The sequence below is a fragment of the Glycine soja genome, chromosome 1 (genome assembly GCF_004193775.1).
Source record: "Glycine soja cultivar W05 chromosome 1, ASM419377v2, whole genome shotgun sequence".
Lineage (NCBI taxonomy): Eukaryota > Viridiplantae > Streptophyta > Magnoliopsida > Fabales > Fabaceae > Glycine > Glycine soja.
Window position 1 is genome coordinate 45,240,751 of NC_041002.1, and position 72,089 is coordinate 45,312,839.

Sequence of the window (72,089 nt, forward strand, 5' to 3'; positions counted from 1 at the left end):
GGGTAGAGGCTGCTAATCAAGGAAAGCTAGCAGTTGAAGAGGCGTTAAGGAAGTGGCGGTCGGAGGGTCACAAACGGCGTTCTTCCATACATAACTCTATCAAGTTTAAAAATGCTTACCCCTCTCACCATTGGAAGGAATCTCGGTTAATCGATGTCAATGGGTTGAATCTGGTAAATGATGAGGTCAAGCCGGTTCTAAAGCCAACACTGTCCATAGGACAAATATTGAGCAGGAAGTTGATGATGCCGGAAGAGTATGAAGCCAGTGGAATGATTAGAGAAAGAAGCTCGGCGAAACGGAAGGTGTCTCTTGGTCAGATGCTAGGCAAACAAAACGGGGATTCATCCTTTGACAGGCAAGCTGAGAAGGAAAATGGTCAGAAACCGTTTTCTGCAAAGAGAAAGAAATTTGGATTTGGTCGATTCTCCCTACTTTTGACAAAACAACAAAAGAAGAAGAAGCCAACACTGAACTTGAGGTGATGGCTTGCTTGATCATTTTGTGCTGACAAACATTGAGACTATATTTGCATCTTCTGTCTGTTTCCATTTCATTCACTTATTGTGCAAGCTTGACTAGATTCTTGTTTGTTGCTTGCTTGTATATTAACTAAAGTTTGTCCATCATTTGTGACTTATCATGCTACTTGTAGAGGTGATTTATGTGAATTTTAACTCTTGTAAGCTGATGTTATAATTCTCCTATGCATGTGGTGAGGTTGTTCTTTCAATGTTTATACATATATTGGCATGTTGATAGTAGTACATGGTAAAAAATTAATCTCCTTGGTATATGGTAAGTGTTGAAGGCTGGGATTACTTTCAATGGTAACTTTATTTTATGCACGTGAATCAGAGACTCAATCCAAGATCACCTTTACTAGACCAAAGCTCTTTCTACTCGAATTTTGGTATTGTGAATTGCTTCAAATGAGGTGAAAATCTTGACCAAAGTTCAGTCTATAACAACTTGAACGTGGGGATAAAATTGCAGAAAACCATTTTACTTTAGCCCTATGCCATGTGCCTTGAAACTTTTCATGGAGAATTAGGATCGAGGTTACTTTTCTACTTTTTCTATTTTAATTGAAGAAATATCGAATGCTCTTCCATCCACGAAAAATAAAAAGAAATGTTTAAAATATTAAAATTAACTATGAAAAATTGTTAAAATGAAAGCATCAATTAAAAGAGTAATGTCCAACTAAACTAAAAAAATACTCATAATCAATGTTATGAAGTTTGAGTAATGAATATCCAATTGTATTAAAAATTCAAAGAAAGAAATCTTATTATTTATAGTAGTCTAATCCTATTTGACTAGGATTGTCTCCCGGAGAAGATATTGTGATCTTTAAAAAAGATATTCAAAGATTTTTCAAATTTTAATTATAAAATATAAACAAATATGTTGATATGCTTTTCATAGTCATGAGAGCACTTAATCCAAAGGGTTATTGTAAGGTTTTGTTGGGTTCAAATGCGGGATGATATTTTTTTTTTTTGTGAATAATCGCAAATAATATTAGAAATCACTCTGGAAAGAAACAACTAAGTTATCTACAACATGAAGAGAAAGAAGATTTGGATGAGGGAATGATTTATTTAGTAGGATAACTCGTGATCGATTTTATCCGTGTGCGAAATTCTCTTGAGACTAGTAACAGTCACATGCAGTAAGCAAAATTAGTCTCTAATCTAGTTAGTTAAGGACACCTATGGTCTTTGATCCCAAGTCATGAGAGCACTTATGTTTAGACAGTGGGATACCCAAGACTCTGACTTAGTGGGGACAAATTATACAAATTAAAATCATGGGGTCAAAATAACCTTTGATCAAAATAACCTTAATTGATACCCATGCTTATTTTAGTAGCTTATTTTCCATAAGCTACTTCAAGTATTTTGATAAGTTACTTCAAGTATCTTATGAGAAATAAGCTAGTCTATAAGTTACTAGCTTTTTTCCCCCTCAATTTTATCCTTATTCTTTTATTTGAAAATCCATTTTACCTTTTTATTCAATTTAAAAATCCTCTTATATTTTTTGTCTAGTGTCTTGAAAAATCCTTGTATCTAATTTTTCATAGTCTTGCAAATGAGGGATGTACACATTCAAGTTCTTGTTCTACGAATCAAAAAAATGAATGTTTAAGAAAAATATAAAGAAAAAATATTTTAGTATTTTATGTTTTAAAACTGATTGGAAGCTTGTTACAAAAAGACACACTTAATGGGCTTCTATGATTTAGGCCAAGTATAAGTGTGGGCATGATCAAATGCCCAAGGTTGAGAAAAAAAAACATGTGGCATCAAATTTCTAAAAGAGAGTGATGACTCAAAATTGAGATGATTTGAAAAGTGGTCTCAGGTGATGTGTGAGAAATGGTTTATCCACTAATTTTTGAGTGGATGATTAGATATCTCATTTGGCGATTCTGAGATACCATGTGTTAGGAAGATTCATGAAATTCTATTCAGATAGGAAAGCTCAGATGATAGAAGGAGAAGAGGGATATCACACAAAATTGTTAAGTTTATTGTGAATAACAATTTATAATGAAAGTGTTCAAAGCACTCTTTGAACCTAAAATACGTATCTCCTTATAAAAGAGACAACAACTAATTGTCTAACCGAAAAATGGTTACAACAAAAAACAATTACAGTTACAACACAACATATGTTAATGAACCACTAGGTTGGAAGCCCCCTTCTATGTGATTGGAACCAAATTACAGAATATTGGACGACTAATATAAAAGACAAGAGTATTGAACCAGAAGACCAAAGTTGTCGTCCACCCTATCTCTATCGTCCATTGTCAAACAATCAACAATCTCCACCCTGGTTCAGTAACATTTCTGAATTACAAGTAACTCAATTCATCTCCAGCAATCTACAATAAGTAGATCTAGACAATGCATGAACTTGCTTCTTGGAATAGGCTTCATGAACATATCAATTGGATTCTCCCTCGTATCAACTTTCTGGACTTCGACCCTTTTCTCAGAACAGATGAAGTGGTATTTGATGCTAATGTGCTTAGTCCTCTCATGATGGACTTGATCCTTGGCTAAGTAGATTGCACTCAGACTGTCGTAGAAAATGATAGCATTTTCTCGTGAAAACCCAATATTGCTAATCAGACCTTGATTCCTTCCTTTGCTGTTTTTGCCAGAACCATGTACTCTACCTCTGTAATTGATAAAGTCATTATGGACTGAAGTGTTGCCTTCCAACTAACAAGAAAGTTTCCAATTGTGAATGCATACCTAGTCATAGATCGTTTTGCATCCAAATTTGCACCATAGTCAGAATTTGAGTAACAAGCAAAAGCACAAGACATGTCTCCATGATAGACGAGTTCAATATCAATTCTACCCTTAAGATACTTGAATATACATTTCACAACTTGTCAATGTTCCTTCCCAGGATTACCCATATACCTACTCATAACACTGATTGCTTGTGCTAGGTTTGCTCTGGTGCATACCATAGCATATATAAGACTACCTACATCACTTGTATAAGAAACACGAGACATGTATTCCTTCTTTGATTCTAATTGAGTAGTATTGAGTTCAAATAGACAAATGGACATTGTCAAGGGAGTACATACTAGTTTTACGGGTGCCATCCCAAAGCTATTCAACACTTTCTGAATGTATTCCTTATGACGCATAAAGAACTTCTTTTGGACTCAATACCTTTTGATCTCCATGCCTAAAATCTTTTCAACAAATCTCATGTCCTTCATCTTAACTTCATTACTAAGTAGTGACTTTAGCTTCTGAATTGCCAACAAATTTTGAGATGCTATGAGCTTGTCGTCCATATAGAGTAGTAGATAGATGTGAGAACTATCCTTCACCTTGCTATGATAAACACGAGTCAGAGGGACTTTTGATATACCCATGAGAGACAATGAACTCATCGAATCTCTGGTAACACTGCCTTGGTGATTACTTTAGCCTATAAAGAGACATCTTTAATCTACAAACAAAATTCTCCTTTCCTTCCACCTTAAAACCTTTAGGTTGTTGCATCAAAATGTCTTCCTCCAGTCTTCCATGGAGAAAGACAGTTTTGACATGAGTTTCTCTAATTCCATGTCTAGAGTTGCCACTAAGGCTACTAAAATATGTATGGACATTTGTCAAACTATTGGAGAGAATATCTCGTTGTAGTCCATTCCTTCCTTCTGACTATAGCCTTTAGCTACCAGACGTGCTTTATAGCAGATGACTTTTTTAGTGGACGATTCAAATTTCTTCTTGAAGATCCACTGCACCTCAATACTCGTCTACCTTCAGGTAGCTCAACTAAATCCCATGTTTGGTTCTTCAGAAGGGATTCCATCTCTTCATTCATAGCCATCATCTACCTTTCAGCTTCAGAACAGGAAATTGCTTCTTGATAAGTGGTTGGTTTGAATGAATTGATTTCTTTTGCTACATGTAGCACATAAGACACTATATCAAAGCCATATCTTTCAAGATCTTTGATTTTTCATTGTGACTTTTTGAGTGTTATGGTTTTGGGTTACTTCAGATGGTTTTGACTCATCCAGTCAATTCACTCGATTGGTGATGAATTTTGATGTTGAGGGTGCATTTTAAGATCTTGATCAGTCTCATCAAGTGCTTTAAATTGCTTCTAATTATGGAGCTTTCAAACTCCACCTGCTTAGTGACATCCTCAACCTTGCCCAAATCTTCATCAGGTTTAGAATGCAACATAGAGAGTTCGTCAAATATGACATCTCTACTAAGAATGACCTTTCTTTTAGATGGTGATGAGACTCAAAATCCTTTGACTCCACCTCCATAGCCCATAAAGAATCCCTTCTTGGCTTTGGGCTCTAACTTACCTTCACTTACGTGATAGTAAGTCAGACATCCAAACACCTTCAACATTGAGTATTCAATTGGTTTGTTAGACCATACCTCAATAGAGGTATTGAAGTCTATGGTAATGGATTGTGAGCGATTCACGAGATAACATGTTGTGCTGACTGCCTTAGCCCATAAACTCCTATTCAATCCTAAATTGGATAGCATAAAATACACTTTCTTGCTATGTCTTCATCTTTATAGAATTCATTGAATTCAGTAGAACAAAAAATTCAAGCCATTGTCAATCCTAAGACATTTTACTATTGTTCTTGTCTGATTTTTCATAAGAATCATCCAATGCTTGAAAAATTTGAAAGCTTCAGATTACTGCTTCATCATGAATACCGATGTGTAAAAATATGCTTGCACAAGGGAAAGTGTACCATACATAGTGATAATAGTGGACTAAAAGTCCAGATATCGAACCCTAAGGACCAATTGTGTTCCCTATTAGTCAAAATTATTAAACTAAATAGTTGCATTAATAAAAAAAGGAATTGAAGTATTTTGTGGTTTTGGTTTTAAAGGAAAACAATTAAAATTCGCAAAAAAAAAAGGTTTGAGTGATATTAAAAGTGACTAAGAATTATGATTCACTGGTACCAATTTTCCCATAATCCTAGTTCTAATGAAGTTCCTTGTACAATTAATTATTGATTCCCAAAATTAACTTAAGTCTATGACCAAGGTCATAAGATGATCTTTGCCTTAAATCAATACTCCAATGGTCATGGATATATCAATTTAAGATAAAGGATATTAACAATTATAAGGATGACCAATTAAAAATTAATTAATCTATCGAAGATTACCTAAACAGTTTGATCATGCAATTTGGTGTAAAACATTCTCTACCTAGGTCTACTAAACACATACAAATAATTACCACAATACATTCGATTAAACATAGGATTGATCAATACCCATTTAAACAATAAGAAAAGGAGTAGAGAATTAATTAACAAAAAGAACATTGAGAAATTCCATTATGAACAGAGAAATGGGTACAATTGGATAATTACATCATAACCCTTAAACTAGGGGAATTATCCATTCATGGTTACAGCCAAACTAGAAATCCTATATGAAATACACATAAACATACCAATAAGGTAGGAACGATGATCACAATCCATCCTCATAGTGTTGACCACGCTTTATAGCTCTAAAAAATTCTCAAGGTTCTCTCAAAATTCATAAAAAGATAAAAATGATCAAAGGATAACTTTTTTACAACGTTCAGAGCCCTATTTATAGCTTCCTAAAAGAGATCAGTCTGAAAAGGTGCACTATAGCCATGGTTGTAAAATAGTGACGTTGAAGCTCTGGGGCATTATGGATTGACTATGGTCTCATTGTTTACCACGACCGTGGTGGAACTTACCACGGCTGTTGTTGGATGGTTGACGCTATTCTGGAGGGCAGTTATGCTCTTATCATGGTCGTGTTGCTTACCAAGGCCGTGGTAAATGTACCACGACGGTTATCAAGTGCAAAGTCTTCAAATCTTCATAAAATCATGAAACTTCCAACTCTTTCACTCAATTGAATGACTATACTTGTGTAATACAAAACTAGTTCAAACGTGAGTTTTGCCAAGAAAATGCATGTAAAGGACACAAAAACTCACACAAAATATTTCTCAAAAAGTGGTTTATCAAATACCAACGTCATCCTAGAATAATCATCGACGATGAAAAGGAAATACTTTGCCTTTCCTAGTGATGGAACTCTCGAAGGCCCCCAACAGTCAGAATGGACGTAGTCCAATATAACCTTTGTAGTGTGGATAGTCTTTGGAAACTTCGTCCGATGTTGCTTCCCATAGATGCAATATTCATAAAACTGAAGAGGTTCCACTTTGTGATTTCCAAGTAAGCCTCGCTTGCTTAGAATATCCATGCCTTTTTCACTCATGTGGTCGAGACGCAAATGTCATAGAGAATTATTAGACAAGCCATTAGATGCATGGCTTCCAGACGGTGAAACAGTAGAGGCAGAGCTTGTCACAGTGGACCCCTAAAAAATGTACAAATTTCCTTACGTAGTTCCCTACATTACCATAGACTTCCTTTGCCTTATGATCTTCATAAGTTCACCTTCAACCCAATAAGGAAAACCTTTTAAATCCATGGGACCCATAGATGCAATATTTTTCTTAAGCTTTAGAATGTGACAAACTTCAATAAAGGTTCTAACAACACCATCATGCATTCTGATTTATACAAAACCTATACCAATAGACTTACAAGGATCATCATTACCCACGAGAACGTTACCACCAGACTTCTTCTTATATGTCACAAACCAATGTCTGTGTGGACACACATGAAAAGAACAACTTGAGTCTAGTACCTATAGTTCAAAATGTTGTTGTAGTTGTTCACCAACAACCAGAACCAAATTGTTTTTTGACGAGGAGTCATTCTGAACAAGAGCAGCAACAAAATATTTCTTTGCTTTCTTTGGATAGTCTTGCATCCAATGACCTAATTTTTTTGCAATAATTACATGTGTCTTTTGGATCAATTTTTCTCTTCTTGCCACCTTTGTCTTTCTTTTTTTCCCCTTTAGTCAAATCAGTCACCAATAATCTAGACGCAAAGACTTCATCACCATTCCTAGTCGCCTTTAGTCGAAGCTCTCTATAATAGAGATTGGACTTGACTTCTTCAAGTGTAATGGAGTCCTTGCCTACACTAAGAGAACTCACAAAATTCTCATAGGAGAGAAGGATAGATGCTAATAGAATCATTTTTAAATCTTTGTTTCCATCTTGAAATCAATGTCGCGTATCTCCATCAGAATAGAGTTTAGGTCACTAAGATGTTCCTTTAGTGGTGTACCTTCCTTCATTAAAAAGCCAAACACATGTCGTTTCAGAAGAACCTTATTGTAGATTGATTTTGTCATGAAGAGTTTCTCCAATTTGAGCCAAAGCCCAACAACAATCAGTTCTTCAAAAACTTCATAAAGAACCTCCTTAGATAAATATAAGAGAATTAGCGAATGCACATTTTCCTCTTATAAGTCAAGAAATGACTTATCAGTCTTTGATGATTGACCAAAGAAAGAAGCCCAAATGCTTTGTTCTTTCAACAAGGCTCACTTCTTGTGCGCCAAAGGTTGAGTTATTCTTCCATGTGAATTTCTCAATCTTGATTGTGTTGACCATCTTCTTGGATAGTATCTTGAAGACACAACATGAACAAATAATAAATAGAATGGTTGATCACTAATGACTTGATCTACCACGAAATAGTTGCGGAACTGATCTTGAACCGAAGCTTTGATACCAATTTTTTGGGAAGATTTGAGAAATTCTATTTAGATAGGGAAACTCAAATGATAGAAGAAGAAGAGAGATATCGTGCAAAATTGTTAAGTTTATTGCGAATAACAAAATTTACAATGAAGGAGTTCAAAACACTCTCAAACTCTCTCTGAACCTAGAATACATAGCTCTTTATAAAGGAGATAAGAACTAATTGTCTAACTGAAAATGGTTACAATAGAAAAATAGAAAACAATAATAGTTACAACATGTTGGACAATGTAGAAGCAAGCTTCATGATGATGACTCAAGTAGGAGTCAAGTAGTTTTGGTGATGATAAAAAGCCCAAAAGAACCTAAAAGAATGATTTCAAGATTGAGTCAACAAGTTCAAGATCAAGATTGATTTCAAGATTCAAGAAAAGACATAAAGAAGAATCAAGATTCAAGAGAAGATGAATTCAAGATTCAAGAGAAGAAATCAAGAAGCAACAAGTCAAGACTTCACAAGGGAAGTATTGAAAAGGATTTTTCAAAAACCAAACATAGCACAATTATGTTTTACAAAATGAGTTTTCTCAAATTTTTCTAAGTTACCAGAGTATTTACTCTTTGGTAATTGATTACCAGTTTCCTGTAATCGATTACCAGTGATAGAATTTGATTTCAAAAATCTTTTAACTGAATTTGCAATGTTCCAAATATTTTTTAAATAATGTAATCGATTACAATATATTGGTAATCGATTACCAATGTATCTGAACGTTGAAATTCAAATTCATTTGTGAAGAGTCATATCTTTTCATTAAAAGCATTGTGTAATTGATTACATGGTTATGGTAATCGATTACTAGTGACAAGTTTTGAATAAAAGGTCAAGAAATGTAACTCTTCCAATGGTTTTTCTCAAGATTTTCTCAAGGTTATAACTCTTCCAATGGTTTTCTTGACCAGACATGAAGAGTCTATAAAAGCAAGACCTTGACTTGCATTCAAATAACTTTTGAATATCTTTTGATAACTTTTGAACTTCTTTGAACAACTTTTGAGAAATCTTGAAACCTTTCCTACTCATCTTTCTTCTTCTTCTTCCTTTGCCAAAAAGCTTTCTATGTTTTCTGTTTTCCAAACCTTGTTCTTCTACAGAAAACAAAAGTGTGCTATATCTTTTCATTCTCTTCTCTCTTTGCCAAAAAGAATTCAACAAGGACTAATCCCCTGAATTCTTTTTGTGTCTCTCTTTTCCCTTTTCCAAAAGAACGAAGGACTAACCGCCTAAATTCTTTTGTGTCTCCCTTCTCCCTTTTCAAGAGAATTCAAAAGGACACAGTCTGAGAATTCTTTTGATTCTTCCCTTTTCCTTAAACATAATATTTCAAAGGGCTAACCGCCTGAGATATCTTTTGTTTCCTCTTACAAAGATTCAAAGTACTAACCGCCTGAGAATTCATTGTCTTAACACATTGGAGGGTACATCCTTTGTGGTACAAGTAGAGGGTACATCTACTTGGGTTGTTGTAACTGAGAACAAGAGAGGGTACATCTCTTGTGGATCAGTTCAAGTGAAGGGTACATCCACTTGGTTATTGAAAGAGAACAAGGGAGGGTACATCCCTTGTGGATCTTTGCTTGTAAAGGATTTTACAAGGTTGAAAGAAATCTCAAGAACTGGTGGTTGCTTGGGGACTGGATGTAGGCACAGGTTATTGCCAAAGCAGTATAAAATTCTTGTGTTTGTCTTCTTCTTCCCTACACTTTTTTATTTCCGCTGTGCACTTTACTTTTACGCTTTACTCTTGTTTAAGTTACATAACTTAATAGTATAGCCTAATTGAATCTAGTAACATTAAGAAGGATAAGTTTTAATTAGTCAAAGTACATTAATAATTAATTCAACCCCCCCCATTCTTAATTATTTCGAGGCCACTTGATCCAACAGACAAGTGGCCTCAAAAATTTTAAGAAGGGGGGTTGAATTAAGATTTCGTTGACTATTTCTAATTAAAAATTTCCCTTTCTTAGATATTCCCTAGATTCAATTATTTCTTTAATTGTAAGTTACTCGAATAACAAATAAGGAGATGTAAACTTAAAGAAATATGAACACAACAGAAAGTAAAAGAGATCAAGGAAAGAGAGAATGAAAAACTGGATTTATACTGGTTCGGCCACAACCCGTGCCTACATCCAGTCCCCAAGCAACCCGCTTGAGATTTCCACTATCCTTGTAAATTCCTTTACAAGCAATGAACCCCAAAGGACGTTGGTCCCATGTGTTCAGTGATTACAACCAAGAAGTTATTCCCACTTCTTGCAATGAACCCTAAAGGAAGTTGGTCCCTTGTGTCTAGTGATAACAACCAAGAAGTTATACCCACTTCTTGCAATGAACCCAAAAGACATTAGTCTTTTGTGTCCAGTGATCAACCAAGAAGCAAATCCTGCTTCTTGCAATAAACCCAAGGAACATTGGTCCCTTGTGTTCAGTGTTTGCAACCAAGTAGACCTTCTCTTGAAAACAGTCACCAAGAGTAGGTCTCTTGAAAAGCTTTTTGTAAGAATGGAGGAGAGGAAGAAAATAGAATAGCACAAGTTTTTGCCTAATGAACTTTTCTTGACAAAGCAAGTGTTGAACAAAAACTCTTAGAAAGATGTTGAGAATTAGTGTTAATCAATGTTCTGAAATTCGTGTCATGGCCACATATTTATAGTCATTTGATGGTTCTTGAAGAATCATGTTAAAAGTTTTGACTCTTGGCAAAAACTAATCACTTTAAAAGTTGTGACTCTTTGACAATTTATTTTTCAAAACCAGTCACCTTAAAAGTTGTGACTCTTGACAATTTCTTCAAAACTAGTCACTGGTAATCGATTACCATTATGGTGTAATCGATTACACAATTTATTTTATCAAAGGTTGTGACTCTTCATGTTGAAGTTTGAAATCCAATGTTCAGAACCACTGGTAATCGATTACAAATATTGTGTAATCGATTACACTATTTGGAAAATATTTTGTCACAAGTTGTGACTCTTGAGATTTGAAATTCAACGTTCAAAAACATTAGTAATCGATTACATGCCCATGGTAATCGATTACTACTTTGTAAAACAATTATAAAATTGTTTTGGGCTTCTGGTAATCGATTACTGCCTTATGGTAATCGATTACTAGAGAATAAAAACTCTGGTAAAAGATTTTTCTTTGAAAAATTATTTTGGACAAATTGTGCTATTTAATCTTTTCTTTGAAAAATTCTTTTTATACTTATCTTATGCTTTTCTTGAGGTTCTAGCATATCTTGAGTCTTCTCTTGAATCTTCACTTGAATCTTCTTGATTTCTTTAATCTTGTTTGAATGTATCTTTGATTCTTGAAACTTGCTTGAATCTTGATTCTTGACTTGAGTCTTTTGGCATCATCAAAATAAGCTTGGAAGCTTTACTTCCACAATCTCCCCCTTTTTTATGATGACAAACCTGAAATCAAGAGAATACATGCAAGATTTGTTCTATCGTTCACTCATCTCTGTCTCCCCCTTTCTTTTTGAATTCATGCTTAAATTTAAATTATGTTCTTGATTTCTAAAATACTCATTTTTCTCTCCCCCTTTGGCAACATCAAAAAGGCCAAAGTTCGTGGATGTAATAATAAACATATATCATATGCTAACAAACATAGCAACAAGACAAAAACACAATGAACACCTATTTATCTAAGTCACTAGCATCTAAAAGACCAAGTTCACTTCTAATGGCAAAGAATGTTTCCTTTGGGAGAGGTTTGGTGAAGATGCCAACAAGTTGATTTTTAGTATCTACAAATTCTAAAACACAATCACCTTTAAGAACATGATCCCTTAAAAAGTGATGCATAATCTCTATATGCTTTGTTCTAGAATGTAGTACTGGGTTTTGGATAGATTAATGGCACTGGTATTGTCACACTTAATGGGTATGTGATCAAGAATAATTCCATAATCAGACAATTGTTGATTCATCCATAAGATTTATGCACAACAACTGCCAGCAGAGATATATTCTGCCTCGGCAGTGGATAAAGCAACACTATTTTCTTCTTGTTGTGCCATGAGACAAGAGCAGATCCTATAAATTGGCAAGTTCCGCTAGTGCTTTTCCTGTCAGTTTTGGATCCGGCAAAATCCAAATCAGAATAACCTATTAAGTTGTATGTAGAGTTTTTAGGATACCATAATCCTAGGTTAATAGTTCCTAAGAGATATCTGATAATCCTTTTTACTGCACTCAAGTGTGATTATTTGGGATTGGATTGAAATCTAACACACATGCATACGCTAAACATGATGTCTGGTCTACTGGCAGATAAATAGAGAAGAGATCCAATCATACCTCGATATTGTTTCATGTCTATAGACTGACCAGATTCATCTTTATCTAAGTAACTGTCGCAACGTGCCCTTCACAGGCGAGCGAGGGCGAGGCTCATGTGTGCGCTTTCCAAAGGAGGAAAGGTGCGCGGAGTCGCCACCAACGTTTATTTGTGGAAAACGTCAGAAAAACCGAAGGAAACCGGTCAAAATGAAAATTCTAAGTTCGGGAGTTGTATTTACGCTTGAGGAAGGTATTAGCACCTCTTACGTTTGTCTCAAAGGACAACAACCTATTTTTTAAAATTGTGGAATTGTGGAATTGTGTTATCTTAACTTTTATTTCTTTTTATTTTTTGAGGTCGACAAAAGCGGGGCTCTTGCTCCTACGTACCCTCATTTGGAGAGAAAATCAGACCTACGTAGTTCTTCCTTATACATGAATCAAGTGATTCTTTTTACATGAAGAGTGATCATTTAAAGGCGTTGGACCTTTAAAAATGATTCACTTTTACTTAGTAAGAAACTGAAATGATAAACTTTCAAGAAAAACCTATTTTTGTGGACGAGCTTGACTAGGCGAGTTGATTTTAGCCTTAGTTTCACTTTAGTTATTAGTCAATTCAATTAAGAATGAGAAATCCCAAAGAGAAAACGTCCGATTGATCTTACGCTTTTATTTTACTAAAAGGTATTTTTTGATTATTATATTATTATTTTACCTCTTTTTTGATTTCCAACGTGGTTACGGCACGACCGAACGGTCGGAATTCATTTTAACCAAAGTTAACGGATAATACAATTCAAACGTTCGGTGGAAATTTATTTTATTTTTAGTTTAAGCGAGAAATGACTTCGATGAAATGGCTTAAGCACATCAAAAGGGGGTATAAAAAGTAAATGAAACAAGAATAAAAATACACGAAACACAATGTGGACCACCACGGGTACATAGAATGAATCGAAAAGCTTGGTTCGAGGTACTTACCCGTTGAAGATCGAAGAACGATGAAGAATGAATGAAGAACGTCGAAGAACGGTCGAAACCTTCGCAAAATTCCTTACGGAAACGTTTTGGAAGTGCCTCGGTTTATATTTTCTTCACGGAAACAATTTTTTCAAGCAAATTCGAAAGAGAGAGAAGTGCCTAAGGGGCTGAACCCTTTTCTTCTTCACTTCCTCCCCTATTTATAGCAAAATAGGGGAGATGCTTGCCGCCCAGCTCGCCCAGGCGAGCCAGGTTGCTTCCTCCAGAAGCAACAGCCTTCTAGAGGAATCTTCTGGAAGGCCCAAGTGGGCCTGATTGTTATTTACACCCCCCTTTTTATTAAATGCACCCCCTTTTTTCTATTTTTTTGTAATTCTTTTTTCGTAACGTTACGAAACTTTACGAATTTCGTAACGATACTTATTTTCCTTCCGTAAGGTTATGAATCCTTACGGATTATGTATTTACTCCTTTTTTACCTTTCGAAGAAGTCACGGAAACTTACGGATTGTGCAAAAACACCTCCTTTCGACTTCCGCCACATTGCGGAATTGCACGGATCGCGCAAGCCTGCTTCCTTTAGATTTCTGAGACGTTTCGGGACTTCATTTATTGTGCAGCAAAGGACGCCAAGTATCCCAAAGCGGCTAACCAAAGGTTGCGTGTCATCAAGTAATAGTCCCCGGACGAAATTAGGGTATGACAGTTGCCCCTTTTTACTTACCTCTCATCGGAGATAAGAGGAAAGCAAAGATAGGACACTGATTTCGTCCGTCCTGCCCTTTTCGCGATGACGACTCTCATCTCTACTTCTTCTTTTTTCTTTTGCCCAAAACAAAATACAAACAACAACCAGAACAACAAATATAATACAGATATACACATATACACATACTTGGCGATGGAACCGATCTGGAAAACAACAGAATAACGTGCTTCCCAGTCACCAGAAACTTCGCACTTGATAATGGAGAACACATGAACAGCGCTAGGCAATGACATTCATGGTGCTCCGAACAAAGGTGGAGTATGGAGGATTGCCTTGAGGGTCCGCACTTAGGCAATCGTGGAACTCAGCTCCAAACTCGAAAGTGGAGGACACATGAACAGCCCTAAGCAATAACATTCATGTGGCTCCGGAAAAGGATGAGAATGGAGAATTGCCTTGAGGGTCCTCTCTTAGGCAATCATGGAACACAGCTCCAAGCTCAAAAGTGGAGGGCACATGAACAGCCCTAAGCAATAACATTCATGTGGCTCCGGAAAAGGACGAGAATGGAGGATTGCCTTGAGGGTCCTCTCTTAGGCAATCATGGAACACAGCTCCAGACTCGAAAATGGAGGACACATGAATGACAACGCAATTCATTCATGTGGCTCCGGAAAAGGATGAGAATGGAGGATTGCCTTGAGGGTCCTCTCTTAGGCAATCATGGAACACAGCTCCAAGCTCAAAAGTGGAAGACACATGAACAGCCCTAAGCAATAACATTCATGTGGCTCCGGAAAAGGACGAGAACGGAGGATTGCCTTGAGGGTCCTCTATTAGGAAATCATGGAACATAGCTCCAAACTCGAAAATGGAGGACACATGAATGACAACGCAATTCATTCATGTGGCTCCGGAAAAGGATGAGAATGGAGGATTGCCTTGAGGGTCCTCTCTTAGGCAATCATGGAACACAGCTCCAAGCTCAAAAGTGGAGGACACATGAACAGCCCTAAGCAATAACATTCATGTGGCTCCGAAAAAGGACGAGAACGGAGGATTGCCTTGAGGGTCCTCTCTTAGGCAATCATGGAACACAGCTCTAGACTCGAAAATGGAGGACACATGAATGACAACACAATTCATTCATGTGGCTCCGGAAAAGGATGAGAATGGAGGATTGCCTTGAGGGTCCTCTCTTAGGCAATCATGGAACACAGCTCCAAGCTCAAAAGTGGAGGACACATGAACAGCCCTAAGCAATAACATTCATGTGGCTCCGGAAAAGGATGAGAACGGAGGATTGCCTTGAGGGTCCTCTCTTAGGCAATCATGGAACACAGCTCCAGACTCGAAAATGGAGGACACATGAATGACAACGCAATTCATTCATGTGGCTCCGGAAAAGGATGAGAATGGAGGATTGCCTTGAGGGTCCTCTCTTAGGCAATCATGGAACACAACTCCAAACTCGAAAGTGGAGGACACATGAATGACAACGCAATTCATTCATGTGACTCCGGAAAAGGGTGTTGGCGGGACCGAACGGTCCACCGGGTTTTTCCACCTAATAGGATAACATACTTTTTGCAAAGAAAAATAAATCATTTGCGAGAGCACCACATCTTAGAGAAACAATATACTTGTGCCAAGGGTAATCTTCCTTGCAACCGAGAATGAAGGGCAGGACGTCAACTTCTAACTTTCAAATGAACACGCAGGGGAAACATGGGGCTAAGCTGAAAATAAATCACTCATGGTGTATAAAACTCACAAGGCAAGTGTCTTAACCTATTCCCAAACCAATAACTGCACCATGACTCTATTTTGCACGCGACTTCCTATCGAATCATAGATCAAACGTACGATCACGGACCAATAGGATTCTCTCGAGGTCAGCGTTTTTTGGAGAGGGAGCTGGGTGTTTCGGTCTTTTCCTCTTTGTTCATGTGGGGTGGGATATTGCCAGTCAAGAATGATTCTGAGTGGCAATCTGGCTTTGGAGACTTTCTATCCTCTTTCTTTCGTTGATCGAGAGTTGCTTATTTTCCCTTTTCACTTCCTTTCGATCTTTGATCGGGAATCCTTCCTTTTCTTTCTTTTGTTCTTTTCTTTATTTTCATTTTTTCTTTTCTTTCTCTTCACTTTTCCTTCCCCATCCCTTTCTTTGGGAAATTGGGTTTTAGCATTCTATTTGCTTTCCCTTGAGGAGATTCCGCGGTCCTTTGCTTCGGGGGAAAGAATGAGGATTTCCTCTTTTACAGGCCAAGGTTCAAAAAGGTCTGAGGTTGTGTTTCAACGGGGTCTTTTATCGTGGGAACCCAATCTTGATATCTGGGGTGAAACAAATCAGGGTGACAAGGTGTCGGTCTCGGGCCGAACTTCCACATTATTCCATAAGCCATGCGTGACAATGATGATTTGAAAATAACGTGCAAAATTAGTCATGGCTACAGCTAGGTGGGCACTCAAGCATCCTGTTTATGGCATCGTGACACTACGGTTGGGAATTTACACAGACAAACCCAACGTTTCCAAATTATGTTCTTTCATCAGTTCAATGCATTCATCCATCCTTATCTCGGTTCATTCCGGAAAATAAACTCTTAGCATCAGTCCCTTGTTTCCAGAAGATGCGTTTGCTCTTTACGAATGATTCATACTTCTTAACTACAACATGTCGATCTTTGCGGTCTTTCTTTCTTTTTACTTTTTGTTTTATTTTTAAATATGTTCACTAAAACTATACACTTGTGGTTCTTTATGAGGAAAATCTTTCTTTATACATCTATGACAAACTTCTTCTGTACACGCATTAGAACTCTTCTTCTTTCGTCACACGGTCTACATACAAACCCTATTTATATTCAAAGATTTTCATTTTTCCCAACACATCCTTATGGTTCACACAAAGGTTCCTTCATATACACTCGTTGCTCACCCACACAAGAATTCCTTTCCGCGCATCCTTTACACACAAAGATCCTCTATACACATTTTCCTTTTGCATACATGTATAAATAAAAACCTTTTTCTTTTCTTTATGAACATGACTTTTATTCACAGCGCTTCTTTCTTTTTATCATGATTTTGGTTCATTTTTTGATTTTGGACGACGTTCCTAAAAAATGAAAAAATCTACGCGATTTTGGAACTTCAACAAACACTATTGACAACAACGAAACAAGTACTGACGTAACAACTCAAATGATATGTATGTACAAAACAAAAGTCAATCAACACGAAACAAACGTTAGTCCCTTAGTCAAACAAAAGATAGCATACAAATGATAAATGATGGAACATACGAATTTGGGGATCCCACGGTCATGTGGCTCCGCATGCCACCAGACTCTTGGGACACGGTAACAAAAAGTGGGGTGGTCGACAAAAGCAAGGCTTTTGCTCCTACGTATCCTCAATTTGTGATGAGGAACTCAGACCTACGTAGTTCTTGATAACTGTGAGACTAAAAATAGTCTCGGTGTTTTCTTCACCAAAATGCGAACATGCTTTAGTAAAGAGACAAAACTTCCAACTTATCAGAGCAACATATGCTTTTTGGATGAAAAACAATATGTCTATCGGGGAAGAAGAGTATGCTGATGAAATTTTCTCATAACCGTAAATGAGATTTTGGATGTTAGCATTTCATTTCTAAACGACCATTTAGAGGAAACACTGGGTCCAAAAAAGATAGGAGAAAATCACTCAAAGTGTATCAATCTCACACAGGTAAGTGTTTCATCCTAATTCCGAACCATAGATATGTCATGACTTGATTTTGCAAATCATTTCCTATCAAATCAAAGATTACATGCGTGATCATGGATCAATAGGACTTTCCTTGGGAATGGGTTCTTTTGGTGGGAAATTTGGCTTTGAGTGTTTTTGGGCCTTTTCCTTTTCTGTTTTTGTTTAGTGCGGGGCGAGAAAGTCGCTAGCGCACAAGATTTTGGTTGGTAATCAAAGGGAGAGGGCCACTTTGGGTCGTGGTTTCCTTTCTTTTTTGTTTACTTGGTGACAATTCTGTATTGTTCAGATATTGTCTGGTCCAAAGACCTTTCTACATATTTCTTCTGTTTTCTTCCGATCCTTGATCGGGAATTTTCTTTCCTTTTTTGCTTTCTCCCACTCTTTGATTGGAATTTTTTATTTTTTTTTTTTATTTGTGTCTTCTCCCTTTCTTGGATTGGGAATTTTCCTTCTCTTTGTGTTTTCTTCCAAGGGTAAGGATTATGGTGAGTTGGGATTTTGGCTCAAGGCTTGTAGAACGGCTGGTCATGATACATGTCAGGATTTGGCCAGCGGTTCGGGGATAAAGGGGATGTCCCCACATTATTCCCATGATACACATGCAAAAAATGATGATTAGGAAATTTTATGAAAAACTGGTCATGCATGCACCCATGTGGACACTCAAGCATCAAGTTTTTATGGTCATGTGACACTAGAGCTCAGGATTCATTTTCCCTATTTTAAGTCAACCCAGTATTTCCAAAATATGTTCTTCTATCAATTTGTGCATTCATCCGAGTCTATCTTGGGTGTTCGAAAAACTTTTCACATCATTTACCCTTCAAATGTGTACACACATTTTTTCAAAAATTGGTTATGATCAGTAAAATCTTTCAAAGAAAAGTTGGAAATTATCTCTTTTCACAAGCATGTTGTTTTTTCAGCTAGACAACTTATCTTTCTTTTTTGTCTTTTTTTCTTATCATTTGTTTATTTCTTTTTCTTGTTTGTTTTCCATGAGGTATTTGCTACCTAAACATATGTATATTTTTGTGAGACATTTTGCTATATACATGCGTGTCCAAGGTATCTTGCTACCTAAACATACATATATATGTTTCGTGAGATATTTTTGCTATATACATGCATATCCAAGGTATCTTGCTACCTAAACATACATATATATATTTTGTGAAGTATTTTTCCTACATACATGCATATCTAAACATACATATATATATATTTTGTGAAGTATTTTTGTTTACATACATGCATATCATAGGTATTTTCACTACCTAATCATACATATATATATTTTGTGAGGTATGACTACCTTCCGAGCTTGTGCTTGTTTTATTTAAATTCCTAGGATCATGAGCAACTAGGTGTGTCCTGCTATGACTTGAGAAACAAAAAGTGATCAAATAACAAGCAGAGATTTAAAAGGTGCTAGGTTGCCTCCTAGTAGCGCTTCTTTAACGTCTTGAGCTGGACGCGTGATGGCTCGTCGGTCATTGACCTAGTATTTTGCTTACCTTTGGCTTTGAACTTGGTCGCTTATTGCTCGGCCATGGGTCGTAAGCAACACTCTAACCTTTTTGTGGATGAGCTGAGGTAAACTCTAGAGGTGATGGCGGTGTGTCTGTTGCCCGTTGTCAGCCATCCCCAGGCTGCTGTGGTGTTTAGCCCTGCGCCTGCCTGGGGACGCAGTACTTCTTGATGAAAGCTCGATTAGTAAGGGGCCTGATGCCCTTGCTGGAGGTGACAGGCACTCCGTAGAACTGACAGAGACCTGTAATTAGAGCTTGACAACTCCAAGACCCTGTTGGACTTCTTCGGGTCCACTGGGTGTTTTGCAGGCGCGATCCCTGCAAACAATAGATGAAATCAGAAATCAGTCGAGCGATGTGCATACTTACCTATGATGACGTGACCTTGCCGGGGGGAACGAGCACCCTGTAGGACTACAGAGGCCCGTAACCAGAGCTGGAAACCCCAGGGCCCTGTTGGACTTCTCCGGGTCCACTGGGTGTCTTTGTGGGTGCAATTCCTACAAACAATAGATGGTATCAGAAATCAGTTGAACCATCTGTATACTTACCTATGCCACGATGGCATGACCAACCGATACATCTGCAGGGGGAGATTGGCATTGTGGTCGCTGGGCAGAATGTTGCTAAATAGCGACGTCATCCATATCCATATAAGAGTGGTCATGTTGGTACGCATGATCCGCACTCGTCTTTTTGCAGCGGCACGGGTGAAATCTTGCCCCGGTATGCATAGTAGATGCGTGATAGCCTCCCTCTCTGGATGTGCTCGCACAGTTGGTCGCCCTCCAATATCAGGGGGTGGCCCATGAATTGATAAAAGGAAACTACTGGCCCCTTAACCGGGAGCGCAAGTCTCGGTTAAGCATCTAAGGGCAAAGGACCTTATATTCTTCTAAGGTGTGGATATGGAGCACACTGAAAATGAGGGCGCATAGCCCTCTAAAGGCGAGGGCGTGCAGCCCTCTGAAGTTCAGGACGTGCCGCCTTTTGAAGGCGAGGGAGTGTAGTCCTATGATGGCGAGGACGTGCAGTCCTCTAAAGGTGAGGGTGTGTCGCCCTTTGAAAATGGGGGACATGTAGTCCTCTGATGGCGAGGACGTGTAGTCCTCTAAAGGCGAGGACGTGTAGTCCTCTGAAGGTGAGGGTGTGTAGCCCTACAAAGGTGAAGGTACATGACCCTTTGACGACGAGGACGTGTAGTCCTCTGAAGTTGAAGACGTGTAGTCCTCTGAAGGCGAGGGTGTGCGGCCCTCTGAAGGCGAGGACGTGTAGTCCTCTGATGGCGAGGACATGTAGCCCTCTGAAGAAGATAGGTACTAGTACCCAAGGGTCCACCTTTATGAGAAAACAAGAGGTCGGCCCATCGAGAGGGCCGGTCACCCAACAAGATTGGACACGAGATGTAGGAAATCAATGCAGTTAACATGATTTTTAGGGATGCAGATGCATGCAACCTTTGTTGTGAAATTTGGTAATGCTGACCTCATATGAAACAATGCAATGCAATGGAAAGTTGTACAATGTTCATGACATTCTTTCCCTATTTTGTGATTTTGATCTTGATTTAATTTTTTTGGAAAACACAGATTGACTGTCCTTTTGAAAAAGGTGATAATTCATGCAACCTTATCTTATCTTTTGCAAATCTCTATGGGAACTACCTCAGAGTGTATGTTCTGTTTGATTTAGTCACTTTACCATTTTGGAGTGACGGCAATGGAGCTGTTTGACGTTTAGTCAATCTATTGAAATCCCAGGGCTTGTCTCCCCTTTTTTTCTGTTTAAAAACATCGACGGGTGAGAACTTTTGATCTGCCCCTATGTTCACTTGAGGCTCATGCACGATGCCACTCATTGTCCCAGTGTAAGGCTTTGAGGTACCAATTGTTATGACCTTGTAGCTGGGAACCTATTGTGTGAAAACTTCTAATCTGGCCCTAGGTTCGCTTGAGGTTTTTGCATGGTGCCTTTCATTGCCCTAGTGTAGGGCTTTGAGGTACAATCATTGTCTTTCGTCATGACCTTGTAGCAAAGAACCTATTGGGTGAGAACTTCTAACCTACCCCTAAGTTCGTTTGAGGTTTATGCATGGGGCCTTTTATTGCCCCAGTGTAGGGCTTAGAGGTACCAATTGTTGTCTTGTTTTCACAACCTCGCAGTGAGGAAGAACGAAAGATGCAGTTGATTCTTGCAAAAAGAATTTTCCAAGGACGAGAAATAGTTGAAGGATCTTTCAGTTGATGGATTAAGTCAAATGACTCCTATGTAGAAGCAAGATGTTTTGATGTCTTGATGATGCTAAAGGATCAAGTGCTTCTAAGTTTTACTCAAGACAAGAATCCAAGAAAATCAAGATATATGATCAAGTTGATCTCTAGAATCTTTAGGAAGAAGTTTCCAAATTGAAAAAAAAAAAAGGTTTGACCAAAGAATTCTATCATTTCAAATTGAGATTTTCTTTCCGGTAATCGATTACCAGCAGCTGAAAATGTTTATCACAGTCACTAGAAATTTGAATTCAAAATTTATAATATGTAATTGATTACACATGGATGGTAATTGATTATCAGCAGTTTATTGAACGTTTTAATTCAAATTTTTAAAACCTGTAATCGATTACACAAGTCTTGTAATCGATTACCAGAGGGGATTTTCAGAAAATAATTTCCAAGAGTCACATCTATCAAATGTTTTATGAATGGCCATCAAAGGTCTATTTATGTGACTTGGAAACACGAATCTAAAGAGAGTTTTCATTGCCAAAAAGTTTTATCCTCTCAAAAGATTAAGAGTTTTCTGAACTGAAATGTTTTATCCTCTTAAAAATATTCCTTGGTCAACCACTTGCATATTCAATAAGGAATTTTGATTGATCTTCATTGTACAATCTATCTCTTTTAAGAGAGATCTCTTCTTCTCTTCTTCTTATTTCTGAAAAGGGATTAAGAGACCGTGGGTCTCTTGTTGTAGGGGATTCTTGAACACAAGGGAAGGGTTGTCCCTGTGTGCATTGTTAATCCGAAAAGAGAGAGTGAAAGTTTAATTGGGGAATAATCTTTGTATCTTAATTCAACCCCCCTTTTTCTTAAGGTAACTAAGGCCAACATCCTATTCTTGATAACTCACTTCTCTCTAAAAAGACAAACTTTCCGGAATGAGGTCACATGGACGTCTTGAAAACAACAGTCAATCAAATGCTTTTTTTTTATTTTGAAACTTATTTGTTTTGAACTTTACACGTTGTTTTACGGCAGCCCCCCCAACGTGCAAGACGAGTAATCTCTGATTGAATGGTCTTGGAAGTCCAAACTCAGGAGCACAGGTCACTTGAGCAAATGGACCAATGGCTTGCACCCACATTCCGATGAAAGTTGAATAAGCAAAGATGCGTTTGTGAGAGGACGAGGGACAAAGATATCAACTTTATCCTTTTCATTTAACATTGTAACTGTGGTTTACAATAATGGTACAAACTTGAAAATCCTGATGAGCCATTAGAGACATCTAACAACAGCTTTCAAAATTGCCCCATGTGTGGCATCTCTTGTCAATGTCAGGATTTACACCCGATTCTCCTCAAATTTCAGCTAGCTCGCATCAATTAGACCTTGCATCTTATGCTTCAGGCCCCTATAATGCTCAATGGAATGCCCCGGGGCTTCTCCATGACAAGCACACGTTGCATTCGAGTCGTATTCTCGGAGAAATGGAGGTTGATGAACCTTGGCTAGGGTTATGGCTACCATTGAATTATCAAGTAGATATGGGAGCAAGTCAGCATAGGACACTGGAATTGGGGTGAATTCTAAGGCTTTCTCGCTGCAAAATTCATTTCTTGGTTGGTGTTTTGGTTTACGCTAAATGTGGTGTTTGTCATTGGAAGTGCGGTAGGTAGGCTTTGTGGTTGATTTTAGGGATGGCCTTTGTGGATAACTGGGCGGTGGGTAAGGAGAAGGTTTGTTATTGGCTGAGTAATGACATTGTTGGGTTGGTGGGAAACTTGGCTGTATTGGAATGGCAGTCACAGCACGGTTTTCTCCTTCATCCTCACCCTCTTCATTTGCCCCAGTTTTCTCATTCGTCCAAGCAGGATGACTAAATTTGCCTTTTTTTCAGACCCACACCGATCCTTTCACTGGCAAAGACCAAATCCGCAAAGCTTTAAAGGTGCGTAGCCCACCATTTTCCATAGTAGAATACTGGTAATGTGTCTACTATCATTGTCATCGTTTTTTTGTCATTGAGGTGCCACTTGAGCTGCCAGGTTCTCCACCTTTAGGCGTATTTTTTGAAAGATCCGTGCCTTCTTTTTTGCACATATTTTGTAGTTGCATCCTATCCGAAACCATATCAAAATTGTACTGATACTGCCTAATGAAGGCAACCATTAGGTCCTTCCAAGAGTGGACTCGAGAAGGTTCCAGGTTAGTGTACCAGGTAATAGCTACCCCCAGTAAGACTTCCTTGGAAGGAATGTATCAGCAATTTCTCATCCTTTGCATATGTCCCTGTCTTCCGACAATACATCTTTAGATGGTTCTCAGGGCAAGTAGTCCCCTTGTACTTGTCAAAGTCTAGCACCTTGAACTTGGGAGGGGTGATGATATTGGGTACTAGGAACAACTCTCCTAGGTTAGCAAAGGAATAATCTTCACCTCCTTTAATGGCCCTGAGCCTTTCCTCTAGATGATCCAGCTTTCCCATTTCTGCCATAGCATGAGGGTTTTTACTTGTTGTGGAATGCAAGAAGTGTAGCTGGGGGTGATATTGAGGGCCTTCCGAAGTGTTTTCAAGGGGTATACCACCAACTGCTTGCCCTTCAGTGGCATATCCAAGCCAAGGCTCAAAGTCGGCTAGATTGTGATGGGGAATTTCATGTGTCTCCCCCACGGTTTAAGAGACATGTGCATGATCAGTTTGGGGTTGCTGGCTCTCAATGGGTATAGGAGTGGAGTTATTGACATTCTTATTGGGAGTGTACGCCACATTGGGTGGCGTATAGTTGAGAGGCAAGCCATATGGCGGGAAGGCGTGCTCGTTTTGAATTTGCACATCATGGGGGCCGCCCATACTTCCCAAATCTTTGCCTACCATATCTGAGGTTGGATGATTCATTGATGCCGAATGGGGACGCCGGGTTCACCTTAGCAACAACGCTGGTAGCGGCAATTGCTACCGCATTGGCTTCCATTATCTTCTTCACGCTCATCATGGCCTCCATCATTGCGGCCATTTGCTCTTTCATGGCCTCCATGTCGGCCTCCATCTACTCTTGTACCTCCTCCGCTTTACCCATTACTCTAGCTCTAGCACAGGTTCGGTGAGGGCACCGTAAAGCATGTTTTTTTTTCTTTTTTATAACAATGATTAGGTTCTCTTTTTCTTTTCAAGGAAAGAATGCAATGAGCAATGCAACCAATGAACAACATGGATGTATGCAAATGATGCACAATTGAAGTATTGCGAATTTTTACACAGGATATAGGGTTGAATCAATTTAGATTTTCAACATGGTCCATGACATCTCCGTCAAGGTGAAACTGGAAGTAACAGGGACATCGACAGCCCTAAATGTGTTTGGCAGTAGACGAAGGAGCGATGTAACATGATCCATCTTTTGCCCCAATTTTTTTGCAAGATGGTTACTTTCATACTTCAACTTGACTCGATGAACCTTTTCGTAAAAGCACGAGCTTGGTTCAACCCTATAAACCAGAGAATGGCAATTTGGATCGCCAATACTTCAACAACATTTCATAGGGATGAAAGACTCGAGAATACGCATGCTATGCATGGAAAATGTAATTATGAGATTGAGATGCCCGAAGAAACATCCTTTCTTAGTTAACCATGCATTAGGTACCATGTTCAATCATTTTGTTTTGTTGTTTGTGTGTTTTTTTTAATTTTAGAAATGGGTTTATGATCCCAACATGGTTGGCTCATGGTACTTAACACATGCAACTAAGAATGCATCATGAATTTTCATGCTTCCCTCTTTTTTTTTTTTTTTTTGTAGAGGAAAATGCAAGGGTCACGCATGAGCAAACATGAAAACAATTAGTATGCAATTTGTAGATCAAAAAAGTTTGTTGGACGCATATGCATGATGATGCAATGACTCATGCAAAATGTGATGCTGGAATATGATAACGAACAAATGTAGGAACGATATGTTCATTATGATGCTGAAGAGATGTTTATGCGATGCATGATATGAATGCATTTACGGACACGAGAGCCCGGAAAATCATCTCTCCTTAATTGCGCATTTGGGGGCACAGTGCCCCATGTGTGCAGTTAAGAAGACGATATGGATCTTCCGGCTTCCCACGACAAAAGACGAGACCCACATACAACGCATGTGTGACGGTATGATGCAGATGCACATGCATGAAACGGAAAGAAAACAACACAAAGGGGTAATTCACACATACGAGACTGCAGAGATCCAACTTTAATGCTACGTTTTGGGCATGATGGCGCCTCAACGTAGTATTAAAAAGGTTACGTATTACTCTAAAGAAACCAAACATTACTAGCAAAATTATAAACTAGTGCTACTTACCAAAAAATGCATGAGAACGAATGGCACGGAGCGTGTTTGCTCTTTGCCCCTATTTGGGAACCTATAGGACAATATCTAGGGGTCTCTAATAACTACTCCCCAACAATTCATAACTCACACGGCTGTTTTCTAGAGGTATCATCACTCAAGATAATAATATTGTGGCGGCATGGAATACCAGCGACAACACATTATAAAGAGAGAAAGCTCTAGACGAGGTTTCACTATTATCAAGCAAGTCGGAGACCTAGCATGATGATAGATTCACCTCCACTCCTTAAATTCCCATGAACCCGGGTATAAGGCCCCTTTTTTTACTCAAACCCGTGGGTGCTTAGAATGCAGTGTAAAGAATGCAAAATAGACAACAGTTATTTACATTTTACACAGTTCAACAAAATGCACACACAAAGTTTCACAAATCCACAATTCCTTAAAATAGGCCTAACTCACAAAAAAAGTCCCCAGTGGAGTCGCCAACTGTCGCAACGTGCCCTTCGCGGGCGAGCGAGGGCGAGGCTCATGTGTGCGCTTTCCAAAGGAGGAAAGGTGCGCGGAGTCGCCACCAACGTTTATTTGTGGAAAACGTCGGAAAAACCGAAGGAAACCGGTCAAAATGAAAATTCTAAGTTCGGGAGTTGTATTTACGCTTGAGGAAGGTATTAGCACCTCTTACGTTTGTCTCGAAGGACAACAACCTATTTTTTAGAATTGTGGAATTGTGGAATTGTGTTATCTTAACTTTTATTTCTTTTTATTTTTTGAGGTCGACAAAAGCGGGGCTCTTGCTCCTACGTACCCTCCTTTGGAGAGGAAATCAGACCTACGTAGTTCTTCCTTATACATGAATCGAGTGATTCTTTTTACTTGAAGAGTGATCATTTAAAGGCGTTGGACCTTTAAAAATGATCCACTTTTACTTAGTAAGAAACTGAAATGATAAACTTTCAAGAAAAACCTATTTTTGAGGACGAGCTTGACTAGGCGAGTTGATTTTAGCCTTAGTTTCACTTTAGTTATTAGTCAATTCAATTAAGAATGAGAAATCCCAAAGAGAAAACGTCCGATTGATCTTACGCTTTTATTTTACTAAAAGGTATTTTTTTATTATTATATTATTATTTTACCTTTTTTTTATTTCCAACGTGGTTACGGCACGACCGAACGATCGGAATTCATTTTAACCAAAGTTAACGGATAATACAATTCAAACGTTCGGTGGAAATTTATTTTATTTTTAGTTTAAGCGAGAAATGACTTAGATGAAATGGCTTAAGCACGTCAAAAGGGGGTATAAAAAGTAAATGAAACAAGAATAAAAATACACGAAACACAATGTGGACCACCACGGGTACATAGAATGAATCGAAAAGCTTGGTTCGAGGTACTTACCCGTTGAAGATCGAAGAACGATGAAGAACGAATGAAGAACGTCGAAGAACGGTCGAAACCTTCGCGAAATTCCTTACGGAAACGTTTCGGAAGCGCCTCGGCTTATATTTTCTTCACGGAAACAATTTTTCCAAGCAAATTCGAAAGAGAGAGAAGTGCCTAAGGGGCTGAACCCTTTTCTTCTTCACTTCCTCCCCTATTTATAGCAAAATAGGGGAGATGCTTGCCGCCCAGCTCGCCCAGGCGAGCTCAGCTCGCCCAGGCGAGCCAGGTTGCTTCCTCCAGAAGCAACAGCCTTCTGGAGGAATCTTCTGGAAGGCCCAAGTGGGCCTGATTGCTATTTACACCCCCCTTTTTACTAAATGCACCCCCCTTTTTCTATTTTTTTGTAATTCTTTTTCCGTAACGTTACGAAACTTTACGAATTTCATAACGATACTTATTTTCCTTCCGTAAGGTTATGAATCCTTACGGATTATGTATTTACTCCTTTTTTACCTTTCGAAGAAGTCACGGAAACTTACGGATTGCGCAAAAACACCTCCTTTCGACTTCCGCCACATTGTGGAATTGCACGGATCGCGCAAGCCTGCTTCCTTTAGATTTCTGAGACGTTTCGGGACTTCATTTATTGTGCAGCAAAGGACGCCAAGTATCTCAAAGCGACTAACCAAAGGTTGCATGTCATCAAGTAATAGTCCCCGGACGAAATTAGGGTATGACAGTAACAACCAGTGCTCATGGGTGTGGCCATGTGCTTTGAAGTTTCCATCCCAAATCTTTTGATCAGTTCTTTGCAGTACTTGGCTTGGTTGACAAATATGCCTTCGTTGGTTTGCTTAATTTGTAGCCCAAGGAAGTAGTTTAAATCTCCCATCATTGATATCTCAAATTCACTTTGCATATCAAGAGAAAATTCCTTGCACAGAGAATCATTAGTGGATCCAAAAATAATATCATCAACATATATTTGAACTAATATAATATCATCATCCTTTTTTCTTTATGAACAGAGTGGTATCCACTTTTCCTCTAGAAAAGTTTTTCTCTATGAGAAATTTGCTTAGTCTTTCATACCATGCCCTAGGGACTTGTTTTAAACCATATAGTGCCTTTTTCAATCTATAAACATGATTTGGCTTATCTGAATTTTCAAAACTTGGGGGTTGTTCTATATTTACTTCTTCTTGAATTAGGCCATTTAAAAAGGCACTTTTAACATTCATTTGATAAAACTTAAAATTCATAATAGATGCATAAGCTAAGAGCATTCTAATGGCTTCTAGTCTTGTAACAAGAGCATAAGTTTCTTCATAATTTGTTCCTTCTTTTTGATTATATCCTTTTGCAACTAACTTGGCCTTATTTCTAATGACTATGCCATGTTCATCTAACTTATTCCTAAATACCCATTTTGTTCCTATAATAGGGTAGTTATGTGGTTTCTCAACTAGTTCCCAAACATTATTTCTCTCAAATTGATTTAACTCTTCTTGCATAGCAACTATCCATTGATCATTTATTATGGCTTCTTTTAAGTTTTTAGGTTCTATCATAGAAGCAAATGCCATGTTATTGCATAAATCTTTGAGAGAGTGTCTAGTTGCTACCCCTTTAGAGATATCACTAATAATGTTGTCAAGAGGATGATTTCTAGAAGCTTTTCACTACTTTGGAAGATCATTGTTTGCTTGAGTTTCGTAGTTTTGAGAATCCTCATTGTTTTCATCTCTTTTCCTTTTAGAATCCCTTTCATGAGTATGTATCTCTTCTAAGAAATCTGAAACATCATCTAACACATCCTTTCTTGGAGAAATAACATTAGACTCATCAAAGGAAACATGAATGGATTCTTCAATATTCATAGTTCTCTTATTGTATATTCTATATGCTTTACTATGCAAGGAATAACCAAGGAAGATTCCTTCATCAGCCTTGGCATCAAACTTTCCTAAGTTTTCTTTTCCATTATTTAATACAAAACATTTGCAACCAAAGACATGTAAATGTGAAATATTTGGTTTTCTACCATTGAATAATTCATAAGGAGTTTTATTTAAGATGGGTCTTATTAAAGCCCTATTTAGGATGTAACATGCAGTGTTGACGACTTCCGCCCAATAGTATTTTGGAAAAGGAGTATTATTTAATAGGGTTCTTGCTATTTCTTCTAAGGATCTATTTTTCCTTTCAACAACACCATTTTGTTGAGGAATTATGTTCAATGCAATATTCATCACAAAACATTTCAAATTCTTTATTTTCAAATTCTCCCCCATGATCACTCCTTATAGAAATAATTTTGAGATTTTTCTTATTTTGAATAACTTTTGCAAGTTTCCTAAATGCTTGAAATGCATCATTTTTACGAGTGATGAACAATGTCCAAGTAAATCTAGAATAATCATCAACTATGACAAGTTCATAATAACTTCCACCAAAACTCATGACTCTAGATGGACCAAACAAATCCATATGTAATAATTGTAAAGCCTGAGTAGTTGAAACAATATTTTTGGATTTAAATGATGCTCTAGTTTGTTTTCCCTTTTGACATGCATCACATAGCTTATCTTTTTCAAATTTTAGTCTTGGCAAGCCAACAACCAAATCTTTTGAAATTAATTTGTTTAAATGTTCCATATTTATGTGAGCGGTCCTTTTATGCCATAGCCAAGGATCATTGTCTTTGCTAAGAAAACATTGATTATCATCTGATTTTTGTTTTAAATCTAACATGTAAACATTATTTTCTCTAAATCCTACATGTTCTATATCCTTATCATTTCATGTTTAATGACACATTTTTGACAATCAAATGATACCTTATAACCTCTATTACATAATTGACTAACACTAAGCAAATTATGCTTAAGCCCTTCAACAAGTAAAACATTTTCAATAGAGGTTGAAGAGTTCGTACCTATTTTTCCAACTCCAAGAATTTTACCTTTGTTGCTGTTGCCATAGGTTACATGCCCGTTTTTCTTAGGAGAGATAGTTGTGAACTTCGAGACATCTCTCGTCATGTGTTTGGAGCATCCGCTGTCTATGTACCACTTTTTCTTCAAGGGCTCCTCCTTATTGCTTTCATGATTCTTGGTCATTAAGCATACGTTTGCTTGCTCTTTCTCATTTTGATTAAGTCTTTGCAATTCTATAATGGCAGTTACCATGGAATTTCCATCTGGGAATAAGAAATTTGTTGAGGCCATATTTCTTGAAGTTTCTAAACTTTCTACAAGAAACCTGCTCTGATACCACTTGTTGGACAAGTGGTCTCAGAAAATTTAAGAAGGGGGGGTTGAACTAAGATTTCGTTGACTATTTCTAATTAAAAATTTCCCTTTCTTAGATATTTCCTAGATTCAATTATTTCTTTAATTGTAAGTTACTCGAATAACAAATAAGGAGAAGTAAACTTAAAGAAATATAAACAAAACAAAAAGTAAAAGAGATTAAGGAAAAAAAGAATGCAAAACCGAATTTATATTGGTTCAACCACAACCCGTGCCTACGTCCAGTCCCCAAGCAACCCGCTTGAGATTTCCACTATCCTTGTAAAATCCTTTACAAGCAATGAACCCCAAAGGACGTTGGTCCCCTATATTCAGTGATTGCAACCAAGAAGTTATTCCCACTTCTTGCAATGAACCCCAAAGGACGTTGGTCCCTTGTGTCCAGTGATAACAACCAAGAAGTTATACCCACTTCTTGCAATGAACCCAAAAGACGTTGGTCTTTTGTGTCCAGTGATCAACTAAGAAGCAAATCCTGCTTCTTGCAATGAACCCAAGCAACGTTGGTCTCTTGTGTTGAGTGTTTGCAACCAAGTAGACCTTCTCTTGAAAACAGTCACCAAGAGTAGGTCTCTTGAAAAGCTTTTTGTAAGAATGGAGGAGAGGAAGAAAATAGAATAGCACAAGTTTTTGTCCAATGAACTTTTCTTGACAAAGCAAGTGTTGAACAAAAACTCTTAGAAAGATGTTGACAATTAGTGTTAATCAATGTTCTGAAATTTGTGTCATGGTCACATATTTATATTCATTTGATGGCTCTTGAAGAACCATGTTAAAAGTTTTGACTGTTGGCAAAAGCTAATCACTTTAAAATTTGTGACTCTTTGGCAATTTATTTTTCAAAATCAGTCACTTTAAAAGTTGTGACTCTTGACAATTTCTTCAAAACCAGTCACTGGTAATCAATTACCATTATGGTGTAATCGATTACACAGTTTATTTTATCAAAGGTTGTGACTCTTCATGTTGAAGTTTGAAATCCAACGTTCAGAACCACTGGTAATCGATTACAAATATTGTGTAATCGATTACACTATTTTGAAAATATTTTGTCCCAAGTTGTGACTCTTGAGATTTGAAATTCAACGTTCAAAAACATTGGTAATCGATTACATGCCCATGGTAATCGATTACTACTTTGTAAAACAGTTATAAAACTGTTTTGGGCTTCTGGTAATCGATTACTGCCTTATGGTAATCGATTACCAGAGAATAAAAACTCTGGTAAAAGATTTTTCTTTGAAAAATTATTTTGGACAAATTATGCTATTCAATCTTTTCTTTGAAAAATTCTTTTTATACTTATCTTAATGTTTTTCTTGAGGTTCTTGCATATCTTGAGTCTTCTCTTGAATCTTCACTTGAATCTTCTTGATTTCTTTAATCTTGTTTGAATGTATCTTTGATTCTTGAAACTTGCTTGAATCTTGATTCTTGACTTGAGTCTTTGGCATCATCAAAATATGCTTGGAAGCTTTACTTCCACACAACACACTCTATGTTAATAACCACCAGACTGGATGCTCCCTTCTACGTGACTGGATGCTCTTCCAGATTACAGAAGATTGGACGACCAATACAGAAGACAAGAGTATTGGACTAGACAACCAAAGTTGTTGTCCACCCTATCTCTATCATGCATCATCCAACAATCAACACCTTGCTTTATCTCCAATCTCTGAGAATGATTTACAAACTAAAGTGTTTGAATTTAGTCTCCTTAATGGTGGTTGGAATTATTAGAAATTGTTTTTTGTCCTTCCCCCCAGGTTTGTAACTTCATTGAGGCTCTAGTTCCTCCATCTAACACCAGTAGAGAAGAAATCCTTGTTTGGGGTTTCAATCCTGATGGTAATTTCTCTTTGTCATCGGCTTAGCACTTTATTGTTGATCCTTTTAGTACTAGTTAGCCTCCCCGAACAACATATCATCTTCTTGTGGAAAGCTATGCGGCAAACCCTTCTTAGTAATGAGTTCAAAGACATTTGTCAAATTCTGATGCTTGTGTCCTTTGCAATGGCGTGACTGAATTAATTTTACATTGTCTTCGGGACTGTTTTGTTGCTAGACAAGTTTGGCTTTCCCTTACTGATGACTTATTTAATCTTGTCTTATGTGATTGGCTTTCTCAGAATTTGGAGAGCCACGTTCCTCATTTTAATGGAAGATGGTGCCTGGTTTTTGTTGTTACATGTGTCAGCCTTTGGAGAAATAGAAATGACTTCATTTTTTCCAACTTTTCTTTCTCAACCGCAAATATTGTTCAAAGACTTCATAAGGAAGTTGATATCAATGGCTCACTACAACTTATGGCGATTTTTCTTGCCCCTTCTGCTCTTATTTTTTAAGATGCTGGTTGAATTTGATTCCAAATTTGTTGTCAACTTGTTGAAGTTTGGTTGCCTATTCTTTCATAGGTATGCTCAACTGGTGGATCTCATCCTGGCTAAGGCATCCTCCTATCATGATATCCCTTGGAATCATGTCTTTAGATAACCCAACCAAGTGGCAAACTGCTTTGCTCATCATCGTTTAGATGTTGATAATATTTTAGTTCTTGATTGGATACCTTCCTTTTCTAGGCTTAGGGTGCTTGCTAACATTTCCTCTGTAGAAGTTCCTCGTGGGTTTTAATTGAGTTTCTCGTTTGGGGCCTTGGCCCTATTTCTATACCCCCCCCCCCCCCAAAAAAAAATTGACATAAAAAATGGATCATTGAAAAAAATCAATTAAATGAAAGATATTTTAAAGATGATAACATTACATAATATGAAATTAGTCAACATTTACTTATATTCGAATCTAACAATAAGATATTTTTTTCTTCTTATATTCGATACTGGAGAAGCATATCATCCAACATAGTTAGAGCAATAAGTGCAAGAAAATCTTTTAAAAGGCACAATGGACACAATATGTAAAAAGCAAGTGTTAGATGCTTAGAATCTATTTGATTCATTAAAAATTATGGTATAATTTCACGTTTGATTTTAAAAAAAAAATATTAGAGGACAATATAACTTAAGCATACAATAACATGACAAAATTTGAATTTGGATCCTCTCAGGCATAAATTTCTACAACTCCCTCCAGCAACTTTTTGGACCTTAGATCAATCTCATGATACTCTCTCTCACTATCTAAAATCAAATTAGCGTACTTACCATTTATGATGTGTTTGGATGGAGCAATTCAGCAGGGGAATTCATTTTTTCAAGGAATTTAAAAGGATTCATGGTAAAATAGCTTGTTTGGATAGAATATTTGAAAAGAGATTTAATTTTTGGTATTTTTATGAATAATTTTGATTAACTAAAACAGTGGGATTTCAAATTCTCTCAAAAAATATAGAATTTGAAATTCTTTTTTCGGAGATGCTCACTCTAACTCACGTTCTTGCTCGCGACTCTTTCTCACTCAATACTCGCAATTACGGGTGACCAAAGTTTTTACGGCCAACATCGACATAAGTTGTTTTTCACTGACGTTGGTCAAGGTTTTTTTGGTCAAGGTTTTTTTGGTCATAATTGTTTTGTATGATGTCAACCAAAACTGTTTTTTGCCGATATCAGCTAAGTTTTTTTAGATGATGCTGGTTAGGGTTATTTTCTCACTAACATCAGTCATAGGAATTTTTTGCTGACGTCGGCCAAGGATTTTTTTTGTCGTTGTCATCCAGGTTTTTTGAGTTGATGTTGACCAATGATTTTTTTGGCCGACATTGGCTAGATTTTTTATACTGACATCGGTCATGACTAACTTTTGAGTAGACACCTATTAGGGTTTTTCAGTCGACGTCAACTAGGTTTTTCCAGTCAACATCAGCCAAAGCTATTTTTTTGCCAATATCGACTAGGGTTATTTTTCAGCCGATGTTAGCTAGGGTGTTTGGGCTGATGTCAACTAGATTTTTTTAGCCGACGTCAGTGTTGGATCGAGTGGCCTCAGAATAATTAAGAAGGGGGGGTTGAATTAATTATTCCTAAACCTTTACTAATTAAAAATTACTCTTTTAAGGCTTTTACTAAATTCTTAAGAGAATGAGGAGTAGAAGAGAAACTTAACAGAAAGTAAAAGCGGAAATTAAATGCACAGCGGAAAGTAAAAGAGTAGGGAAGAAGGAAACAAACACACAAGAGTTTTTATACTGGTTCGGCAACAACCCGTGCCTACATCCAGTCCCTAAGCGACTTGCGGTCCTTGAGATTTCTTTCAACCTTGTAAAAATCCTTTTACAAGCAAAGATCCACAAGGGATGTACCCTCCCTTGTTCTCTTTGAACCTAGTGGATGTACCCTCCACTAGAACTGATCCACAAGAGATGTACCCTCTCTTGTTCTCAGTCAAACCCAAGTAGATGTACCCTCTACTTGTACCACAAAGGATGTACCCTCCAATGTGTTGAGACAAAGATCTCAGGCGGTTAAACCTTTGATACTTTGTGAATGGGGATACAAAAGAATTCTCAGGCGGTTAGTCCTTTGAACACTTTTGTATTAGGGAAAGGGAAGAATCAAAAGAATTCTCAGACTGTGTCGTTTTGAATTCTTTGACAAAAGAGAAGGGAGACACAAAAGAATTCAGGCGGTTAGTCCTTTGTTCTTTTGGAAAAGGGAGAAGAGAGACACAAAAAGAATTCAGGTGGTTAGTCCTTGGCGAATTCTTTTTGGCAAAGGGAGAAGAGAATGAAAAGATGAATAGCACAAGTTTTCAAGGTTTGGAAAACCAGAAAACTTTAGAAAGCTTTTGGTACAAAGAAGAAGAAGAAGTTCAAAGAGATTCAAGGCTTGTAAAGGATTGTAATGAAATGATTGGAAAAGTATTCAAGATTCTTGAAATGCAAAACAAAGCCTTGCTTTTATAGACTCTTCATGTCTGGTCAAGAAGACCATTTAGAAGAGTTATAACTTTTAGAAAAACTTAAAACCAATTTGAAAAAGTCAAAAACCTTTTGAAGAGTTACATCTTTTGATTTATTCAGAAACAGTCACTGGTAATCGATTACCAAATAAGTGTAATCGATTACACAAAGCTTTTGAGTGAAAGGATGTGACTCTTTACATTTAAATTTGAATTTCAACGTTCAAGGGCACTGGTAATCGATTACCAAAACATTGTAATCGATTACAGCCTTTTGAAAATAATTGGAACGTTGTAAATTCAGTTTGAAAACTTTTTCAAACTCATTTTGCTACTGGTAATTGATTACACTAATATGGTAATCGATTACCAGAGAGTAAAAACTCTTTGGTAAAGGTTTTGTCAAAAACTCATGTGCTATTCAAAGTTTTGAAAAAACTTTTTAATACTTATCTTGATTGAGCCTTTTCTTCATTCTTGAATCTTGAGTCTTGAATCTTGAATCTTGAATCTTGAATCTTGATTTTAGGCTTTCTTCTTGAGTCTTGAATTCTTCTTGATTCTTGAACTCTTGACTTGTTCTTGATTCACTTGAGATGTTATTTGATTCTCTTGAGTTGTTCTTTGATCTTTGAGCTTTTTGTTCAGCACCTTTGTCATATTGTTATCATCAAAACACCTTTGAATCACATTCACCATGAAGCCTTGCTTGAAGCTTTGCTTCTACAGTCAGTTAGAATTTTTTTTGCTGACATCGACTAGGGTTTTTTGGCTGACATCAGCCAGAGCTATTTCTTAACCACATTAGCTAAGTTTTTTGGTTGATTGTTGGCTAGGGTTTTTTCTGCTAACACCAGCTAGGTATTTCTGACCGACATCGGACATAACTATTTTTAGTCGACATCGACTTGGTTCTTACAATCGACATCCACCAGAGTTTTTTCGACCGACATCGGTCAGAGCTATTTTTTAGCCAACATCAGCCAATGCTATTTTATAGCTAATGTTGGGTAGGGTTTTTTGTCCGACATTGGTCAGGGCTATTGTTTAGCCAACTTCGACTATGGGTTTTTTGGCCAACGTTGACCAAACTATTTTTTAGCCGATATAGAATATATTTTTTTGTCAACGCTTGCTAGGATATCTTAGGCTGACATTGGCTAAAAATATCATTGGTCAATGTCGTTCGAAAAGACCCTAACCGGTGTCGGCCAAACAAACCCTAGTCAACGTTGGTAAAAAAACCTAGCCAACATCGGTTGAAAAATAGACTCAACCAACGTTAGCCGAAAAATAGCCCTTGTTGACATTAGCTGACAAATATTCCCGACATACTTTGACAAAAAAAATCCTATTTGACGTCGATAAAAAAAATAGTTTTGGTTGATGTCGATTTAAAAACATCATTGGTTGTGGTCAGACAAAACAACCCTAGTTAAAATTATTAATATTTTGTATTTTTAAATTATTCAAATTGAAAATTATTTTTTAATTAATATTTCAAAATTAGATTGTGTTTGTTTTCTATAAAGTTTAATATTAAAATTTTATCTATTTAAAATATAAAATTGAAATTTTGCCTATGGAGGAAATTGAATTGCCCTATCCAAGCAAAGAATTTAAAATTGAAGAAAATTGAATTGATTTATTCAAACAAAGCATTTGAAAAATGAAGGAAATTAAAATCAAAACAATTCAAATTCTAAGCATTTCAAATTTTCTGAAATTTTAAAATTCCTAATCCAAACACAAGGTTAAATTTTTAGATATTGCAATTAACTATTCGTATTATTAAATAATAAATAAAATATAATATATGTATATATAATTAAATATTAATATTAATATTATATATATATATATATAGTTATATTTATTAAACATTTATATCATCATATATATGAAAATAAATATAAGACTTAATTACTATTTTGATTCTCTAATTTATTTTTTAAGTTCATTTTAATTCTCTTGTTATTAAAAAGTTGAATTAGGTCTTTTAAATTTTAAAATATTTTAATTAGGCTATTTTATTTTTAGAAGTTTCAATTTTTTTCTTATATTTTAAAATAGATTCAATTTGGTCCCATTTAAAACCAAATTTCATCTAATTTTTTTTATTCTTTTGAGCATATGAGAGAAAAATGAGATCAAATTGAACCTATTTTTAAAAAAATAAAGGATCTAATTGAAACTTCTAAAAATAAAAAGACTTAATTAGACAATTTTTAAAAATTAGAGGATTTAATTAAAATTTTTAATAATAAAGGATCAAATTCAAATTTAAAATAAATTAGGACCAAAATAATAATTAAACCTAAATATAAATATGAATAAAATATGTATAAAATAATATCTATAAAATTAAATATTATATAATAATTATATATATATATTTAATATGATATATTTTAAATTTTTGAAATTTTTGCAGTAGGAAAAATATATTTTTTATTTTTTAAAATATTAAAAATGAATAATAATAATTACTAAAATATATATTTAATTTGAACAGATAAATCGTAATTAAATAATATGAATAGTTAATTGTAATATCTTGATGCAATTTATCTAAGGACCCAAAAGATTGCTAAAGAGAGATGGGAGCATTCCTACGGGGCAGGATTCAAATTCATAAAATCTCTAATTTTTGTTATTAAAAAAATATGATATAATTTTTTTTCTAAGACATAAAATATTAAAAAGATACATATATTTTTACTTTTCTCTTTTAATAATCGAAAAAAAAATTATCTATGTAATTATTTTAAAAAGGAAATACTGAATTTTCTTATTTTAATATCTCTCTTTTATTTCGATAAACACATTAAATTTAATATAAATTACATTAAATAATTAATATTATAATAATATTTTAATAAATTTTATATTATTTTACTTGTAGTATCCATTATTTATCAAATGATATACAAAATAAAGTATTATCCATTAACTTGTATATTTGTTTAGTGTTGTTCTTCATGTCCTGTCAAATACCATGTAAATACAACTTTTAGATATTTTTTTATGTAAACCCTTATTTTTGGACATTTGGACCATCTAGATTTCTTTCAGAAAAGATAGTTTGTCTTTCAAAATGATTTTTAACAAAATAGTTGTAAGCAAAGTCTTGTGAATATATACATTGGTGGTTAATTCACATACTTTAATAAAAAAAACACTACAATAATTTCTTCTTGTTATCATCAAATTTTTAGAGGTTATTAGACGGTTCATACGTCTTTAGTACCAACAATACCAATATATTTGTTTATATTTATAAATTTATGATATTAGTTATGTTTACATTTTTATTTCTTACATATTAAAAAATTATCACATATATAACTTAAACTTATTTATGAAAAACATATTTAATTAAAGATAATTTGTTAGTAAGTATTCAAGTATAGGTATATATAATTATCAACTTATGTAAATTTATTTTTAGTCATATTTATTAGCTTTAAAATGACTTATATATTTGATATTATAAATTAGTCTGTATCACATTTATTATATATCTTATTATTTATTTATTTTTAAAAAATAAAAATAATTGGCTTAAATAAAATTACCTCAAGTGGAAGATATATGTGATCTTTTTATATTTTTTTGATATACAATGGTCACAAGTTTAAACTTATTATGACCTGATGTATTTTATTTTCAACCTTCCACCACTTGGGCGACCCTAGTGGGTTAAAACATGACCACTAGGAATGATGTAGTGTCTTTAATGTTTCCTCTAGGTTGACAGATGCCACAAGTACTCTTATATTTTATATTTCTAATTTTTTTATTCATCAAAGGAAAGTAACTTTAATTAATCAAATAAGTAAAACTTGACAAAAAAAATTATTTCTACCGATACTCAAACTCATATATTAATAATTTAACATTAACTTCAGCACATTAATTACTTATATTGACTCACAAGTGCTTCTATATATGTGATTTAGATAAAAATAAAAAAATCAAAATAAAATTAAAACTGAAAATCAGATCCATTCAAACAGATTAAATTGGATTGGATCATATTTAAATAATTTTTTTTTGAAACTGTGATCATATTTAAATTTTAAACTTCATCAATTGATTAACAATGAAGTAAGAAAATCAAAATCATTGTATAAGATAATTTTCTTTCTCAAAACTAATCTAATTCATAAACCCCTCACACAGCTATTAGGAAAGTAAAGAGACAAATATAAATAATTAAAGAAGTAAATAATTCGACGTTGTAGGAGTCATAACCACTTTTCTTTATCATCCTATCCTTCTTCGTCCCCCCATAGTTGCACCTGACGCATTTCTTTAACAAGTTGCCCTATTTTCTCCCTCAAGAGACAATCTTCTTTTCCTATCCTTCTTCTTCATTCATTACTATGTCGTTTTCTATAAAAGCAGCTTTCTCTTATTATAATTGCCACCTTAATATTTTTCGTGTTTGTTATTTGTTCTGTATTTAATATGAACATAATATATGCCCTCTTTGTTTTTCTGATCATGCAATTGCCCTGATTTATTTTTTGTTCTTATCCTGATTGGTTCAACATCATTATTATGTCACGCACGTTATCATGGTGTGTTGCACTAATTGATGATAATATTTAATTGTAAAGTTATTTTTATCATATTAGCATTGTTTAAAGTATATTTTGATGTTGCATGTATTCGTTTTCGTCCAAGATTAATTCGTTCTACATATCTTTGATGTATCCCTTAAATTTTATTGGCTTCTGCTTTTATTTTTTTTCTGATGGAAGTTAATTAACATTGGTTTTTGATGTGCTTGTTAATTAATTACAGGCACCATGGAGGAAAGAGTGGGGATTTTGTTACTGATTTTGTTGGGTGCTGCTTGGGCTTGTGATACAAGAGAGCTAGCAATAATCTCTGGTAAGAGTTGTTAGATTGACATTTTTCTCATCTTTTTGCTTTTAAATTTAATTATCGTGTTTAGTGAGATGGATAGAACATACTTACGTAATTCTGCTGCGTACCTCGTACCAAATTTCTATACCACAAAGTGTACCTGGTTCTTGTAGTAATAATGTAAATAGTGATGAACCACATACCTTCTAGAACCAAATACTCATACCTGTACCATATACCCAGTAAATTAGAGATAAAATACAAGGCTTGTATTCACTCTCCTATATATTTCTTTATCAATCTTATAGGTGGAAATTTTAAGGAGTAACAGGTTAAATTTAGCTTTTAACCATCAATGGAAAACTAGAAAAAAGAAAATGCTGGCACTGACAACCAGTTATTTGTCAATAGGAAGGAAGCTTGGGCCAAATTCAAGGATGTTGTGGAAAATTTATTGCCTCTTTGATTTGAGAAACTTAATTTTTTTTTCAATACTTACAAAAATATCATCTTACTTTTACCTCATGTCCTGTTTTAAAGGATGTGTTTTTATCATTAAAACCAAAAACAAACTGCAAATAACTAATAAGGTAACATATTTTTTATTATTAGTGAAAATAATTAAAAAAAACAATTTCTTGAATGAGCATTTCTGAAAGCCCAAAATGTTCAGTGTTAAAATGTTACCTGCTCTCATTCATACCAATGAGAAAATGTTTTGCTACAAAGTATTATTGATACTTTAATTTGCGGTATCTATACCTGAGCCTAATATTGATATTTCAGTGATACATATATGTGAAGTGTCCAAATCTTTTAAAAAAATTATGAAAATTGAATATAGTGACATGAAAACGTAAAAGTATAATATAGTAATATAAAAAGTATTATTTTTTTATGAACCAAATATGAAAATTGTTCTTTTTATAGATATTTTTATGAAAGAAATGAGATTGATCATTGATAGTACCATTCTTATTTGTAAACAATAGGAAGAAATGATTTACAATTTTTTTTTTGTTTTTAGTAGTCTAAGAACACTGTTTATTCCCTTAAGCTTAATTAATGCGTGCCAATTTTATAAATTTCCCTTTGTTCTATATAAATTTAATGTATTATAGATGAAGTATGGATGAAGATTTCATATTCAAACACTTTTGATAACTTAGTAGTTAGTACAAAAGTGCCAACTGGTAAAAAATGCAACAGCTGTGCCTTAGTTCTCATTAGACCACTGAAGCAAAAATGTGACTTTACCAAACATTGTGTAAATAATATCTGTTAAAGTACAGTTATAATTTTGAAATACAAATGCAGCATCAGTACTAATTCGTGTTGTTGACATACTTCCATATGCAGAATTAAACAGAAAATCAGATGTCTGTGAACTTTGTGAGGAGTATACTGCTGAGGCACTTGATTATCTAAATGATAAAGAGAACCAGAGAGAGATTATCGATTCCCTTCACAATATTTGCAATCATATTCTCTCTTTCAAACAGCAGGTTGGTCTCCTTTCCTAGATCCATGGGTTTTTTTTTTTCCTTTAAATTTTGTAGTTATTCTCAGTTATTGAGAAAACTGACTTTAATTTCCAGTTATGCTGTTTAATACTCTACCAACAATCTGGGCTTAACTTTTGTTACAAATATGATAACTACAGTATGTTTTAGTTCTCATAAACAGAATAACTGTTAGGACATAAGGAAAAGGGTTAGGACATGGGAATATGTTAGCAGTCAGTTAGTTAGTTAGAGTGAGTTAAGTTAGCATAGATATATAAATAGTATGGTTGAAGGAAAGAAAATTCATTCAGATTTGTTAGCATTAATAAATTGAGCATTTTCTCTATTGTGAAAGGGAAAACCTTTGGAAGAGAATTCTCCACTTTTCCTTAATGCCATTCAATGATTCAAGGTTAAATACAAGAAGCATTATTTTCTCATTCTGCTTCTAGCTTCCTAACAATAACACAACCCAATTGTTTGTGGAATTTCTTTGGTGAAACTTGTTAAATAAATAAGTGATTTGAGACACAATAGTGGGACTAATAAAAGCACTTCTTAGGAACTTATAGGGTGAATGTGTGAATGAATCAGAACTTCATAGACTCTATGTTTACTAATACATGTTTTATTCTGTATTTCATAGTGCATCGAATTGGTGGATCATTATGCCCCACGTTTCTTCTTAGAAATTGCATCAGTTCAGCCTGGAGAACTCTGCAAACAGATCCACATCTGTCAATCTGCAAAGATTTCTTCAGAAGTTGAAGGAAATAGCTGTGACTCTTGCAAAGATACTGTTTCAGCCTTACTGGTTAAGTTGAATGATCCTGATACCAAGGTTAGTAATTTAACCTACTTGTGTGAAAGTTTACCTTATCCCTCCTTGATATTATGAAGAGAATTTTCTAACTTTCTTGTACCATAAATGGTTGTTGCATATTTTTTATACACTTACAAATTAGATTTTTCTTTCCTTTTTTATTTACTGGGAAAGCCTAGAAAGAATTTGATTCTGGTATATGTAGCATATGGATTTTTATGCACTACCACATTATTTCAATTGTACTATGTAATGTGCATTTTTGCCCTGTTTTGTTATGAGAAAGGTAGATATGCAAAAATAATAATAAACATATTATCAATGTTTGACATTAAAGGAGACATAAATTAACGAACTACCAGCGATGACCTACAATACCCTCTTAAAAAAATTTAAGTCTGATTTTTTCATGGACTTTTGTTTTTATTCTTACCCAAGCACTTGGAAAACTAGCCAGATGTTAAGGGAAGAGAACCGAGCCACTTAATATTTCACCGAGCATGTCAAACTACTTGATGTGAGAGTTAGGCATCCCATAATATCGAAGTCTCCATCATATTATACACTTGAAACCTTCTAGATTTTTCGTTTTTTTCCTTGAAAGCCTTTTACTATTTTTGTTTTGACCCTTCTCTGCAAATGTCTCTACTCCATGTTTTTGTCACCTTTTGTTGAATATAAAACTAACAACTTAAAATGCCAGCTTGAAATAATGGAGGCACTGTTGAAGGCATGCAATTCTATGGACAAGTTTTCCAAGAAGGTAAGAAAAATCTGGAAAATTCCATCTTTCTTTTTCTCTCTTATTTATTAAATTACCCTTGCATTTTTTTTTTTTTGAGATAAATTACCCGTGTATTCTTAAACATCATGTTGCATCCGTGTATTCTTAAACATCATGTTGCATGGAATCTATCTTTGAATCCAAAAAGTTAAGTTTCAATTTTTTATCCTGTTCTTCTCAAAAAGAAAATTTATCTTGTTGGTTAAACAACCATAGTTTGGCCCACTGTAATTTTCATTTAATGATTATCTTCACTGGTAGCTCCTTACCTAGCCAATAATTGAGCTCTAGTGTGTAAACTGATGACAGGACATTATTGTCGCTGCACCATCCAGAGGATGGTCCAACCAAATAAATGAAATAATAGTGCACTGTTGGAATTGGATAGACTTTTTCTTTTGTGGTGCTACAGCAGAGTTGTAATATATATATATATATATATATCATGAAAGAAGGTTAAGATCAGTTAAAGTCTTGTAACAATAATAATTATTGTTTTCCTATCACAATTGGAGTTTCATTTCGATAACCTATGATAACCTTTAACATAAACTTTTATTATACAAATTTTTAAGGTCAAATTCTAATTTTGATTAAAAAAGAAAATAAAGGTATTTTTTATGATACATGCACCTATAGTATAAAAGGTTTTTTATATTTTTTAAATTTCAATCATAAATCATTATATATAAATAATTTATTAATTTTTATAATAATTATTTTAAAAATCATAATAAAAATAATTTTCGATTGGTTGATTTAGAGTAATATTGCATGCTTATTGAACTCTTAAAAATAACATCAAAAGCACATAAAAACTACATCTAAGTTCTGTTCTAAAAAATGAGAAGCTAACGTTTAGGCAGTGCAACCTGGATCAAGCATTCCCCAAAGACACTCGGTGCCACTTGAGCTACTTCTTTCTTACCTATTACTATTAGGCAAATACACTTAACAAAGAGAAACTTTGCAATGATAATTTTCATGAGCAATTTTTCCCTTCTTGACAAAGGTTTTTTTCTTAATGGTCAAATTGTTTGCAGTGCAAGAGGATGGTTTTTGAGTATGGACCTTTGATTCTTGTCAAGGCAGAGAAGTTCCTGAAAACAGCAGATATATGCACTACATTACATGCCTGCCCTGCTTCCACTGCAGTTAGCAACAAGGAAGCCTCAATCATGGAAGTGCCTTTGATTTCTGACTCTTAATCATGGGAGAAGAGTTCTATTAGATTTATGGAGCACTTATTGCTTTAGTTCTATTCCTAATGTATTTATCTACATTAAAATCCATGTGCTTGTAACCATGTGCTCCTGGTATACTACAACTACTCTCACTGAATGTCGAAGTGAAGTATATGATTTTGAGATGCCACAATTTTACATGTATTTCTTCATTTTGAATAATGCATGGCAGGCAGGCACTAAGTCAAGATGGAATGCAAGACACACTTTCGCCTTATTCCAATTAATACATTTACTGTAACTGGTTGATCCCTTCACATCTATAATATAAAAAACCTATTTAATTAAAACTATGAAAATAATATTTTTATTTCCTTTTCTCTTTACTGAAACTGGATAAGGAAAACTAATTTTCTTTGTTTTTATTTCCCTTTACATAATTCTCTTATTCTTTCTTAAATATTACGGTCTTGCTTTCTAGTCCAATAAATCCTTAAGTTAGCCTCGAAATTACATGACTAAAACATTTTAGTCCATAAATTTATTTTAAAAAAACTTTTTTGGTCTTTAACTTTAAAAGTAATTTATTTTAATATTTTTTTGGTTGTTTGTCATTGTCACTTTGCAGTAATAAAAAAGATTAAAGTAAAATTCATTTTGTAAAGCCAAAGACTATTTTTTTAGGTTTAAATGCAATTTTTTCTCCTATTTTGCTCAATCCAAAATTTTTATCCCTCAATTTAAAATAAAGACATTTGATCCTTCTATTTTAGAAAATTTAAAATTTTGGTTCTCGTATTTTAAAATAGAGACATTAGATTCTTATTTTAAAAAAATCGCAAATTTTCAATTTAGTTAAATAAAATATAAGAAATAAAGAAAATAAAACATAAACTAAACCTAGACCTAACATTCCTTTAAAATACCATAATAAAATAATTTAATTAAATAAAATATAAGAAATAAAACATAGAGAAAATTATGAATATGATTAAAATTGTAGATATCTTAAAATAAGAGACTAAATATTTTTATTTTGAAACAATAGGATCAAAATTTCAAATTTCTAAAATAGGGGACTAAATATTTTTATTTTAAAAATAAAGAGATCAAAATTATAAATTGAATAAAATACGATAACCAAGATTGCATTTAAACTTTTTTTAAAAAAATTATGGTTTTGGGATAGTGATTTTGTTTATATCCAAAGTATTTACGGATTTAAAATATGTTCTAACTCTTTGAGTTTATTTCGGTCTTTTATGTTAAGTATAGTTGTTTTTTATGGTTTTTGGTTCTCTAAGGAATTTGTTCCTCAACCAACTCAGACATCCTGAAAATCTTGGGTTAACAGCCCCAACCATGACACAAGGGATAGTTTCCTAGGAGAACTGAAAATCACTGAGGACAACCAGGCTTAGCATTAAAGGCCCGAATACACTGAACGAGACAAAATACAATTTTTTTTTTTATCGTTGAATGCTTTAGATATAGAAAATCAACTATACCAAAACACTTATAAACAAAATCGTTTTGGTATGTGAAAAAGTCTTATATTATTTAGAGTTAAGGTTAAGAATAATTTGTAAATATTTTTTTCCTTAACCCATCCAAGCTTCATTTAATAAGGACAAAATCATAATTGATTAATGAATACTAAAGCAGATAATATTTTAAATATAAAAGTGTATATCAGCTCATCACTTGAAATTTAAATTTGACTTGTAAAAAAAAAATGAGTGGGGACTCACTTATATATGAGCCTAATTAAAAGCGAGCTTGACTTGTTTTAAAAAAAACTAAAGTTTGAATTTAACTTGTTTAGCTCATTTAAAACTTAACTACTTTTTAATTCACAAAAAAATTCTTAAATTTTTTTAAACTTTACCAATTTAGTATTTAATAAATTATTTTAATATAATTATGTCAAACAAATATTTTAATAATATATAATAATCCAAAAATAAAAATATGTGTTAAACATTAATATGATATTGTGAAATCTATGTAATTATATATAACATATATTGTAGAATTTATCTAATTTTAATTTTCTCTATATATAAACAAACTATTTACTAGCTATTATATATATCGAGCTTGTAAAGCTTAAAATTGACTGATTTAGATAATCAAGCTCAATCTTAAGTTTATTTATTTAATTAAACAAATAAATTTGATCAAACATTTAACGAGTTAAATTTAAATAGTTTAAATTTAAAAATAATTTGACTCATTTACACAAATATGATGTCCTAACAATATCAATGGACTTAATGTCAGAACAAAAATGTAAAACTCAAAGAATCTTAGGTACTAATTTAAGAGTTTATTTCATATTACTCCCTTCCAATCTCAAATAACAAATATAGGCACACTCTTACTATCTTTCTTCTTTCCTATCTCAACAAATCAAGAAAAATTATAAAGAAAAACTAGTATAAAATAAGTACTAGTAGAGTAGTACATGATTGAAAATATTACTAGTTCAGACAAATAACTTCTTTAGGAAAAAATTCTTTAAAAACTATCGAGAATAAAAAAAATTAATTATATTTAAAAATAAATTTAACTGAACACAAATTTTTTCTGTTATTTTTTATTTGTCAACTTAAAAATATAACACATAAATTAGAAATATAATTAATTTGTTTATTTATATTAAAATTATTTTATTTTTAATATAATATTTGCTATTATTTTTCTTATATTGATTATGAACGTAAAAAATATTTAAAAATTAATGTAAGAAAAAAATGCCATAATAAAAATAAAATAATTAATATTATAAAAGACATGCATTAAATAAATTTATGAACGATAAAAATAATGTACCTAATTCTATGAGGTTAGTTAAGTGGGATAAAATTGTATTTAACAACTAGTTGAAGGTTTAAGTTTATTTTTATTTTTATTTTGGGATGAGATAAATATAAGAGAATTTTTTACGATATCCATCAACAAAAAAAATGTTGTTAAACTTTTAAGGTAGTATTGAACAAGTAAAAAAAAAAATTATCATGCATATTAATTTTTTGATTGAGTGATAGGATAAAAATTGTTTTATACTATGAATACATAGATTATTTTTAAATATAAATTTTCTATAAATACTTTTTCCTATTTTAAACTAAATAGAAAAATACTAACCAATACCCTTAAGCACCCCTTAAACATTGATTAAGAAATTAATTTAAAATAATTTTTTATTACAAAATATAACAGATCACTCATATATGAACTCTAACTATAAAAACTTAGTTTATCTATCAAATACACCAACTTAGTCTATCTCCTCACAATTATTTTTATCTTTTTCTTTTGTACTACCCAACAAAGCCTTACAAGAGTATTGGTTCCATAGAATCCACTTAAACAACATTTCTTCTCCTAAACATTTGTTAGAATCTTGTTAACCAATGTCTCAAGAGTATTAGTAAAAAAAAAAAAAAAGAAGAAAAAGCAAATATTTATTGTAAGAATAATAAAAGAACACAAAAATATTGTGAGCATTTATGTTTTTCAATAATTTTTTTTAGATTCTTTGTTATTACAAAATTGATTAGTATTTATCTATATGTTGTACTATAAAAAAAAATTGGACGCTACTCTAGGGATTGAAATTCTCTCCAATTCTTTTTTCCTTCATTTCCTCTATTTCATAAGTGTTTTAGAAAATAAATAAAACAGAAATGAAACACACACTTTATAGAAAGTAATATTTATTTTTCCTAAAAAATTTAATAATGAAATACATAAAGAAAAAAGAAATGGAGGATCTTTACCAATAATTCAATCATTCATGTATTCGAGTCTGACCCGGGTGAAGGCTGGATTCTGAATCTGAAACAGCAGTCCCCGTCGGATCGACATGTAAGGTATGACCACCAATCAGTGAGTGACACGTGTCCTATCATTGATGCAGCTGTTATCTGTGTACGCAGCACAACACGGGAAGGCTTTAACTGGCTGGTGCTGCGAATATTCAAGTGCCATGTGGCGCAGCCGAACTTGCTACTACTCAGGGAAAAGGCGTTGAATGATGTTTGGTATAGCATCATTTTCACATCCCCATTCATTGTCCCAAATTCTCACCAATCCCACACCCAAAACATTTTGTCACATTGTAGCAAGTGGAATTGTTACCGAGATTTAAGAAAGAAGCAGAAAAGTTTGAAGGATTAATTAATTATTTTTTAACAGTTTTAATATACTAAAATTATATTTTCATTTAATATTCAAGAATAGTTATTAAAATTTAATGTTCACATGAATGAATACATTAATTTTATACTGTTATTCAATCATATATTATGATTGATATAATTTTTTAAATAATTATCAGAAAAATTAAAAAAAATATATATTATACATAATATTAATTGACTAATCAAAATTTATTTTGTACTGTATAACTTATTTTCTCTATTTATTAACAAGACATCATTTTTATTGTCTCATTTGTTGTCACATTTCTCACCAATTTCACATTTAAATTAATTTTGTTTTTTTTTCTTGAAGGTTTTGTCACATTGTAACAGGAGTACTGTTAAGATTTTACAAAAGAGCAAATTGTTTGAATGATAAATTAAATTTTAAACAATTTTAATATACTAATATTATATTTTTATTTGATATTTTTAAATTTTAAATTTTAAAGCCATTTTTTTAAAGTAGTGATAATTTTGCATTTCTCTTCACTCACTAAAAATAAATGATGATTGAACTAAATTCAAATGAGGCGGTTGTATGAGTGCAAATTAACTTAATTAGTTGACCATAGACTTTTCTTATAATTGGCAAAGATTGTTACAAAAATTCAACCTATCTAATTTAAGTATATTAATGCATTAAAATGTATTTCTTTATATATATATATATATATATATATATATATATATATATATATATATATATATAAAAGATATATTTGTTAAATTCTTAATTAAAATTATATGAAAGAAGAAGAAAAAAATAATCAACAGGCAAAAAGAAAATCAAATTTTATCTTTCATGAGGGAAATCAAGCTCAATCATAATATTAAAATCTAACGTGATTTTATTTGTGTGAAAGATCTTGACAGAATTTTACTTATTTATTATAAATTAGATAGTATAAAATTTTGAAATATATAAATATATCTCCTTTTTATGACTTTACATTTTCTATTTTCTAATGTTATACAAAGTTTTTATTCTATCTTAAAAAAAAAAGTTTTTATACTAAAAAAGTAAAATATCAAATATATTTTTATGGAAATTCAGAATCTTTTTTTATATGAAAATCTCCCTTATTAAATGTAACAAATATTTTACTTTATTGTTTTTACAAATACTAGTCAATGCTTCAAGAACATTCAATAAAAAAATATTTATTATTTTGAATGCATAAAGAATATATCATACTATTTAAAATGATTAAAAACATATGCTTGAGACAACAATTTTATATGCTAATAATGTGGGTTTGCAGCTTAGAAGTTAGAACTGGAAGGTGTTAGAATATTCTCTTATGCTCTTATTTGTTAAACTTGACAGCAACTTCTCTGTCTTTTCTTCCTCCTTCTTAGTTATAACGCCTCTACCCTCACCATTCCTCTCATTGCACCATAAAACAAAAAAGAACACAGGAAAAACAGAGAGAGAGAAATCTTCTCAAACCATCTTGCAGGTAAATTGAGATTTACCCATTTCAGTTTTCTTCTATATTTTTTCTGAGTTATTTTTGGATCTTCATTCCTTTTTGAAGTTTTGAAGTCTGGATTCATTTTTTCCTTCAAAGTTTGAAACTTTTCGATTTTCTTTTCGTGGGTTTCAAAATGATTTTTCTTTTCTTTTCTCTCTGTCTCTGTTTCATGAGAAAAATCGTTCGTCATGGTGTCGGGGATTTGGATTTTACGCTTCTGAGTTATTAGTAGTCTATTAGCGTGTTTGGTTTCACATCACCGACGTGATTTTCTGGAAATGTGATTTTAAGAAGCTACTAGTTATAGCTTCTCACACACACAGATATATATATCAAAAATGATTTCTTATTTCTCAAACTGATTTCCAACACGCTATATATTTCATGCCACTAGTAATTTGGTCCTCTTATGTGTTCTTTCATGCGAAAGAAAGACACAAATAATTATAAGGTGTGTAATGTTGATTAAACTTGGTTTTTGTGAAACATGAGAAGATCTAAGTGCACGTTCGGTCAATTTTTAAAATAATAAATTATTTTTAATATATTCTTTTTTTAAATTGTAAAAGATTATGATTTGTTAAAACCAAATTTCTGGTATAGGTGGATGGTTGTTGTTTTGACGAGTTAAGCTGTGTTTCTCCATGTCTCTCTTTGTCTTGGTGAGAGGGGTGTTTGTGTTTATTTTGCCTTTTTCTCTTAACGGCAAATTTGTAATTTATTTCTTCTTTTTTCTGGAAGATTTTGTTGGCAATAACTTATTGCATGTGACAGAAGCATGAAAATTGGTAGATAGATTGCCAAAGTTGGGTAACTATTGTAATGGAAAGTGGAACCACATGCATGTGGAAACGGTGCCAACCCAGTTATAGTTATACTTGCCTATTTGAAACCTTACTGAGTTTTTGTTTTCTTCTCAAGTTAGACTTTTCCAACTTTAGAAGATTAACTTGATCAGATGAGTGTGAATGATTTTATTTGTGTGTGAAAATGAAATCCAAAACATAATGCAGGTTTCGTGTGTTTACATATTCCTTTTTATGAATCTCAAGTTCATTATTGGTGTATTGGGTTGTATTGACTGTGTGCTTCGGCCATCAGCTGATTGATTATATTATTGAATTTTATTTCTTCTACATAATGTGTTGCCTTCTCTGGTTTGGATTTATTCTTAGTTTTTGACATCTTACATTTCTGCCTTAGTTGTTTAATCTTGTTTTATTCTTCTTTGTTATGAATCGTTTATTTGTAAAACTCTAGAAACAACTAGACTACTTGAGACTTGAGAGAATTGTAATTGATGTACTAAATATTTTGTTTTATTCTTTTTGATTTTGGGATTGTTAAAGGCTGACATCAGAAATAATTTATAGAAATTATGCTGGTTATGTTTGTAGAAGTTTTGTGTAATTCATTCAGGAGACTAGATTCTCTGAGCTTACTTATTAAATTTGGTCATCTTTCTTTCAGGTGTGTCTTTCATTGTATGTTCTACTGCTGGGTAATTGGAAGGCTAACCAGGAGCTGCTTCATTCCTCAATTATTCTTCAAACTTTCTAAGTTCATATTCTTCAGTGTTCTCTAGTGTCATCACCAAAATCAGGGAATGCTGAAAGATGTGCTTGATAGTTAAGAATTCCTTCACTGAGGCTAATGAGTCCGTGCCTCCATCTGAGCTAGCCTTGTTCAACCTTGATGACATTGGATGTTTAGTCCACTGCCCATATCTATTTTGTGCTCGAGCGACTGAGGTGCCCAGAAATCTCAGCCATTGTACAATTTCCAAACATGATGTTTGTGAAGACGGTTGAGCTTTGAATTTCTTGAGTGGCAGTTTCCTGCTTCTGGTCGCGTGATTGCCTGTACTGCATTGGTTTTCACAAAAACGTGTTTCTAGAAATGGAGCAAAAAGGAGGTGTGCTTATGCAACGATATGAACTGGGGAGATTATTAGGCCAAGGAACCTTTGCGAAGGTTTACCATGCTAGAAACATCATAACTGGCATGAGTGTGGCCATTAAGATTATTGATAAGGAGAAGATTCTGAAAGTTGGGATGATTGATCAGATTAAGCGTGAAATTTCAGTGATGAGGCTAATCAGGCATCCACATGTGGTTGAGCTTTATGAGGTAATGGCCAGCAAAACCAAAATTTACTTTGTCATGGAGTATGTAAAAGGCGGTGAGCTCTTCAACAAGGTGTCCAAAGGAAAGCTCAAGCAGGATGATGCTAGGAGATATTTTCAGCAATTGATCAGTGCTGTTGACTACTGCCATAGCAGAGGCGTGTGCCATCGCGATCTGAAACCAGAAAATCTTCTACTGGATGAAAACGGGAATTTGAAGGTCACAGATTTCGGGTTAAGTGCCCTTGCTGAAACTAAGCACCAAGATGGATTACTCCATACTACATGTGGTACCCCTGCCTATGTTGCTCCAGAAGTGATAAACAGAAGGGGTTATGATGGAGCCAAAGCTGATATATGGTCATGTGGGGTGATCTTGTATGTTCTATTGGCTGGTTTTCTTCCATTTAGAGACTCTAATCTGATGGAGATGTACAGGAAGATTGGCAGGGGAGAATTCAAATTTCCTAACTGGTTTGCACCGGATGTACGCAGATTGCTGTCGAAAATCTTGGATCCAAACCCAAAGACAAGGATATCAATGGCCAAAATTATGGAAAGTTCTTGGTTCAAAAAGGGGTTAGAGAAGCCTACCATTACTCAGAATGAAGATGAAGAACTGGCTCCTCTCGATGCTGATGGAGTATTTGGAGCTTGTGAGAATGGAGATCCTATTGAACCGGCAAAAAACTCAAAGCCTTGTAATAATTTAAATGCTTTTGACATCATCTCCTATTCCTCGGGTTTTGACTTGTCTGGTTTGTTCGAGGAGACCGATCGAAAGAAAGAAGAGCGGTTTACATCCGACAAGCCAGCCTCAATCATCATCTCCAAGTTGGAAGAAATTTGCAGGCGTCTTCGGCTGAAAGTGAAAAAGAAAGATGGGGGTTTGTTCAAGTTGGAAGGTTCCAAGGAAGGAAGAAAAGGGCCATTGGGTATCGATGCAGAGATTTTTGAGATCACCCCAGTCTTCCATCTGGTTGAGTTAAAAAAATCTAGTGGAGATACATTGGAGTACCAAAAGCTTTTGAAACAGGAAGTTAGGCCTGCACTTAAGGACATTGTTTGGAACTGGCAAGGAGAACAACCACAACCATTGCAACATGGAGTGGTGCAGAAAGAGGAACAACCTTCTTATCCTGGCATATCAGAGGTTGTGCCACAATCAACTGCGTAATGAATCTTGTCCCTAGATTGGGTTTTGTATTGTAGTATATGCTTTATGTTCTTGGTCAAGTGCACACTGTCATGTTGATCGTTGTCGCGGAATAAGGTGGGTGGTTAAGCATGTATGGATTTACTTGCTCAGCTTGTTTAGTTAGTTTCTTATTTGACCATTTGGGTCTTCTGTTGTTATCTCTGTATTGAGTCTATCGACTATGTTAGAAATGGCATTAGCATTTTTAAAATGGCATCAGAATCTGCTTGAGCATGTCTTGGATACAATGCTTCAGGATCCCTTATTTATAATGCCAGTGAAAAACACGGTCAATTTTAATTTATAAAATTCTTTTAAAATTATTAATTTCAAGGATCTTGTAATGTTTTTTGCCTTCAAAAATTGAGATTCCTTTTCTTGTATTTCCTTCCATTCTTTCATCACCAACTCTTGCCACTGATAACAAGTATCATGAACTAGCACATAGGCTTAAGCTGGACAATATATCTTTCATATGTTGTATTGGAAGTAAACTGTCATTCAAAAGAAAAAGTGACAGATTTGAATATTAAGTGCCCATTTGGCAAGATTCAATAATCAATTTTTTATTTATTGTGTTAAAAAATTTGCAACTAAGATTAATTTGTGTACATATCGATTATAATAGTTCAAAATTAATTCTATTATCAAATTCTAAAACAAATTGGCTCTAGCGCGATGATAGAATATGCTGTAATATGAAGGTAAAACTTGAGTATATGCCAAAGAAGAAAGTGACATTTGGTGGTACTCTGGTGAAACCTATCGGAACTTAAAAATGTTGATACTTCTATTCTTCTAAAAATAATTATATATAATTTAATTAGGAGATATTAAAAACATTTTAAAAAATTATATTAAATTATAAAAAAATTGTAAAATGTTTGTCGAAACTATACATAGAAAATTGTATATTTCTCATAATTATATTAATTGTAACAATTAGTTGTAGATATTCATAAATCAACCCGGTTCTCTTTTTTCGAAGTCACAGACAATTCTTTATTTATTGAAAAAAATATTAAGTTCTTATTAAATAAACTTTGATAAATGCTCAATATCCAAGTAAGATTTTAAAATTGATAATACTTTGTGGGTGGTTTCAAACTTTACAATAATTGTTATTCTGTCCAAAAAAATTCTTGAAACTTTTTAGGTACAAAGAATTTACTTAATTTCATTAGTTCGGTTTTCAACAAAAGAAAATCTTGTTACCAATTGTTACAACAGAAAAGCAACTAAGAGCTCTTCATGGAACAAAGAAGAAAGTGATAGAAGCGTTGTCCTATTAGAGAATCCATAAATTAATCTCCTGGAATCTTAGATAGATTCTTTAGAAGAACAAATTCTCGAACCAGACAACTTGAACAAATAGTGGATATAGAATCCAATGTTGATATTGGATCAAATTCTAGGATAGACTCTCTTAATCCTAGACAATTATATAACTTAAATTGGTTGGCCTCAGATAGAACTAGCCTATACAGATATAGAAGGATTGATGATTTTCATCTTCCTGACGGAAGACATGAGATTATCAGACTAATCTCTGATCAAACAAGACGACAACTCCTAAATACAAACAGAAGATATGTACACTTAGGACTAATCGCCATAGGTGTTAGGTCTCTAACAAGATCTTTTGTAGGTGCTAAAGCCTTCGTAGTACTCTTTGATCAAAGGTTTAGGGATAATAATTCTCAAGCCATAATAGGGATGATAGAAATAGACTTAAACCAAACGATGTCCTTGATCTATATTGCCCCTAATTACACAATGAACCTTAGTGATTTCATACAAAATATAAACTTAGAAGTCCAAACAATAGGATTTGGAAGAAATTTTGAGGGACATAATTTGCACTTAGATATCACTTTCATCGGTAGAATAAGTGACCAAATATCCCCTAGATATAGAATAAACACAAACCCTCTGGTAACAACACTATCATCCGGTGGAATTCAATTTTTGCCACCAGAAATATTTGATTCCTCCAGAAACCAAAATAATCAATGGCAAACACATATTGATGCTGGATCCTCTAAAAGTGCAATAACCACTCCTGCTTCTGCCATAATAACAAGCAGGCGAAACAGTCTTTCAGTAAGATTTGTTGATTATGAAGACATACAAAATCCCCCAGAAGAGGAAATAGAACCTCTAGAATGTCCATGATGAACTTATGGCATTGTTCGTATTTCGAGTCATACATTCCTTACGAGGAACACAAACAAACCGGAAAATCTTTTTTAGAAGAAACTCACCTTTCCCAAAAACTTCTTAAAGCAGTTAAAAAATGGGAAGAAAATAAAAGGTGTCAAGGACAAAGTTTTGTAAATAATGAAACAGATTCAGATGACACTGATGAAGAAAACGAATATGCTTTCAGACAAAGATTATTTTCATTAATAGATAAAGAAAATTCTGATGAAAATAACATTGAAGATTTACTGACAAAAATTGATTTAAATAAATTTTACGAAAATGAAATCAATTTTAAACAAATGTTCAATATAAAGTCTGAAGATAATGAAACAGAATCATTAATACCATTTCCTGAAACTCATAGGGGACTTATGAATGATGCTTCTAGCTCAAATTTTAACCCCCAATTTGATTATATTACAGAAGATTATAACATGGGATTCCTCCCCCGTGAAAAAGTCATTACTCCAGTAGATTTAACCATAGGAGAAAATATAAAATCAAAAGGAAAAAGGATGCCTATAGAACCAACATTCAATATGCCATCTCTTTTATTAAATATAGGAAGTATTGACCCACAACTACTTCCAAATTACATAGAACAATGGACTTCTGCTGTAATAAGAGACTATAAGGTAAACCATGAAAACCATGTATCCAATAGTCAAGACATGATAGCAAGAGCCGAAACATATCTAGGAGACATAGCTAGAGCTTGCTGGGAATCCTTTAAACAAACCTTCCCAGAACAAATCAAAACAAATCTAATAGACCCTGGCCCAAATATCCATAATTTTTGTAGTCTAATACAAAGAATTTTCACAGCCTAATCTGTAAATGATGGAAATACCATCAGACAAAAAATTTATATGGGTAACTTAGAAAGACTCTCTATAAGCTATTTTGGCAAGATAAAAGAATTTACCCAAGATTACCTAATGTATGCCTCCATAGCAAGAGGATTTACAGATAGATCTTTAGGAGAAAAATTATTTTTAAAAATCCCAGGTAAATTAGGACAAAAAATTAGAGACAGTTGGAATGACGACCAAGTTGACCCAGTTATGAACAATTTAACTGTCAGGATCCAACACATAATGAAGATAATGGAAGAAACATGTACCAACATAGCCATTAATAAACAAATAAAAATGGCTGATTCAGAAATCTGCAAACAAATATATGCTCCTCAACAATACCACAAAGAAATTAGGAGGAAAAGACCCCAGTATAAACCTCCAAAACAACCGTCCAAAAGAAAAAATCTAACCAGACGGTATTCAATTAGAGCCTCTAGCTCTAGAAAACCTACTCTCAACAAAGAGAGACATGTTAGAAAACTAAAGGATAATAAAACATTCACAAAGCAATTGGAATGTTATGCTTGTCACCAACCAGGACATTACTCAAGGGATTGTCCAAATAAAACTAATTTGTTCACAAGAGAAGCAGAATTGATAAAAAGCTGTAGAATGAATCTTATCCCTATAGATGAAACTCTACAAATTCAGAAATATATTCAATAGTTAGTTGGTCTGACTATACATCTGGAGAAGAGGAGCCTGACAAAGATTATAAGATTTTAAACGAATTCACAAAAAATGAATATACAAATCTATACCCAGTAGATGATAAATACAATCAGTATGGAGAAATCCTTGATGATTTGGGATACAGTTTAATGTTCAAAACAGAATTAAGTGACTATGAACACGAAATACAATTCCACATAGGACCAGATCATAAAGAATGTCACTTCTGTAAAAGATATCCCCATAAAACGTTAAGAGCTCACTGTAGCTTATGCTACAAAAACTTTTGCAAAACTTGCGTACAAACTATCCTGAAAATAGATTTCCCTGATTCAAAGAAGGAAAATGATTTTGGAAATAAAATCATGAATAATCGGATCTCCACTCTAGAAATCAGGTTAAACCAAATAGAAAAGACGGTAGATTTTCTTTACAAAAATTTCCAAAAAGAAAGAGATCCAAAATGTACTGAAGAACATACTAGTAGGCTTATGGCATTGCAAAACAAAGATTGCATTCCCATAATTTGTAATAAAGAAAAAAACAAAGCCTACACATTTTAGTTAAAATAAATTTTCCTAAAATAAATAAATTTAACCAAACTGAAATAATTCTGCAAGCCTTGGTAGATACTGGTTGTTCTTTCACTTCTATATGCCAAAGTATTGTACCCAAGTACAATTGTTTCAAAAGCAACCTAATAACCAAAACTAGAACAATGTCTGGAGACATAATAACAAATGATATAGAAACACGAATTTTCACTATTCAATTATCCACAAATTGTGAAATTTTTGGTAATAAAATTTTTATAAATAAAGCAGATGTGGTAGACTTATGACCTGCTAAAGAAAAAATGATTTTAGGACTTGATTTTATTATACATAATAATAGATCAATTACCATTACAAAAGATTACCTATTAATTTCTACAAACTCACAAATGTCACCTATAATAGATGAGATCACATCAGAGTTACGAACAAAGCGTGGTGATGCCCCCACTAATCCTACCAAGAATAAACAATGTCCTTGTGATACACCCGGTAGTTGTAAAATAAAAGAATCAAAAAATCATGGCAATATAAACACTATAAAAACATACAACACATCCCATGATTCTTATTATGAAAGTATTTTAGAAAGCATAAAAACTGAAACAGAACTACAATATGAGTTATCTGTAGCAAAATCTGATTACAAAGCTGTCAAAATTAACAAAATTATAACCTTTGACAATATACAACAAATTATAGATGGATTGATAAAACTAGCATAATAGGAGAAGACCCTACAAAATATTGGGAAAAAGATCCAGTTACATGCAAATTAGAAATCATAAACCCAGACCTGATAATTAAAACTAAAGATATTCAGTATGGGAATTTCGAACAAGAATGTAAGAATCACATAAAAACCCTATTAGATCTGAAAGTTATAGCACCCAGTACTAGTCCTCATAGAAGCCCTGCTTTTATTGTTAATAAACACTCAGAACAAAAAAGAGGAAAGACTAGAATGATCTATAATTACAAAAGGCTCAATGATAACACTAACATAGATGGATATACTATCCCCTCAAAAGATGTGTTGATAAATAGGATACAGAAAGCTAAATGGTTTTCAAAATTTGATTTAAAATCAGGATTTCACCAAGTAAAAATGCATCCTAATTCAATAAAATGGACTGTTTTTTCTTGTTCAGAAGGATTATTTGAATGGAAAGTAATGTCGTTTGGACTAAAAAATGCGCCACAAATTTTTCAACGAAAAATGGATAATATTTTTGGAAATTATAAAGAATTCACTTGTACGTATATAGATGACGTACTTGTTTTTTCAAAAACTAAAGAAGAACATTATTTGCATCTCAAACAAGTTCTTCATTTATTTGAAAATTTGGGTTGATTATTTCAAAATCAAAAATGGAAATTTGTAAAACCCATATTTCCTTTTTAGGAACGGAAATAGGAAACAGAAAAATAAGACTACAACCTCATATATCCCAAAAAATCTTTAGTTTCCCAGACAAAATGGAAGACATAAAGACCCTAAGAGCTTTTCTAGGCTTGCTTAATTATTCAAGAAATTTCATCAAAGACCTGGGAAAATATACAACCCCTCTTTACAACAAAACATCTTTGACTGGACAAAGAAAATTCAATACTGAGGATATAAAGTTAGTTCAGAAGATTAAAGAAATGGTTAATAACTTGCCATATCTGTCTTTACCATTAGATTCTGATTATCTAGTTATAGAATGTGATGGTTGTGAACAAGGATGGGGAGCCATCCTAAAGAAAAAGAAAAATAAATATGAAAAAATTCATGATGAAGAAATTTGCAGATATGCCTCGGGGAAATATCATACAAAACCTCAGGTATACTCAACATCTACAGACTATGAAGTAAATGCTGTAATAAATGCTTTAGAAGGATTTAAATCTTCTTAATTAATAAAAGTGAAATCACCATAAAAACAGATTGTGAAGCAATAATAGCTTATGGTAGTCAACAAATAAATACTGATAAAAAATCCCACAAAAGATGGCTTTTATTCCAAGAATATGTGTATCATAATGGAATAAAAATAAATTTTGAACACATAAAAGGAGTAAAAAATGTTGCTGCTGATATTCTCTCTCGTTTTGCAAGAATACAACAAAATGAAACTTTGTAAGGTTTCCTACCAAAACATAAAGCAGGAGATGAAGTTCGGTAATCAAGAATTGCTGGTACTTACAAATGAGTTTCACTACCCTGGTAGAGAAGCTGTTAATGATAAATTCAATTGTCTCATTGATAATATTTGGAATATCCCAAAAAATACAAATGATAATGAGCAATTTGTTTGTTCAGTAAAAAAGGGCATCATCTGTGCTCTATACAATTTTTGCATTGCAGATAACCAAGGAGTTCCTCTTCTTACAAAAGCCTCTCCTTCTGGAAAAGGCTATACAACTTTTGTCCTGCTATCAGGATCGCATAAAGGTGTTTATACCAATTTCAAAGACCTTTGCCTCGCAAAGGAGGGTATTCAAAGCCCAATCTATAAAGGTTTCTATTCAAGGGAAGAAGCAGAAAAAGCCCTTGAATTAAATACCATAGACATTAACAAAATAAAAAGGTCTCTCGAACCAGAAAACCCGACCATAATCATAAACGCTGGCTAAACCAAAACTAGCCAAAAAACCTACAAAGACACAGTTAGCCCAAATGTCCCAGGCTCAATAAATGACCTAAACTTAGATAATTTTAAGAAAATACAAAGTTTATTGTTTAAGGTACACAATAACCAAACTCAAATTCCAGGACTATACATAGGTGTACATGCTTATTTTAACCAAAAATTTGTATGTATCAATAAAACCCCATACTGCCAAGACAAAACCAATTGTCCTTGCAAGATAAAATTTCTCTTTAGAAAAGTCAGACTAGACATGGACTTGTTTAAGTCCTTCGGATATGAAGACTTAGCAATTTCTGCAAAAAGTCTATTGGATTATGGGTGTTTGGAATCAATCCTAATTCCTCCATCTGATAGATTCGAGGGATTTAATCCCTCAATCAATGAGGCCATAAACTTAATCCAGGCAGAAATGATGGACTACATTGCCATTAAGATAACTACCTGCCCGAGCAATTTCACTGCTCAGAATTATCCTTGCCATGTTATGAAACTCTTACCTGAGGATCATAGAGATTATCCCTGCCTATTCAATGATGAATATGAAAGCTGGGATGTACAAGGCAATACACAATACCAATATAGCCTTATGAGGGCACAAATTCAGGGCTATCAATGGTTCTTCTCAGAAGAGGACAAACGTGAGTTTGATCTGATAAAAGAAACTCATGATACAAAACTTTTCCTGCCCTTATACAATGGAAATTTTTTCATTCCCTTCCCTGTGGACCACAACAACAAATTAGTTCAGTTCTTCCAGAAAGAGAAAAAAGACAAGGAGATTTATGAAGCCAGCGGATGCCATGGACAACAAACTCCTCCTTTCCCTTCTACTGATCTCTCAATGGAAGATTCATCTGACATTTTCTGTTCTGGAAATATCCAAGATGAAGAAGATGTTACGATTACAAAGGCAAGCAAGAGTTAAAGACCAATGTATCCTGCCTAAAGAAAAGCTAAAATCAAAGGCATGAATCTTTACTATTGCTAGATTAGACATTGAGCTTATCTGTAATAAATGTATTTGTAAAGGACAGCCCTGTGACAGAGTAAAGGAACAGTAATTTTACTGTTCTTGACTGAAGGGGTTTTGTCTTGTTGTATAAACTTTCTCTATATAAAGGGTGTTCAGGTTCAGTTGAACACACACGCTGAACAATATCATACCCAATATTGAGAGAGAGAGAAACTTAGAAAGAGAAGCTTGTAATAGTTGTATGTGCAATAATATCAAGTTCTTTTCTGCATCTTTCCCCCTCTACCCCAAAAGTTTTCTCCGATAAACTGTAAGTATGAATCTCACTATGTCTGGCTAATTCTTGTGAAGGCACCCTCAAGGGGCCTTAGTTATCTCTATTTGGAAAATGCGAATATGATTTAGAACCCAGCTGTTTGTAAACAGTAATGTTTATTTTTCTTTTCTCCTTTACTTATTTTTCGAAAACCTGGGAATGGTAAGCTTGCAAAGGTGTGCCCTTGATAACTGTTTTTGAAAAACTATGAAAGTCCTTTTTGGTTAGGCTAGTGCTTCGAGAAAAATAAGATCTACATAAGACCCAAAAGAAAGTGTGGGCAGTTCGCGATCTTCAGTACTCAACTTAATACCCAGAAAACTGATAAGGACGTTGTTTTTTTTTTAAAAAAAAAGAGTTACGGGTTCATCATATTTTATATTTTTCCAAATAAGATAACTTATAGTGTCCACTTGAGGATTGCCCTCTATTCATCTAATTTGATCCTTTCCTTCCGCATATCGCTTACTCTCAACTGTTATTACTCTTAACTTTGAAATATAATATAAATCTAACTAGGAGGCTTTGTCACCTTTGCTGATCTATATTATATTTTTGTACTTTCCACTAGCTTTATTTTACCTTTTTGCTTTTATTATTTTCTACCTTTATTTTGCTTTATTTACTTTTATTGTTACTTTTGTTTACCTTCCTTTATTTTACGGGTTTCTGGTACCTCTTTTGGTATCAGAGCCTTACATTAGCTCTGGATAGATATCGTGATAATAATAATAATAATAACAACGCCAACAACAAAGTTTCAATAAAATCTTTCGAAGATTTATCTGAATCATTAGACAGCATAACAAAAACTCAAAATTTGTTGTTTAATAAAATTCAAATATTAGAAAATAAAATTAACGATATTCTAAATATCATAAAAACTAAGGACCAACAAATTCATTTGTCTACAACCGAACTCGATAAAATTACTACACAACTTTTCAAACTTGATTTAGGAAAGACAACAAGCCAGACCTCAACAAAATTTATTTTAGCAAAACCTAGAAAATGAGAACTATTCCATTTACAGGAACCTCACAAACAGTCATTGGAGAGTTAAAATTGTCTTGAAATTTTGACAGAGAACGGAGGAAAAGGAAATATAAATGGCGAAGGAAGAGAAAAGAAAAACGGAGTTAGGTGTGCGAAAGGAATGGGTTTGGTTTGGTGTCAGTTAGATTGAGAAGAAAAGCATAATAGGCGATTTGATGTTTTAGTGCTTCGCAAAAGGTTAACCAATTTAAATCCATTTTTGCATTGCAGTGCCTGTCTCCCTCTTTTAACATGTAGCATGACTTACATTTTTTTCTTAATTAGTTGTATTATCATGTTTTTTGTTTTGTATGATAGTACCACAATCATTAATCATTTAGTGCGTGTTTGGATTTACTTCGGAGACACACTAAAGCGGTAAAAGTCACGTCTAAATCACCAAAATGATGCAGAAGCAAGAGAGAGCAGCTTTGGATTGATGCGCGTTTACTTTAAAAGAACATGAATTCAAACATGCTGTTAAACAGTTAGCAATTGACCCTAGGATGCTGTGGTAAACATTAAAATGCAATCCCCTCGTTGCTGGATGTACTTTATTGCTTAACCAACTTTATAGTATACATGGTTGATTTTAATGTTTTGTCAGGTGTGCCAATGAGACATATATGCTTTTGGACTTGGATCAGAAATGATGTCTTGAATAGGAAGTATACTTGCTTCTCTATGCACTAAACCTTCCCTTTCAAGAGTTTTGGCCCTTGACCTTTTGTAAAAAGTTCAAAAAGGATCTCTGAGATTGTTCTTTTTGATAGATTATCTAAATACCATATTGATTTACTGTCTGACACAGATATACATATTACTTTAGTGAATGCTTGCAATATTAATAAAAGAGAAAGAAGATGAAATGTGGGAACCAAGATTCTCAAAAAAGTTTTAAGTATAATTTTTCTTTTAAATACTGAACTATTGGATCTAAGAAATTATCAACAGCCAGGTGGCTTCTTACTTTATGTCAGTGTTGCAACAAACACAGGAATATCTATTCAAATCTTTCTGAGTGTTGCATTTTTTGAGTAAGTTTGGATAAATAAATTCTTATTAGAGACAAAAATGAAAAGAAATAACAGTAAAATGAATCAAACTTCTCCTGTATGCAACTTGATTCAAAAATAGAGGTTATTCTTGGAATCTGTAGCTAACGAGTTGTCTTGGAGTTTGTTTTTTAGGCTGCAAGCATAATCTAGATGCTTAATTGCAAAAAGAGTCCTCTTATATTTTCCATTCTACTAAATTGGTGTCCTTATTTTTTAATTTACTATCGAAGTCCTCCTATTTTTCTAATTTCACTATCTGAGTTCTCAGAGAAAAAATTAAACATTGATAATTAGCTTGTTTTACGCGTCTCAGGTTCTCGTTACTCAGTTTGGGTTCGTGTTACTGATTTTGAGAATTAAGAATTTTTGGTAATAGGAAGGTTAAAGATTTTGAGTGGATGAAGTTTACATTTTGGGTTGGGGTAATTATTTGTGAGATAATTGTTAGTGACCTAATTAGTAATGATGATAAATTGGAGATAACCTAAATAATTAATCACTTTAGTTACTAATAATGATATTTCCTAAACACATGAATATTTCTTAAATGACCAATTATATGCGGACACGTGGCGGTCAATGTTCTAAGCTAGTGAATTTTGAAAAATAACATGATATGAATTAAAAAATATGGGGACCGATTTAGTGAAATGAAAAAAATAGGGGGACACTTTTTGCAATTAAGCCTAATCTTAAAGACTCTGTCTCGATGATACAAGCTTGTTTCTAGCTACTCAGGGTTCTAGCGCCAAATGGATATCACTTAAAAGAATCTTATGGATTGTGTCCTGAGTTGGTTGAATTCTCATGGATACTTATGTTGCTGCAGGATTCAAAAAAGTTTCGAATTTTATAATGAAAAGGAGGTATTTGATTTACTGGGCTTCCTTCGGCTTGAACAATATGAAAGAAATCTCTATATATGCGAATGGTTTGTAAGTTGAGGTGGAACACCCCCTCATGCTGTTGGAAAATGGCCCTCATTTTTATGCTCTCTGCATTTCACCTTGTAGAATATGATGTATTTAGCAAACGGCTTTTTGTTTAATTAGCTGGGTGCTGCTTTGTAAATATACTTGTGGTACACAATTCAGTTGTTTGACTTCAACATATTTTGTGTACAAAATATAGGATGAGAACAGATTTGCTGTAGGGATTTGTTTAAAATGTAAGCATCATGACTACACACATTAATTGAAACTAAGGAGTTTATGAATTGATCATAGGGTGCATTTCTACCAATCATTGAGAAATTGAAGGGAAAACAAGGCCAACAAAATAGTAATTTGAAATCTGCAAAGCATGTTCTCCCTTGATAATGGCATAGCAACTCCACAATCATAGGACGCTGCCTCCTATAGGCAGATATAATACATTAATACCTCACTCATGTTAGAATTTGTTTACTTATTGGGAAATGGTGGCAAGTTCAATTAACTAATCTAAAAGAAGGCATGACTGAGTTCTCATGTTGTAAACTTCACGTAGAGCAATTTCTTTTCCTCTCTTTTTATCAACAAGCACATCAAGCATTCCTGTTGAAGTTGACAGTTTAAATTATGCAAACACAAGACCTCAACTTTTTTATGCTGAAAATGAGACAGTAAATAGTACTCTTTAATACATCGACGAAAAGACCGTGAGATCAAATAAGCAAAGGAGTGAAAAATTCAAAGTTTGTTTTGTTGTAAATGGCATTTTAAGTTCACCTCTGCCACATTGTAGGGTGTGTTCTCAATGTTCTCTTTGATATGGAGTGCATAAAATGAAACATTAATACACCATTTTCTTTTGGCAAAGCTAAGGAACTACATAATAGTGCTAGAGTGTAGATCCTATGCAGTAAGATCTATAATAGTGCCCTGCTCCACTCTTTAAAACATTGATAAAAACACTGTACGAGGTTCGATAAACAAAGGGGCAAACAATACAAATATCTAAACATTTTATAGCTACATGTTTGTCAAAGCTTATACTAGAGTGTAGATCCTATGCAGTTAAATGGAACAGTATTTGGTGCAGTAGGTAGCTTATTGCCTTATTGGTCAATATACCACTAAACTTCATTGTGAACTCAAATGAAAGGAGAAGCACTGAAATCTTCAAAAATGCCTGCAGTAAGTTTGAAATTTTGGATATCAAAGTGGCAAGAGTTCTTCTATTTTTGACAAAAAAAGTGGCAAGAGTTCTAATCACAAGAAAGAATACAATTTTCAGTTGCAGAATAAAACACAATGTGCAGTAAAGCAGGATAAAACGATTAGGCTCGCTGGAAGACACCTCAGCTTGGAACACTGCCAAATAGTCAATTTGCGAAGCAAAGGAAGGAAGGTTTCCAAAGCAGTCAGGCAAGGATTTTATCTTTGGAAGATCCTATAATGTTAACTTTTGCAAGGCACCTAGATGTTGTAAAGCCTCATGCAAACCTTCCACCCATATGCATTTGTTGGTTTTGCGGAAGAAATTATAAAAAACAGAAGAGAGAAGAGAGACAATACATATATGGAGGAAATAGAATTATTCTATTCTAATTCAAATTATTCTCAACAGCGATACAATAAATAGTAAAAGATAAACTAATTAGATAACAAGATATTAGCAAAGCAAAACAGAATATTAAAACTAACTTGCTCCTTAAAGATAAGAATCACTTATTGACTAGGCTAATCCATTAAAACTACTTACTCTTAAAATATACGAAACCAACTTATTTACTAAATCCTATTTTAAAAACTGAAAAATAAAATATTATGCAATTACAAAAATATATCTTCAACACTCCTCCTAAACTCCAATTCTTTGCCTTAAGAGTTCAAATTTATTGATAGGTAGTGACTTTGTAAACATGTCAGCCAGTTGATCTTTAGACTTGCAGTAAATTAAGTTCACTTCTCCACTTTGTTGCATCTTTATCAAATAATAGACCTTGATATTGAAATGTTTAGTCTTCCCATGACACACAGGATTGTTTGCAATAGCAATGACTACTTGATTGTCAACAAAAATTCTAGTTTTGTTCTTTTGAGCAAATAGAATGTTTGCCTTGTTGTAGTGAGATACATTAGACATCCAATCAAGCTCCTATAATATCCTTCATCAATGTTATCAACACCTTCTTCCTTGCTGAACTTCTCCTTTTGATTCATTGGTGTGCTAACAGATTTGCATTCCTCCATTTGAAACTTCTTCAAATTTTCTTTTGCATATTTCCTTTTTTTCATGTTTAGCATTCTTTCAAGATGGTAATGACCAAGTCTCTTGTGCTTGAATTCTGTGTGACTTGAGTGAAATAGGTTGTATGCTCCTCCTCTGCTGGATCAAATGAAAAGCTTTTACCTTTCATTTTAACCCTTAGAACTTCCCGGCCAAAAATGTCATAGATAAAGCAATGTTGATGTTCAAAGGACACTTTAAATCCCTTTTTAATCAACTGACCTACACTTAGCAAATTTTGGTCAATGTTAGGTACATAAAGAACATCTGATATTAATTTGATAGCTGAACACGTTGAAATTGCAACAGTTCCTTTTCCTTTTACTGGAATATAGCCACCATTCCCAATTTTGACCTTTGAGACATTAGTTGGCTTCAAATCCTTGAATAGAGTCTTATCATATGTCATGTGGTTCGTACAACCACTATCAATCAACCAACATTTAGAACTACTCCTCATCAAATAACATGTTGCAACTAATTTGGATTAAAGAGTCCCCCCAATAAGATATGAGAGATGATAGATTCTCTTAGATGGAGTAATGTAAGAAACCTCCTTCACAATAAATTGTAAGATCATTAACAAGATCGTGCATCTTGAAACTTGTAACTTTGCCAAATTCATCTATCTCTATATCTTGAAAAAATGATCTCCAATATTGTTGGAGTACAAATGTAAGGTGAAGTCCCACACCGAGCATAAATGAAAGAGTTGAACACCATACAAGTGAGGAGAAGACCCATAAACCTAAAGCTTAAGGTTTTGGGTTAAAATGTGGTGTCTGGTTCACTTATATGGTTGCTCGTGGTCTACTGGTGTAAAATCTCCTCGGTGTTTATCCTCATCGGCTGCACAACAATTGGTATCAGAGCCGATGATCCGACTTGATGATCAACTCAAACAAGATGACGGTGACAGATCCCTGGATATGGAGATCCCTTATATCGAAAGTCTTCCTGGTGGGTGAGTCCATGCATGAAGGTCAGGCAGTGGGTCATGTAGGTGTTGCGTTGGTACAAGGTATTAGAATTTGTTGGCGACAATAGCTAGACAAGATGGGACAGTCGCACTTAAGCTCTAGGGACCACCAATGGATACTCGTGAAATAAAAATGACTTCTACTCGAAGGGGAGATTACCATGTGGAAGAGACTCATTTGAGGGAGAGATTATTGGAATACAAGTGTGAGGTGAAGTCTCACATCGACTATAAATGAGGAGGTTGAGAATCATATAAGTAAGGATAAGACCCATAAACCTGAACCTTAAGTTTTTGGGTTAAGGTATAATGTCAAGTTCACTTATATGGTTGCTTATGACCCATTGGTGTAAATCTTCTCGGTGTTTACCCCCTTCGGTTCCCCAACAATTGGTATCAGAGCTAATGGTTTGACATGTTGATCGACTCGGAGGAGTAAGATGATGGTGATAGATCCTTGGCATGGGGATCCCTTGTATAAAAAATCTTCCTCCCGTGGGTGGAGCGGCGTTGCAAGTATCTAGAGCATGTGGACTTTAATGGCCACCATGAAAATACTTGTGAATGAAAATGACTTCCGCTCGAGGAAAAGATTACCATGTGGAAGAGACTTGCACTTGAAGGGAAAATTATTGGAGTACAAGTGTAAGGTGAAGTCTCATGTCGAGTATAAAAGGAAAAGTTGAGCACCATATAAGTAAGGAGAAGACCTATAAATCTGAGCTTTAATGTTTTGGGTTAAGGTGTGGTGTCCGATTCATTTATGTGATGTGTTCATGGTCTCACTGTTTTAGGTTAAGGTTACCATGTGGTGTGTTCATGCATAACAAATATAATTCATTCCACATAGCATTACCAATATCTTTTGCATTTTAATATTGAATTAGATAAAATGAATCCATTTGCCATCCACACAATTACAACTTCCTTAATATAAATGAAAATTAAGTAACATTTAGCATGGCAATTAGTGTCAGTATCACACAACAAAAATATAGTTGATAAAAAAAATTACACATTATTTAATATAAACAATTATCATTCCACAAGAAAAAAAATCACGAGAATGGAATTTTTTTGCATTATGTGTTAAAAGATATAATCTCTCTAAATACATGGATAGAATAAATTAGAGAGAAATATATCAAAATAAGAATGTTAGACTTAGACTTTAAAATTAGAAAATAGTCTAAACTCGGACTTATAAAGTCTAACTTAATTTAACTTTTGGTGAAAGAAAAACTTAATTTAACGTATTTCCACCCATATTTATAAGCAAAATCTCAAGCCCTTAAGTTAATTCACAAAAAATTGTATAGATGGAGAACTTCATCTATTTCTCTCAATAGTTTTGTCTACCCACCAATCATTGAAAGGAATGAGAGGTTATAACTTCATCTATTTTTCTCTCAAAAAATTTATTTAATCACATTTTTATTTTATATTATTATTTTATTTTGAGCAGATTTTATGTTACTATTTTGCTAGCTAATTCATTTTATTAATTTCTGCATGAAAAAAGGAAACCGAATTCAAGCATTGAAACTCACATGTTCATAACCCTCCCTCCAACTAGTGTAATTAACCCAATTATGTAAAGAGAAAAAGAAAGCTCAACCTGTATTATAATAACTCAGTCTAAACAGTTTTTTTTTCTTTCTAAAATATGTCAATGGGCTTGACCCAGGCATGCATGATACTAGCTAGCAAAAAAGAAAGGCTTTTATTTTATTATATCCACTTCTCTTATTGCTAAGTACATTCCCATTTATCTTTCTATTATCATATACACCATTATACTTGTAACATTTATACAAACTCATTATTCTAGAATGTACTTTATGGAACAATGTTTTTTTAACATTCTAAAAAGTACTTTAATTTTCGGAACATAATTTATTTTTAACATTCCAAAATATAATTTCTGAAATGTTAAAAAATAAAATTATGTTCTAGAAAGTATTTTCTAGAATATTGTTTTGTGTTTCAAAAAGTAATTTCCAAAATATTATGAAAAACATTAAAAAAAATTCAAGCAAAACACTAGGACCATAAAAAATCTTACATAATGGAAAATATTGTACAATAATGAAGCAATTGAAGTGGAGAAAACATATGATTGATATTGGTCCTTCAATTTGAAATTTTGAATCACTCTGAAAGATGCTCTATTGTAGCAACTCAATGTTTGGAGGATGAAAAAATCCTAATGCTAGAGTAAGAGATTGAGCAAGGGAGAAACAAAGGGAGACCATAGCAAGAGATTGAAGGGGGTAGAGGGAGTGAAAAAGAGGAGAAATGATGATAGAAGAAAAGAGAATGTGTTTTTGCTATAAAGAAAAGGGAGTTGTGTTGTTGCACTGAAAAAGGGAATATATGAGGGAGAGAAGAAGGTTCAAAAGGGGAGGTTATTTAAGTAATTTGATTTTAGAAAAAGAGAAAGAGAGTGTAGTTAGCAAAAAAATAAAAAAAGAGAAAAATGAAGGAATATAACAATAGCCGAAAAGAAAAGGAAACTGCTTGACGCACCTAACATTTTTGCTGGAAAACCCAACCGTTTTTCAAAATGTCGAAAATACCCAAATAACAGGTTACATTTTTCATTTCTGCAGTGCCTATTTTTTTCGCAAAATCTCACTCCCTTAGTGTAAATTGCTTTTGTTAGCTTCCGTTAGCCTCCTTTTTCAAGCATTTTTTTGTCTCTGGTGGTGTACGTGCGTTGTTTACGAGTATACGATTAAGTTGGGTGGTTATTCATCACCGAAGAAGAAGAGGTATGTAATTTTTTTTTAAAAACATACGGGTTGACAATCCGTATGGTTAATCCATATGAGTCAATCCGTATGAACATACAAATTAGCAATCCGTATGAGTCATACGGATCAACAATTTGTATGGTTCATATGGATTGCCAACATACAGATTGTCAATCCGTACGAACCATACAATCTGTATGGATCATACGAATTGTTGATCCGTAGGCTTTTTTTTAAAAAAAATTGTAAAATAATTTTCTAATTTATTTATTTAATTTGTTTTGTAGCGTAATTTGTTTTGTAATAGTTCTAGCAATTTTATAAATATTTATTTGGTGATATTATTTTATAGTGGTATAAAAACAATAAAAAAAATGTATTTAGTAATTAGATTGGTAAAAAATGATAATATATATAAACTTTTAAAAATTGCTTAAACTAACATTAGATTGCTTAAAAATTAGTTTAGTAATTAATTGAAAATAATTTAGTAATTAGATTGGTAAAAGTAACATTAGATTGCTAAAACAATTTTTTGTATAAATTTAAAATATTTATTAAAGTTGATAATTAAACAATTTTGATATTTAACTTAATGATGTATTTAGATATTTATTACAGTGATTGAAAATTAAACAAATATGATATTTAAGTGAATGATGTATTTACATGTTTATTACAACAATTGATAATTAAACAAATTTAATATTTTATTGAATGATGTATTTATTAGAATTTATATGATATTTATTGAATGATATATTTATTAGACTTTATATGATATTTTAATGAAGATATGCAGTGAAAATGTAGTATTTGGCTATATGATGTACAATACATTTTTTTTAATTTTGTATAAAGTTATATTTGTATCGATAACAATGAGGTGATTGTATAATTTTTTTAAGTTGTTTTTTATTTATCATTGAATCTGTTAAATGTTTTATTAATATGGATGAAGAATAGTGAATGTATGATAGTATGATGTCTGAAGAAGTTGATATGAACGTTGAAAATGAG

General features: G+C 33.8%; 3 protein-coding genes across 6 annotated transcripts in view; all 3 read left to right on the plus strand.

The window, feature by feature from the left end:
* Nucleotides 1–779, plus strand: part of LOC114416781 (WEB family protein At2g38370-like) — a 3,001-nt gene extending 2,222 nt beyond the window's left edge. Inside the window, exon 2 of the mRNA XM_028381793.1 lies at nt 1–779. This exon is cut by the window's left edge and continues 1,021 nt beyond it. Within this exon, the coding sequence (XP_028237594.1) occupies nt 1–485 (485 nt within the window). The 3' untranslated portion in view covers nt 486–779.
* Nucleotides 780–39,904: 39,125 nt separating this feature from the next.
* On the plus strand, nt 39,905–45,079 carry LOC114416787 (prosaposin-like). Of its 4 annotated transcripts, none has more exons than XM_028381824.1 (6): nt 39,905–39,952; nt 40,441–40,530; nt 41,866–42,011; nt 42,658–42,852; nt 43,538–43,597; nt 44,662–45,079. In XM_028381824.1, exons 2-6 carry the CDS (start codon nt 40,446–40,448, stop codon nt 44,824–44,826), a joined length of 651 nt encoding a protein of 216 aa, XP_028237625.1. In that variant the 5' UTR covers nt 39,905–39,952; nt 40,441–40,445; the 3' UTR covers nt 44,827–45,079. The 4 variants fall into 4 exon arrangements, with proteins under 4 accessions (XP_028237625.1, XP_028237616.1, XP_028237600.1 ...); XM_028381815.1 differs by lacking the exon at nt 39,905–39,952 and adding an exon at nt 40,057–40,214; XM_028381799.1 differs by lacking the exon at nt 39,905–39,952 and adding an exon at nt 40,252–40,346.
* A 5,239-nt stretch (nt 45,080–50,318) lies between these two features.
* On the plus strand, nt 50,319–54,145 carry LOC114416807 (CBL-interacting protein kinase 2-like). Its single transcript, XM_028381830.1, has 2 exons — nt 50,319–50,473; nt 51,959–54,145. Exon 2 carries the CDS (start codon nt 52,388–52,390, stop codon nt 53,789–53,791), a length of 1,404 nt encoding a protein of 467 aa, XP_028237631.1. The 5' UTR covers nt 50,319–50,473; nt 51,959–52,387; the 3' UTR covers nt 53,792–54,145.
* Nucleotides 54,146–72,089: the final 17,944 nt, after the last annotated feature.

Excerpts from the sequence above, each read along its gene's own strand:
- LOC114416787 (XM_028381824.1), top strand. The coding sequence starts at position 40,446 with ATGGAGGAAAGAGTGGGGATTTTGTTACTGATTTTGTTGGGTGCTGCT. Across the intron at positions 40,531-41,865 it reads AGAGCTAGCAATAATCTCTG|AATTAAACAGAAAATCAGAT; the intron begins GTAAGAGTTGTT and ends TTCCATATGCAG. Across the intron at positions 42,012-42,657 it reads TTCTCTCTTTCAAACAGCAG|TGCATCGAATTGGTGGATCA; the intron begins GTTGGTCTCCTT and ends TGTATTTCATAG.
- LOC114416807 (XM_028381830.1), top strand. The coding sequence starts at position 52,388 with ATGGAGCAAAAAGGAGGTGTGCTTATGCAACGATATGAACTGGGGAGA.